Here is a 60,948-nt window from a genome sequence, read left to right on the forward strand (position 1 = left end):
TTAAAACTACCATTGTTCTTTGATATTTCAGAAACATTGAAGGGGAAAAAAAAATCTGCTAATCGGACACTTGGCCACCCAAGGATTGGGGTACAGAGTTCAGGACAATATAGTAATACTATTATTGGTCCGAGAAGTAACCGCCGGAGAACTGGCTGGCTGTTTTTCAATATTATAACAAGTAAGTTATACATCTTGGAGTTAGATACTATATTATATAAGCTGACTGCGGAAGAGATGATTGTGAACGAGGATATTGTATTTGCATAAAACAAGAGCGAGCAAAGGGTGAAATAACTATTAGGGGAATTAAAGTTTGGTTCGGGACAGCATTTTGATTTTGATTCGGTGAGGTATAAACAAAAGAGAGAGGTTGAAGTGGTTTGCTGTGAATGGGACACGTGGGGGACGGGAAGCGATGTTCCCTGAAACGACGAGAAAGAGACGTCGCGATTTGCAGCATGGCACGTCTTCGTGTCCCTCTCCGAAAGCGACGATGCCGTTTATTATTTCTATTATTCCCCCCAACGCAGCTAATTCGCCAGCTTACGTGGGTCCTTCCTGCTTTCTCCTCCTCCTTTGCTTTCATTTCTTTCCTCCTCCTTTTTTTTTTTTTAAATGCATTTGATCTGATTTTGAAATAAAAAAAATCATGTAATTTTGTATTTTAACAAGATTATGCGAATATAATTTTTTTAAAGTGGCACTTTATATCTTGGTTGAACGACCGAATCGCTTGTATAAATATTAGGGAAAGAAAAATCTTTTGTACAGTTTCGACTTCCAGTATTTCATTTAATATACATTTTGTTCAAGTCCAAAAGTCATTTTTTGGACTTAGCTGGGTCAAAATATCTTTTCCGAAGTTATTAATAAAACGAGCATAATTAGGATTAGGAAATTAATGAAAAGCCTCTAGGAATTGAATAAGTATGCTTTTTCTGATTCAGTCATTTTTTAGAACGGGCGAAGAGAGAGGCTAATCCTCGTTCGAACTACCCAATGAGAGTTTATTCAATTTGGTCGACTTCTGTGATTGGATTGGGATTAATTTAATGTCTAAGAAATTCTATTTTATTTTTGTACAACCTAATCGAATTTTCCAATTGTTGAAACATCGACTGCAACAAATTAAATGGTGATGTGTGAATTGTTTCCTATTTTTGGGCCCCAGTACATTTTGAATTCTTAATTTTTTTCTCGGGAAAGAATTCCTACTACCCGGCGAACATCATTTGCTGATATATATGTACATATATTCATACAGCGATAAACTGCGGAGCCTGGATTTTACAAAATTAATAGTCATCATGTGGATCTTGTCCGTCTTCGAAAATAATGTGCATCACTATTCTATCTCACTGTCCATTTGTGGATTTTTTGTGGGTTATAATTAGACAAATATAAGTCGGATCACGCACAATTAAGTCCGTGTCATGCAAAAAGAAAATCAAAGGTCATATGATGGTGTGTTTGACAACATGTATAATACACGGGGCAGCAGGTGAAGATCGTTAAAAGTAACAAGCATATGTATTCATGCATGCGCTCTTATGTTGTCGTGGAACAAAACGAACACTCAAATTGAATGTGAAGAAGGAATAAGGTTTTAAGATATGCGTTGAGTCAACCCGCAGAAGGAGCAGCAAAAATAATGGGTCGGTGTTTTATTGGTCGGTGCTGGTTGACTCTTGGTTCTCTGCTTCGCTGGCCATGAACTAGCCAAATACTCAGCCTTCCATTGGTAACTCTTAAATATATAACATGACACTCTTAATCATGAGCTCTTCCGGATCCTTCTAGTGGAGAAAATATATCGATGAGTTTGATGATATCGCAGGTTATACATTTTTCTGATAATTATTATTAGTGATGAACAGTTCCTAACTTTATTCATTTTCAACACACTATTGTAAATAACCAAACGGCGAGTGTCATCCCTAATTGAGTTACCTGCTTGATTGTGCATACGTAGACACAGTATAGAGAGTTTCTCACTTGGGGCTTGATCAAACTCTTGCCGTCGATGGAACAGAGGAACAAGCTCGTGACTGTTTACTACTTACGGGAAACAATCACGAGGGCTTGCACTCTTGTCAAATTCTGAAAGGTTAAAATCATTTAAACCAATTAAGCACAAAAGGACCTGGCCAGTGGCCAGTTGTTTATTTACACGCGCAAATGCATACAGGACTTGAAAAGGTCCCATTCACTGCTAAAATGTTAGGGAGGGCGATGCTGGTTAAACTAGGGGGTGCTTTTAATCATGTCTTTGGCTCTGATGTTTATGTTGTGATAAGATACGCAAAACGCAAGGCGCCAAACCCTGTTTCCTTTTTGTTGTCCTATCGGCTACATGCATTTGATGCATCCCAGGAGACCTACTATTTGTCTTCCACACACGCCACATTTGCATTATTCCTCCATACTTGACGTTGCCTCCTAGCAGATGAGACTTCAGAGGCTTTGTTTGATGACAGAATAGTATAACTAGACGGAGGGGCCTTCTTGCTTCAGCCTAATATTCATTTCTCCTTTTTGGAAAAACAACATTTCATCCTTCTCTTGATACATGATGGGGAAAGCAGAATGTTAAAAATAAAATAAGTGCATGCTATTGTTAAGTGGCAAAAATGTTTCAAAACCTTTTTAAAATGAATACTAGGTATCATTACCTTTTAACTAGAGCAATATTGTCTTGAAACTTTTAAAAAATGGTGCAATTTTACTATACTATTAGGTTGATCATTTGATTTATTTTATTTGTCATGTGGCAAACACTTGTCAGTTAAAGACAAAACAAAAACCAAATAACCTGACAATAAAACTTTTTTCAATAAAGGACACTGCAATTGGGACAACCCAATTGGAGATCAACCAACCACAAATCAGGACCAAAATCATCACCTCCCATTTCCACAACTTTAGCTTTCATGTATTCTTCCTCCTTGGGAATGGGATGTAGAAAATGGTTATTAGCGCTATGGCTATTGAAATCAAACTCAACAGTACTAGTAAAATCCAAACGCTAAATTTGGTCTTCTTGAACTCATCTAAGAGATCTTTTTCCATACACGAATCCCCCTCCCCCTCCCCCCTTTCATGTTATTCCTCGATTGCAAACCCAACAATGTTTGCCTCAATTTTAAAATCCAACTTGATTTATGTTTGGGTTGACAGGAAGAAGGAGAGTTGTGTCTCTGTTTTTCTTTTTTACAAGACATCTGTGAAATTTTCCTACGATTACTTGACCGATTCTTTGAAGAAAAACGGTAGGATTTCTACGTAACAGTCAATTTTTATTCAAGATTGATTTTTCATATGAAATATTGAATCTGCAATTTTATTTCTAAAAGAATAGTTTAGGAGAAGCAATTTATTAATCACACGTGTGCGCGAAAGGACGGCATTGCAATTTTGTTAGCCTAACCATATGCCGTAAACTAATGAACTATTATTGGTTGGTTTAATGATAGGTTTAGTTCTGTACTTGATGAATATGATGAAGAAGTTTGGTGACAGGATCATGGGTACATAGCGAGAATAATTATTTGATGACATCGACCGTAGTGCCAGCACTTTTGACCCTACCATTCTCACTCAAGCTCGAGGAAGGAAGAAGACGGAGAAGAGGATAGTGAGGAAGTTGTTTTTGTTTTTTGAAAATGCTAGGAAGACATTTCTCTAACTAAAATGTAAGAATATCGATATTGCTTTACCTTTTGTTTGGATGAGAGGAAAATATGAAAGGAAGTACAAATGGGAGAAAAAATTAGATAGAAACATATTTTTATCCTGTTTAGTTGAGGAAAGAAAATTGTAAAAAATGAAGAATAGAAAAGAAAACAAAGAGTAAGTCCCAATACTTTTTCTTCCCACATTTTTTCTCCAGAGAGAAGAAAATCCTTATTTTAGCATTGTCCTATTTTCTTTGTAACCTCATCAATTCTAAATTAGGTTTACCTTCCTGTCAGTGCTCATCACCTTCACTTTGAACCTTCTTCTCAATGCTGTTTCAGACTAGTAGCATTAAACACATCTTCATTTTCACTTCCATGCGAACCCATCTCCTTTGTTTTTGTTTTAAAAGATTATGGTGACACGATGAATGGGTTTTTGTGATCCAGAATCCCAGAGCCAGAACGAAGGAGGGGCCCGCATGTAAATATCATTTGAATAATAGAAAAGAGAGATAGAGAAGGGGCATAAAAATTTGTCAGAATTACAAGCACCTGCCCTCTCCTCTCATCGGCGATTCCGTTACGTCACGACTCACGATACTGCCGAAGAGGGTAATGGGATCGCACGGAGAGGCAGCGTCGGGAGGAGGGCAAGGAACTTTAAATTACAGGTGAGGCAGGGAAGGGTATATTCGTCATGCGATATACTTAAAGCTGAGCAGGCTCTCCTTCCTCTGCAACTTTTGCTTCCATTTGCTTATTCCTATGTGTTGATGATATAAATCATAATCAACTAATTTATAATTTTCAAATAATATTAAATAAAATTTTAAAAATATCAACACCTTCTTATTTAATACTAATTAAATATTTTATATAACATTTTTTATAATAATAATTAAAATTTTAATACATAATTTTGTTAAAAAAATAATAAATTAAGTAGGGGTATTGTTAAAAAACAAATATAAAAAATTACTAAATACTCTATATTTTTTACCAGTTAAAATTTTTAAGAGATATTGTATATTATAGTTTGAAGGGAGTAGTAATTAATCAATTTGCTTAAATTAATAAAACTATAATTTTTGAAATAATGTTTTATTTCGTTTGAACCATAGTAATATACAACTTTGATAAATAGTCATGGTTTTAAAAAAATATTAATTGAAATGTTAATTTTTTTATATATTGTGAATTTCATTTTTATTAGATATTTTATATAAGATTTTTGATAATGACAATTGAAATGTTAAGATATTTTTTTAAAGAAGAATAACAAATGAGACAGTATATAATTCAAAAAATAATTGTAAATATTTTATACTTAACAATATTTACAAAAGATGTATCCGAAAAGGGAATGTAAAAACTAAAAAGCAAGCATTTCAGATACTTAATTACTTTCTGTTATCAGTTTATTTACTCCTTGAGTTTTATTTATAGAATAAAAAACAAAAATTTGATCTTATTTTTAAAATATTTATGAATTTTTAATACTTTTTTTATATTTATATTTTTATTAAATATTTTAAATATAAAAATATTAATAATAAAATTTAAGAATATTTTTTAGAGGTAAAAATAAAAAATTATTAAATTTTAAGATAAAATTAATAAAATTTAAATTTTTTTTATTTTAATAAAACATGTAAAAAGTTGAATTTACTATTTTAGGACAAAATACTGTTTGCTAAGCCACGTTTCCCAGGCGAAGTCTACTAATTAACTCCTCCAGCTCCTTTCTCTCTCCTCATTTGTTTCTCTCTCTGTTTTTTTTTTTTTGGTTTTCGGTTTTAATTTTTGTATTTTTCCCCTTAAAAGTTAAAACACGCAGCCCTTTCCTCTCATTCTATCCGCTTCCTACCTGTGCTTGGGTCGTCCTGTAGGATTCCCACCCATTTTTCCCAAACGCCAAAGCAACCAGAAGAGAAGAGAAGGGAAGGGAAGGGAAGGGAAAAGTGAGGAAGAAACTTCTACTGAGAGACTTTAACGCTTGAGCTCTCCTCCCTCCGGCGATGCGCTGACAGCCTTCAGGGGATAGACAGCCAATATTCTGCAATTTTACTCATCGTGATTGCCGGAAATGCATTGATTTGGGAAGCTCATTTATCAACGCAAAATGCTTGAAGCACTCGTGCGCGATGAGCCCACTGACGATCTTTCCAGCTCCAAGAAGGGTAAATCAGAGGCCGATAAGATAAACAAGGACGGCCAGAAGCCATCCCCGCCGGTTGTTGTGGTTGCCCGGAGTCGCTCCCAGGGGGGCACACGAAGAGTCACCCCTACCGGCATATCCATCGCCTCTGATTGCTCGACTTCCACAGTAGAGAAGCATTTACCTAACGGCGATTTTTACATGGGCAGCTTTTCCGGCAATGTTCCTCACGGATCGGGGAAATACTTGTGGACCGACGGGTGCATGTACGAGGGGCAGTGGAAGAGAGGCAAAGCTGCTGGGAAAGGCAAATTTTCTTGGCCCTCCGGAGCGACATATGAGGGCGAATTTAAAGCGGGTCGGATGGAAGGATTCGGTACTTTCACCGGATCCGATGGCGACACTTACCGCGGCACCTGGAGTGCCGACCGGAAACATGGGCACGGGCAGAAGCGCTACGCCAACGGCGATTTCTATGAAGGGTCGTGGAAGCGGAACCTTCAGGATGGCCGGGGCCGGTATGTATGGATTAACGGGAACGAGTATGTTGGCGAGTGGAAGAACGGTGTAATCTCTGGAAGAGGTGTGCTTGTTTGGGCGAATGGCAATCGGTATGAAGGGCAATGGGAGAACGGGGTTCCCAAAGGCCAAGGGATTTTCACTTGGCCTGATGGAAGCTGCTATATAGGTGACTGGAACAAGGATATGGAAATACAGCAGTTGAATGGCACTTTCTACCCTGGTTATGGCAAAGAGAACTATCTTAAGAGCAATGGCCCATTGACGGGTGATAATTTGACAATAACGATGAGGAAGAGGTCATCCGTGGACGGTGCTAGAAGGAGTATGACTGAGAAGAATTTTCCGAGAATTTGCATATGGGAATCAGACGGAGAAGCGGGTGATATAACCTGTGATATAATCGATAATGTGGAAGCATCCATGTTTTATAGGGATGGGAAGGGGTTGGAACGTGATGACATTAAACAGTTTCGGCGGAACTCTTGGTGTTGCTCCCGGGAGGTGAAAAGACCAGGGCAAACCATATTCAAGGGGCACAAGAATTACGATTTAATGCTTAATCTGCAATTGGGCATAAGGTATAGCAGTGAAGGGGAGTGTATATCTTTCTATCGAAAAATAAAGAAATTCCCTTCGATTTGTTGTTTTGGTTTTTCGGATCTTTTTTTTTTTTTTAGAGTCTTTGGACCAGTGCTGACTCGCGATTCTTTTGCGTAGATACTCTGTTGGGAAGGAAGCTTCTATATCGCGAGAGCTTAAACCAAGTGATTTCGATCCGAAGGAGAAGTTCTGGACCAGGTTTCCTCCGGAAGGATCCAAGATTACCCCACCTCATCAATCAGTGGAGTTCCGGTGGAAAGATTACTGCCCTATGGTTTTTAGGTATTGGTGGGCTTGTGTGTATTGGCGCAATTAACTGATTGTTGTTTACATTTCGATTAGCATGGTAATTTAACCATGTAGGATAAGTTTTTATCTTCCATTCTGCATTGGATGCGAGCATTGCAATGGTACAATTAATGTCATCTGAAGTGTTTTTGATTGGACAATCTTTTGGATTTCAGACAATTGAGGAAGCTATTCCAAGTGGATCCTGGTGATTACATGTTAGCTATATGCGGGGACGATGCCCTTAGGGAGCTTTCTTCTCCGGGGAAGAGTGGAAGCATCTTCTACTTGACTCAGGACGACCGATTCATGATAAAGACAGTGAGGAAATCTGAAGTCAAGGTTAGCTACCTTTGTTATGGATGCCTGAAGTTGTATGCTGCTAAACTGAAGAGCTCTTGCTAGTGTATAATAGCGTTAATTTGTTAAACTTTCTTTTAATGAGTAACATCCCATGGCATAATGGTTATGCCTCCTCTCTATTTTGAGAGCCCTTATTTTCAATTCTCGTGTATTAGGCAGTTCTATTCTAATCTGGATAGACAGAGGTCGGTCTGGCCTCAGAAAGATGGAGGACTGTCAATGCTAGCTTTGTAACCATTAGTTTTCTTTTTTGGTTAGAAAAGGAACGACCGTTAAGAAATTATATTGGAAGTCTGACCTTGGCAAAACGGGCAATACCATTCGTCTTTGACTTTGATGATTAACTTTTAGGTGCTTATTCGGATGCTTCGAAGTTATTACCGACATGTTTCTAAATACGATAATTCACTGGTGACGAGGTTCTATGGGGTACACTGTGTCAAACCAATTGGAGGGCAAAAGGTATGGCTTTGTAGATATTTTGCTCTGTTTCAAGGGGTTGGTCTTAGGCTTCTTGGTTCCTCATTCTTTATTGTTGTTGGATTCCAGACACGGTTCATTGTGATGGGAAATCTTTTCTGCTCAGAATATCCAATCCATAGACGATTTGACTTGAAAGGATCTTCTCATGGCCGAATAACAGATAAGCCTGAGAGGGAGATTGACGAGACTACAACCTTGAAGGACCTTGATCTCAATTTTGTCTTTCGTCTGCAGCAAAATTGGTACCAGGATTTCATCAAGTAAGTTTTGACGTCAGTTTTGTGCTTTATCCGGAGTTTCCTGTGATGCTAATTTGCAGTTTGTTATAATAATTAGACTATCTTAGGATATTTTGGCACTCTTATGTTCAGGCAAATCGAGAGGGATTGTGAGTTCTTGGAATCTGAGGGTATAATGGATTACAGTCTTCTGGTTGGCCTTCACTTTCGTGATGATAATAATTATGACAAAATGGGGCTGTCGCCATATGTTTTGCGCACAGGTATTGATCCATCTTTCTTTTTTTGGGTAGATCAGCTTTATGTTGCATTAGGAATTAGAAATTTTAAATAGCAATTGTCTTGCTGCTTGTAGGAAATCGGGATTCTTATCAGATTGAAAAGTTCATGCGTGGGTATCGCTTTCTTGAAGCTGAGCTTCAAGATAGGGATCGAGTTTTATCCGGCCGGTATGTCATAATTTTTTCCTGTTCCTTGATAGCTGTTTCACAGGCCATCTGATTTACCTTTAGCGTGGAAGGATAGGGTTTCCCTGAAGGTTGTCTGTTTCTGTTTTCATGAAATACCTAATATGCTTCTATCTTGTTGCTCCATAGTGAAACAAGATTTCTGATTTTTCCTTTTTTGGGTTGAGGAGTGGGGGGTAATTGTGGTTGAGTTTGAGCAAAACTGCCATCTGAGTGCAATTAGATAAATTCATGGCAATCTTTGGAGGAGACATGTATACAGTGCATACTATGGTTGAGTTCTACTTTAAAGATGCCTAATAATTTTCCAGTTTAATTTAAAACAGGGACGATAATAATTAGAAGTTGTTTTGAATAGTTTGTCTAGTCAATAGGCTTCACATAGCAATTAACAGTTGTTTGTGGGGAGCTTTCAGGTTGTGGTCCTATTTTCACTAGAATAAGAAGCTATAACCTTCTCTTGGCTCAATAATGATTGTTTGTCCCTTGAAGAATTTTTTTGTCCGTTTCTGAACTTTTTATTCTATATACTAGCTTGTTCACGCACAACTTCCAGTACCAAAGTAAGACGTTGAAAACTTTCGAGTTGTTCAACTTTGCAGTCCCAATTGTATTATCAGACCATAGAAGTTGGTTGTTTTATTTGGATTTATATATGCATTTTGTTTCTGTACAAGCAGATTTGCATATTTGATGGTATGTGCTAAGGAGTATCCTTGATATTTCAGGAAATCGTTGATTAGGTTAGGAGCCAATATGCCGGCAAGAGCTGAGCGAATGGCTCGGAGGAGTGATTTTGATCAATACACCATGGGTGGTATCAGTCATCTGACCCCTTATCGATGCGGAGAGACGTATGATGTGGTCCTGTATTTTGGGATTATTGACATTTTGCAAGATTATGATATTAGCAAGAAGTTGGAGCGAGCTTACAAATCCTTGCAGGTTGACTCGACTTCAATCTCTGCAGTTGATCCAAAGCTCTATTCAAAGAGATTCCGTGATTTCGTGGGGAGAGTTTTCACAGATGACATGTAATTTTGAGATGGAATGATAGTCATTCAGGTTTAATCACCCGCTTAATCGCAACATCTTGGAAACATAGTTTCAGCCTTGGAGGCCCTGGATGGTGGTGGGGAGTGGGACTTACCAGCATGACCATTCGGTGAACGCGCCACTGCGATATCATCAGGAAGCTTGCCGAGAAATTAGGGTTGCTTGCGGCTGAATTTTGAATATACAGCCGCATGGTTTGGGCTGTTGGGGTTTAGAAGTTGTACATGGAAATTTGATGGGGGGATTTTTGTTTTTGTTATTTTTTTTTTAAATCAAGGAGGTGGGGATTTATGAAATTTTTTGTGGTTAGAAAAGGGGATAGGATGATGCGAGATAGGTAGAAGGAGCATAGTTCAATGTTTCCTGGATATAATATCCAAAATGCATGGATAGCCTAAAATAAAGAAATTGTACAGTTGGTATAATATATAAATGATGATAGGCGAGATATATTTATATATATATTTTTCCCCGGCTTTTATTCTGATAAGCTTGGTTGATGAATTAACGAGTAGATGTGGTAAAAGAATGTGTGGTGAGGGCGGGGGTGTGTTTTCAATGATGCAGGCGACGCCACCTTTAGAAGTGATGAGAAGGGACACAAGAAATGGGGTGGTTGTATGGCTTTAGCAGTGAAAGCGAAGGCGTTGGGAGTGCGAGAGAGTGGTGTGAAGACATGAAAAGCAGAGAAAGAGCGAGAAAGATGCGATTGCCCCCACCTTGAGTTATTCATGTCGTTATTTTCTCTGCCTTTTCTCTCTTTTGGCTGTTCACGCCTGCCCCTCCGTCCCCCTTTCATATTTGTTTGCGCGTAATTATGAGCTTTACCTACCTGCTTGAGAACCAACAAAAGCCGCCCTCATCAGTAATCTCCTGCGAACCTAGTACCTACCGCTTTGGTGTTCCTCGAATAGTTGAATTGAAGGGTAGTTTGTGTAATTGGAACAAGGCAGGGACATGGTTTGAAGTTTGAACTTGCCAGGTCAAAAAAGTCACTGCCTGTCTTCCTTGAGAAATGTCCCCCTTTTTAAAAAATGAAAATGGCTGTTCTTGAGTGCAAGGTGTATGTAAATATACAGCATTTCGACTTTCTTTTAATAATCCGACTTACTGAGTTGCTGATTTAATAATAGTTGTAATTCATAATTCACATTGAGAAGGCTTGGGCCGTGAGTGGTGGGGACCATACCTCGCTCTTCCTGCTTAGTGCATGTGGATTTCAAACATGGCTTTCCCGTCCAGATCAATCAATTCCATATGCCCATTTATCAACGTCTGAATTGGTTTCCTCGCAAATTCTCAACAGTGATTTTGTTCCCTGGTTCCCATTTCTGATGTACTGAAATGATATATATTGGAGAAGAAAAATGGACGGAGATAATATGGTCTAATTAATAATGGATGGAGATTAGGACTATGGGAGTAAGAAGAAAGGGGCTTGAGCAGAATCCAATTTCAACGCGAGGATCATAAAATAGATGGGTAACTGAACTACGCAAAAATATTACTATTAGGAAGAAGGAAACCCTCTGCACGGTGTGCTAGTCACGAGCGGGAACGCTTTCTGCACGTGCATTCGAACCCGATGCTGATTTAACTAATAAGAATTGCCAAATGCCCCTAGTTTAAAATTATACATCCCACAATCGTAATGCTGTTTTACAAATACCAACAAGGCAAGACCAATATAATTAGAGTTTCAACTTTCAATGTCCGGTGGCTGGTGCCCAACAACCACCTAAATTTTGGCCAAGTCATTTGCATAGACGTCTCCACGACACTTTAACCTCGGATTTGTATCTGATTAGTGATTTCGCAATCGTACCTTAGAAACCTGATTTGTTGTTGTTTATTTTTTTAACAAAAAAGAAAAAAAAACTGAGGGGGGCAGGTCCGCACCCCGATGATGCGACCCAGCCGAAACAACAGGGTTTTTATAAGGACATTTGAGCCATCCAAGCGAGACTGCCAATTCAATTCAGCCGCTTTGCTCAGCATAGCAATAGCACAATAGCATCCACATGCTTCTCTGTGTAGAATATATATCATGATTCATGAATATGAAATATTGAACTAGAATGAATGATACGTGAAAGAAATCACGGAAAGAAATAGAGATTGAAATAGTAGCATACTGTAATGGGCCTGTTTGTTTAATATCAAAAATAAATAAATTTTAGATAGTTTTAAAATTTTATAAAAAAATATTTATTTTGTAGAAATTTTATAAAAAAATATTATTTTATGTTTAGTTACAATAATAAAAATTAATTATTAGTTAGTTGTTTTTAAATTTTATGGTATCTTTCTTAATTTTTGTTTTATAAAAATAATTTATTATTATATTATTTTAAAATGTTATGATATCTTCACATATCCTATTTTTTTAAAACTTTTTTTTTTATCTACCGTATTAGATTATTTTCAAAAGCTACTTAAAGTAACTTCTTGAAATAATAAAAAATATGCTTTTTTTTCGTATTCTAATTATTTTTAAAGGTTTAAACAAGCATACTAAATATTCAAAAAATAAGTGCTTTTTTAATTAATAAGCTATAACAAACAGGCTAAATGATAGGAAGAAGTTATACTATATAGATTATTCTAATAATAACTAATAAATATTTTAATAATATGGAACGAATTTTAGTGGTCATTAATATGATAGTACTCACCAATGTGATAAGATCGAACCATTCATGTTTTAATCTAGATGTTTTGATTTAAAAGATTATTTTCTATTTTTATTAAAATAAAAACAATAAAAATTTTAATCAATTAATTTATTACCAATTTAGATACTACAAATTTAATTTAAATAGCCCAATTTAATATTAAAAATTTAAAAATTTTATAAATTGCTTCTCCAAATGTACTCTGAACAATCTAACTTAAAATTTTAATTCAACATTTTTATAGAAAAATAGAAATTTGTAAAAACTTTAAAAATTTTAATATTAAATCTAGACTATTTAAAATATATTTGGATAATTAATTTTTAAAAATTCTAAAAACTTATAATAATTAATTGAACCATTCAGAAATATGTTTTATTCAAATAGGTGATAAAATAGATTTATTAAAATTTTTATAATTTTTATTTTAATAAAAAATATAGTTTTATCACAGAAAATCATTTCAATAATATTTAATGAATACAAAACGATTTTAAATATCATCGGATTATAAAATGAAGCCCAATAAATTTGTAAACATAATACTTCCTTTATTTAAAATTATAAAATATTTTTAAATAAAATATCACGTATCAATAGAGTTTATTAAATAAATTTTATAACATTACCTTTTGAAGATAAAAATTTAAACTTTAAAAAATACTTTTCATTTAATATTTTACTTATAAAAGAATATTGAAAGGAAAAAAATATATGAAAATGATAATATTAAAAAATTATCATTAATAAATTTTTTTTATCAAAATATTAAATTTTTTTAAAATATTTTATAATTTAAAACGAAATTAATATATTTTAATTCTCAAATTCAAGACACTCTTCAAACTTTGAACAACTTGCATGTTTTGATCTGAAATAAATTTCAATATATGATAACAATACCAAAAGGTAGTTTCTTTTTCAAAAAGAAAATTCGGTACACAGAGAGGGAGGGAGGGAGTACGGAGAGTGAAGGGGTGGCGGTGTTCGATGCTGTTTTGTCGGAACCAGATGGTTAATAAATAGGGTTCGTACTGCGTGTCGTTGTTCATATAGACAGCAGACACAGTCGCCGCCTCCGACTCTGGCCGTTGAACCCTTTTTCTCGCTTCCATAAATTCGTCTGCTCTTTCCTTCTCTTATTCCAGCAAGCAAACCCATTCATTCAGGTTACTACTCCCTCGGTCTAACTCCTTCCGTCCCGTATATAATATAAGGTAAGGTATTTTTTAATTAAATTTTACATATCAATAAAAATTTATTATTTAATTAAACTCATATAAAAATATCATAATTTTTCAGTTTTATCATAAATAATATTATAATTAATATTATAATGATGGTAAGAAAAATATATAATTAACGATTCATTCTATTTTTTAAGATAAGAATAAAATTATTTAATTACTTAAAAATATCATTGTCACTCCTTGTATTTTGAGACAAAATAAATTTATAGAAAACACTTTGTATATAGAGATGGAGGGAGTAAATTGTAAAATACTTTTAGATAAAATCTCACATACAAATAAACTCATTAAATACACTTAATGACCTTATCTTTTTAAAATAAAAATATAAAATTTTAAAAATACTCTTCATTTAATACATTGAAAAGAAAAGGGATAAAAATTAATTATAAAGAAAAAAAAAGTAATATTAAAATTGATATATTTAATGAAACCTTAATCTACCCAAGGTGTCTTATATTTTGAGACGAAAAAACTCCTCCAAAAGTGCCCTATAATTTGGGACAGAGGAAGTATAATAAAACGGATTTAAAAAGTTAAAAATAAATAAATTAAATCACTCTCTTTTCATGATCAATAATAAAATTCTTTAATATATGTTATAAATGTAGAAATATCATACCCTTAAATAATTTCATGAATCATAATTTTTAACCTCATAAATTAAATTATATTTCCTCCTTATATTTGTGCTCACATATTCTATTTGATCATCTTATTTTTATTTTTTGATTTCTTTTATTTCTTTTTAGTAAATAAACGGACCTAAATGTTTTTTATTTACTCATATCATACTACCACTCGAGTAGTGGTATTTTTGTTTCAGATTATAAATGATGATCCTGCTTTTTGTCAAATGCAAATAGGATGTTGTCAAATATGGGAGATTGTTTATTTGTTGCAAATGCCAAAAGATGAGAAAACAGTAACGGATGGTGGGACCTTTGGACTTAGATGGTCATACACTCGGACACTATTATTTTTGGCGCTTTGGAACTTGGATATCTTCATTAAGCCATGCGTGAATGATGATGAATGCTACTGTAAGGATACCCTCGCCCACACACCCTTCAATCTTCATTCATTCATTCTCAAGATTTTTAAGAATCGCGTTCTCTGATTGTGCCCTTTGTCCTTAAACAACCATTGTTAAACAGCAACTGCATAACTCGACATAAATAATGCATGTCTGTCTGCCACTAGTTATTAATCATAAAGTGGCGTGAGAGTGATTGTGTCCCATTATCAAATCATCTTATCAGTTTTATGCGAATCTGGGATGAGATTCATACACCTAATTAAGTCTTGACGAGAAACTCTTTGTAAGAAGTTGAATAATGAAAAAAGCGGAATGAGCCCACACCGCAATGCTGTTTGAATGTGAAAAGAAAGGATCTGTTCATGAAATGGGGTCTATAAAAGACGAATCTCAATCCCAACATGAGGTTCCAGTAAAGGGATGCTCTTTCCTACATAATTATTTCATTCTTGATCCTCCTTTCGATTTTGATATTGATTGTAAACTGATGGAGGAACCCTCTCAGCTCATAAACAAATGATCAAAAATACAAACCTTAATCATGTTGTCCAGCTACTTCTTGTTGAATATACCCCTAATGGTGCAAACGGGACCCAGTATTGATCAATTCCTTTACATCTTCAACTTCATTAAAGAATGGCCGCCAAATTCTGTTGCTATACATTCCACAGAAAAAGTATGATAATGATAACCCTTTCCCCTATATCGTTTATTACTTTGGCCTCGGCCAAGTTTGCGATATGCCTTCCACAAGGCTGGCCTTTGAACATAACTAATTTTTTTATCAACGGAGAGGATAAAAAATTGAATACAGCGATAATGTGTATCAGACTTAGGGTTGATTGTGTCAGTGTGACTAGGGCAAGGGCCTATAATTTAGACGATGGATGCAGGAGAATCAATATTTTCTGTCTCAAATTCCCAGCAAAGGAATCCTTCCATGGTGGTGGCTACTGTTGACAAACAGTAGCAGACAAATGGGAATAAGTTTTAAAGCGACTGGGAATGTGCATTTCTCTGGTTTAGAATGCATGAAAGCTAAGGCAAGCGTGACAATATATTCCACAATCACGCCATGCCATTGTTGTTTTAGGTGGAGGTCTTCTTTCAAGCTTTCATCATTTTCTTCTTAACCCACTACCATTTCTGTGGATGCTAAGTACAATATCTCAACCGAATCCCACACAACGTTCAGTATTGAATTCGACAAACGCTCCATGTCCATGGTCCAAATACGGTAGAGAAAAAAAGTGGATTGTGAAAATCTAGAAATCTAACTTTAGACGTCAACGATTGCTTAGACGATGTGCTTTTTCGTCGAACCTGCCTTCCTGAACCCTACTTCTTAGCTTCCAGGAAATGACTGTTTATTTTCTTTTGTTCCAGTGATTGACATATCATGTGTGCTAACACCTGAAGTTCAGATTTGTTTGCATTAGTCATGATGCCTTTTCGGAGTCCTTATCGAACCGAAAAGTTGTTATGCGTGGGAATCAAATTGTAGAGCTCTTAAATAGGAAAACAAAATGGATATAACGGAGGGGTACACTAGACAAGGAATGTCACGAATGCGGTTCGCGAGGACGAGGACAGAGAAGCCCCACGTTAGTAAACTCTAGTCCCACTCAACGTATTTTTTTTTTCCCCTGAAAAATGCTGTCGTTATTAATTGAACTTGCCTTGATTTGTTGGCAATAATTGAGAAATCCACGCCTCGTGGTCTGTCTGGTAATTGAACAGATAATGTTGGTTCTTGTCTCTATGCGAGTTTGCGTCCAGGAGGAGACCGTTTGCCTGGGACACGTGGTTGGAGGATGAGTTGCTTCCTGATAAAACGGACGAAATGAAAGTAATCAAAACCAAATTGGTAGGCAGCATCATTTCATGTCAAGGCTAGAGATTTTTAGGAATTGCCAGCTCCGTAAGCCAACTTGTTTGTGGTCCTCAACTTTGGTTCACAACGAACCAGGGTGGTGGTGAGAGAGAGTTGTGGGGCACTCGTGTTACTTGGTTTGGTTCTCTCATGTTACTAGTTCAGTCTTTCTTTTTCTATTTTTTGTTAACTTTAAAGAGGCGTATATAAAATTTCATTAAATAAAGGTCATGTTTGAACGTGTAAAGTACTAAAATTTGCTATCAGTAAATTTTAAACGATATATCTGTCTCTTTGTTTAATCAGTAAGAAGTTAAAAAGAATGAAGAGAAACCAAACCTTTGACGGTGTAATTTGCCACTCCATTAGCAAGGAGTAACGAGAATTGGTTTTTTTTTTTGTTTTGGTAACAAGAACGAAGAAAGAAATTTCGTTGGCCCAAAGATAGAAACAGATTGTTTAGACCAACTGAAGGGGAACGCATTTTGGTGGGCTCAACAACGTCAGAGACTTGGCCCGATTCACTGGTCAGGAGTGTGTTGCTCTTGACTTCTGCATGTGTTCCGAACGTGCGTCCTCAACGAGGTAGGCGGCCGGCGTGCATGGACACGTTAAATTAGTAATTTGAATGGACATGTGTTACATGGTATATCTTGTGTGTTTTTTTCTAAGAACACAAGTGAGGAGGTGAAGAGAGGGGTGTTTGATGTTTAGAAAATTAATGCCTCTGAAGATCCTAGGAATTATTTGGGATTACCAATGATATGGGGAAGGGTTAAACTGGAGGCTTTGAATTTTGTGAACAATAAGATGAGTCTGAAACTCCAAGGATGGAAACAAGAATTGTTGACGTTTGCAGGTGGAGTATTGGCGAAATCGGTTGCTAAGGCTATACCTGTATGTCCAATGTCTAGTTTCTTATTTCCTCTGTTAAGATTTAGATAGAATGATCTCTGGTTTTTGGTGAAGATAGAAAAGGGAGGAAAGAAGATTGCACTGGAAGAGTTGGAGTGAATTGTGCAAGGTTAAGAGGGAAGGAGTGTTGCACCTGAAAAAATGCGACGCGAACAGCGTGTGAAAGGAAGTCCCGACTTTTAAGGCGGGAACCGGCCAGAATGAGGAGTCGCCACTAAAATTTGGAGAAAAATCTTGGGAAAGCCTTTAGGAGTTAGTTGACTGTGGGGAAGGTGTTAGGTACCTCACAACACTCGTTCGTTAGAACGATTACCTGAAGTTTATTGTGCTCTATTAATATGGTTTTATAATTATTTTAATTATTCCTTTCATATTCATGTGTTTGATATAAAAATGATAAGAATTATGTGAAAAATATTTATTCATTTATTTATTTATTTATGAGAGAGGACTTGACTCAAAATCTGACTCTAAGGCCTACATACCTGTGATGGGGATCAAAATCCATATAGTTCGGGCTAGAAAGTTGTTGGTAAAAATATTTTTGAAGGAAAATTAATTAAAAATAATTCATCATTTTGCAAATAAAATAATTTCTGAAATTTTGATATGTGCGTTTTAAATTGTAAAAAGTAATTTAATTTTGATTATTTTCTTAATTTTTAAATTTTTGAAATAAAGAAATGAAAAGAGTTTAAAATTATTATTTTTTTATGTTTTATGATTGGAAATTTAACTGCTATATCTGCAAAACTTTATTAGTTCATACAGTAATGCAATTGCTCTAAATATTTGTAAAGAGTTCGAAATCTCACACGATAAAAGAGTTTATCAGCTTAATTTATTTATATTTTTAAGTGTTAGTAATAATTTATTTAAGCATGTATGTACATGTTTTTAATGAATTTTAATCATCATACCTGTAGAGTCTTATTAGCTTGTACAGTAATATGATTATCTTAAATATCTGCAGAAATTTCAAAATCTCACACGATAAAAGAATTAAATTTATTTAATTATATTTGTATGTATATTTTTAAGTGTTAATAATATATTTTAAGTGTGTGTATATATGTTTCAAAAACTCTTAATCGTCAAATTTGTAAAGCCTTATTAGTTTATACGGTAATATGATTATTCTAAATATCTGCGGAGATTTCAAAATCTCACACGATAAAAGAATTAAATTTATTTAAATATATCTTTAATTAATTTAATATATAATTTATATATATTTTAAAAACTTAATTGTTATATCTGTAGAATTTTATTAACTCATACGATAATACGATTATCTTATAAGTCTATGGAGATTCAAAAATCGCACATAATTAAAAAATATAATTGATAAATATGATTACAATTTAAATGCATTAATTTGATTAATTAATTTTCTAAATTATGTATTATATGATTATTTACAAAAATTATTTATTTATTATAAAAATTGAGAATCACTATATCTGTGAAGACTTATTATCCCATACGATGATGTGATTAATTTAAGTCTCTATGAAAATTTTTGAAATCTCACATGAGACCTAAATAAATTATTAATTCAGATTATAAAAAGAGATTTAATTTTAATGATGGACCTTTGAAACTCATATTAACATATAAGTTTTACTCTCGTATCTGTGTAACCTTATTGATTAACGTGATACGAGATTATCCTAAATATCTTAAATCTCACACAATAAAAGGATTAAATTTATTCACTTTAAATATATTTTAATGTGTAATTATACAACGCATATTTTTAAATATAAAAATCTTAATCGTTATACCTGCGAAACTTTATTAACTCACACAATAGTACGATCATCTTAAAGGTCTACAGAGTTTTAAAAATTTCACATGATCAAAAGATCCAATTAGAAAATGTGATTACAATTCAAATTTATTAATTTAATTAATTAAAATCATAAAAACATTTATTATTTTATTTACAAAATTTATTTATTTATTTACTATATAAATTGCGAATCATGATATTTGTGAGAATTTATTATCCTACACAATAAGACAATTAATTTCAACATCTGCAGAGATTCTTTAAATCTCACATGATACTGTTAAATATTTTATTGATTTAAATTATAAAAAGAGAGTTAATTTTTATGCTGGGCTTTTGGAACCCATATTAACATATAAGTTAGATCTTCATACTTGTAAAATCTTATTGATTTACACGATATTAAATCATTTTCAGTGCCTATGGGGATTCTTAAAATCTCACATAGTAAAATTTAAAAATGATAGTTATGTTTACCATACAGGCACTAAAGGATGCACATATTCAAGAATAATTCATTCAAACATAAAACGGGACAAAACAAAACAATTCATCAATTTTCAATCAATCTCCATGAGAAATTGTGAATATATTGAATTGGCCTAACTATATATAACATATAACTAAATAACTTACTAGTTTTAGAGTTCCTCGAGTGTTTGTACGAGACATATTGTGAGAGCCAAAAGAGTGAAGATGGTACTTTTGCATGACCCAGCTGGTTTCAGTGCCATGAGGAGCTTCTCCATTGTTGAATGCTAAATATTTCTTGATCCCAACTTTCTTTCCAGCAGCTGAGACTACTAACTTAGTCACTCCTATTTCCTTCCAATACCTACTTTATGTCGCTCTTTTTTCTTATACTTGGTGAAGAAATATAATTGGTTTCCACTTGACAATGCTTTCTCGTTGAGTTGGAAAAGTCTTTTTTTTTTATTTCCTCCTCCTTGCTATGTCTGTTCTTCGTCCAGCTTCCCTTTATCGGTCTCTGTTTTTTTTTCCATTTAGTCTCGCTTCAATTTTTTCTCTTCTTCCTCTCATTTTCGTGCTCTATTTTTCCTTCCATTTTTTTCTCCTCCTCCCAGCAAAAATTTGGTCTCTCTCTTCTCTATTTTTCTAGCATTTTCTCGTCGGTTTTTCTGTCCTTCTTCTTTGTATTTTCTTCTCTTCCTCAGTCTTCCTCTTCCCTCCTTCCTCCAGCTTTCCTCCTTTTCTACTGTTATCTAGTTTTTTTTTCTGCTCCTTCTCTATGCTCTATTTTTTATTTTCTCATCTCCACTCTCTTCTCTTATCCACCTCTATTCAAGCTTCTCCCATCTCCTATATTCGGTCACTGCTCTCTCTCCTTCTTTTCCTTTCTTCCTCTTCTTTCCCAGTCTCTTTTTTTTTCAAAAAATAAAACTCATCTGCCTCCCCCATTTCCAGCTCTTCTCTCCCTCTTTTATGCTCTGTTTTTGCTTCTGATCTCTGTACGTCTTTGTGCTCTTATTTTGTCTTTTCTGCTACTTGCATTGTGGCCGCAGCTTACTTTCAGGGTCTTCTCTCCATGTGTTTCGTGTCTTTGTTGCTCTGCATGGCCAAAAGTTTCCTTTTTTTTTTGCATTTTTCTCTGTGTTTGCTTTTTGTGTTAGTGTTTTTGTGTTTTTGTTTCTTTTTCAGCGCACACCCCTACTTCTTCTGTTTCTATTTTCTTTTTGGTCTTCTCTTCTGTTAACGTGTTTGGCCAAAAAGCCTGCTCTCTTCATGCATCTGTAGCTCTGGTTTTGTGTATTATCTATGCGTGCATGCTTGGTTCTTCTTTTATGTACGGAAGATTGTGTGTGTGTGCACATCATGGTTGCTGCTCCTTTTGCTGTGTTTTTTTGCTCTCTAATTTTTCTTTTAGTTGTGGTGAAACCTGCTTTTTATTATTATTTTTTTAATTAATGTTTATTGTTTTTTTAAAAATTAGATTAAGAATATATTATTTTTTTAATGAAAAACAAGATTTAAGGAGAGAAAAGTTACTCCCAATATTTTTTCAATGGTTAAGATAATTTAGGAGAAATTTTTCATGATTTAACCCTTTTTTTATTTTGTTAGATTTTTTTTGAAAATATAATCCTAAAAAGGGATTAAATTTCATTTTTTTTGTATTTTTATATTTTTTGTTATTTTAATGAACTAAAATAGATAAAATTTTAATCAACAAAAGATTATCTAGGATAAAACAAAATTAAACCCTATTAATTATTTTATTTTATTTTTTGAAAATATAATCCTAAAAAGAATTAAATTTTATTTTTATATTTTTATATATTTTTTGATTATTTATTATTAAATTTAAAAAATGTCCATACAAAAAATGATGTTCACAAGAAGATTTGGAGTTTAGGGATTTTATGAGATTTAATAAAGCATTATTGGCCAAGACTGCTTGGCGTCTTTTGTAGAATCTTGATGATATGTGGTGTAGGATTCTAAAGGGAATTTATTTTCCTAAATGTGATTTTTTGAATGCTGTAAAAGGCAGTAAAGCTTCATGGGGTTAGATAAGTACTTTGGAGGGTAGAGAATTATTGCAGAAGGACTTATGCTGGAGGATTAACCCTGGTGAGATGGTGGATCTATTTAGAGGCAGGTGGATTCCTTCAGCTGAGAACTTTTGTTTGAAGGAGTGCGTGTTGAGTGAGGAATTTAAGAGGTTGAAGGTGAAGGATATTATTGTTGATAGATGCTGGAATTTTGAAAAGGTAGAGGGTATTTTGAAGGATGAAGAGAAGGATTTGATGAGAGGTGTGAGAATCCCCGGAGTGGTGGGAAATGATACTTAGGTTTGGTTGAAAAAGTAGAGATGGAATTTTTTCTGTTAAGATGGGGTACAAGGTTGCAAGAGCTGAGATGGATGCAAAGAGATGTGATCAGCCTTCTGGTTCTTATATTATTTCAAAATCCCTGTAGAATGATATTTGGAAAATTAAAATGCCTTCTAAAGTCTTACAATTTGTTTGGAGAGCCGTGACAAGTGCTATGGCTATTAGGGAATCTCTTTTCAGAAGGAATTGATGCAAGATCTCCTCTTTGTGTTATTTATAAAACAGAAGTTGAAATAATTGAACATGCTTTGTTTTTATGCCATTGGGCTCAGTTATGCTGGTTTAGATCTCCATTGGCCTTGAAATTTGATGTGGTAAGGATGACTAATTGGGTTAATTAGCTAGATAAGTGGCTATCTATTTAGGATGGGCTTGACGAATATGGCTTGGCATTATTTGCTAGTATTTGTTGGCCTATATGAAAGTCTAGATGTGATTTTATTTTTGAAAATATTGATATTGATGTAGGTGCTTGTCTATCCAAGGCTATTTGTTTGACCAATGAGTTTTGGAGATACAGTAATAAGAAGAAGGGAGCTGTTGTTAGTGATTTGAATGAGAGGAAGTTATTATGGGCTGTGCCTGATGTTAACAAAGTTAAGTTGAATTTTGATGGTGCTTATTGTCATGATAGTAAGAGGGTTGTTGTAGGCATAGTAGTGAGGGATGGGAAGGGGTCGTTTGTAAGAGAATTGGGGAAGGTTGTGAAGGTTGATTCAACTTTTATGGCTAATGTCTCATGCTAATTGAAGGGTTAGAAACAGTTGGAAGATTTCAAGGGAAACAAGTGATCTTTGAGACAAATTGTCTTGAACTGTTTCAGAAGGTGAAGGATTTGAATGCTTTAGGTTGTGAATGGTGGTGTGCTGATATGTTGTAGGTTTGTTTCAGCTTATGGAGATCATGTGGCGATTCTTTATCCTTGGTAGCTCGTAAGGGTAATAGTGCTACGGATTCACTGGCAACTTTGGCAATGAGGGGATTGGTACCTAACAGATGGCTTTTTTAGCCACCAACACCTCTTATTCTTGTTTTCCTTGCTGATCTCTATAGGTCTGATGATGGTTATTTTGTGAAAACTGGTATTGGTTAATATGTGCTATTTTTTCTTGTTTGTTGCCTTTTGTATTGTTTTGTTTTTCTTTTGGTGAGGTGTGTCTTTATTGTTTAGGTTTTTTCAAGTGTTTTTTCTTAACTACGACTATTGGTATTTGAAATTGTTTCCTTGTTGATTAATAAAATTGACTTTCTTTTGGCCAAATAAAAGAAAGTATAACAAAAAAATGAATCATTCGGCATGGATTTTTTTTTCTTTATACGGTTTTCATTTTCCAGTTTTTTTATGTATTTTTTTATATAAAGTCCAATGATCACAAAGAATAATCCGAACAAGAAAATCTTGTGTTGAAGTTCAAGAGCACCGTTCTTCACAAGCTCAGTGATATGTTTTTTAAGACGGTATTCAAACTTCTTTTTGGTTATCCACAAGTGTTCAACTTGTGGCTTCCGTTTTGTTATTATTGCTATCAGGCGCTAAGATCAAGCCCAATACACACAAAACTATGGCCTCGTTTGGTATGATGGAAGAGTTCTTAATAGAATCGGAATCAAAATCGAAATAGAATTGAGTTTTAAAAGTGTGTTTGGTATGAAGATGAAATTCTAATATAATATTAATTTACATATATATTTAAAATAAGAAAAAACTAAATTGCCCTTTTTTTTAAATTAAAAAGACCTATCTTGTTATAAATAAACAAAAAAGATGAGAATAGTAAAATCCACAAATTAAATTCAAGAAAATTGAAACAATTCCATGATTAATATGATGGAATTGAATTCTAACATTTTTTATAGAATTAGAATTTTTAAGAATTACAACTCTTGCATACCAATCATGTTTAAATTAAGATTTTATCTTTGATTCCATTTTCACTTTATCAATTCAATGCTACCAAATATAGCCTAAATGCCAATAGGGGAGCTTCTGAGTGATATTAGTCTCATTTAAAAGGCGCGCACACAAACATCCATTTTTCAATTTGTCTACATACTATAAACTCCCGCCAGACTCTACATATTTTCACACTTAATTCTGGGAAGTGAAAATTTTAACAAATCACGGGATATTCATCAAAAACTAATCGTGGATGCACACGCTAATGACAATTTTTAGTCGTGGATGCACACGCTAATGACAATTTTTAGTTGTGCTGTTGGCTCAGCACAACAAATCGATTCTTACAAAAACAAACATAACAACAATTCATCTCAGAAAGGAATAGAAGCAAATCATTTCTTCTTCTTTCCTGCAATGGCGACCTTCTTTCCCTTCAAGGTCCGGCAATTGTTCTTGGTGCGTTGTCCTCTACAGGGCAGGCCCTGAATATGTCTGACCCCTCTGTAGCATTGGATCTCCTTCAATCTCCTTATATTGAGTGCATTGAACCTCCTCTGAGACACCCAAAGAGATCCATTCTTACATTTACAAACACATCAATGAAATTGAAACATGTTAGAGAGTTAGGGAGGGAGGTACCAAGTCGCCTTCAATCATGTACTTGGAGACTTCATCTCTGAGAGTGATGAGTTCCTCCTCAGTCAATTCCTTTGTCATTTTGTTGTCCATGCTTAGGTCGCACAGGATTTTCCGAGCTTTGCTCCGTCCAACTCCATGTATATACTGCAGTGAGAACTCAATTCGCTTGTTGTTTGGAATCTCTACACCCCCAACACGAACACATTGGATGCTTAGACCTTGAACCTGCATCAACACATTAATCATGATACGCCACAGTGAACACTTAAACTTTTATCACGACGGTCACTTGTCTTGCCCGTAACATGTTTTTCTAGCTTAACATTCAATTCAGTTTCAAAGGATATCGCTAATAATGAAAACTGTAAGAGTGTTGAATTTCGGAACATTCAGTATGTGACACCCAGGAGCCTAATGATCTCAACTCGAGGGTTTCCATTCAACCATTAGAAGTATAGGTAAGCGATAGAAATAATATAAGCCAAAACAAAATGTAGCGGCAGAAAATCTCAAAATTTGAGGAAAGCGCCGAAGCCCTACTGATCCGTTAAAAAACTCCGACAGTGTAATAATTGTATTACCCATTCCCTATCATCCTCGATTGCACAAATTTCATGGTCATGGGGATAATAATCGCAGAAATCCAGCATGGGGATCCGAAAATTAAAGATTTCGAGCGGCAACAAAATAATTCCTGTGCAAGTAAATTAGCATAAACGGAATGATGCAAAGATATTCGAACAATAACTTGACTTAAGCGTCAAAACATGACAGAAGGCAACATAAATAAAATGGGAACTGGTAGACCCATCGGCGCTAAGATTGTTACCTTCGAAGGGTTCGAGAATCGGAGAGAGACGCTTCTTGAAAGCGAATTTGAAGTGTGGGTATCGCAAATAACAGACAGAGAAGGCGCCACAGGCATTGCTAGCGTTTGTGCCATTTTCCGCTGTTGTCCACCTGATGGAGAAGACGAGAAGAAAAGCGTCGTCCGGTAAGGCAAGAAGCTTATCCTCGCACTTTTTTCTTCTTGTTATTATTATTATTATTTTTTTTTTAAGGCATGAGAATTTCTGTAAGGCCGAGACTTATTATTATTATTATTTTATATGAGTAAGGCCGAGACATTTCAATCAAGATAGGCAGTGAGTTTTAATCCAAAAGCCCAGTGAAAGTCAGGCCAGTGGACCAGAGACTTGAGTTGGACTTCACTGCTGCGGGCTGATCATGGATAGTCAATTCAAGGCGGGGGATGAATCATGGACACTTTGAATTTTCCTTCCTCGAAAAAAATTATCAGTACATAAACTCAACTTCTAACCAGCTCTGCCGAGAAAGAAAGATCCCAACTCATACGAACTATGGATTTGGTTAAGAATTGCCACAAATTACTGAAGTCCATTAATTTTATGCTGTGAATAACAAGCAATAATTTCACCATTCAAGCTATATATGTAATCTTTTTTTTATATAGGGGTGGAAAAGTCGAATAATCTAAAATCACTCTTTTAGTGTTTTGCATAAGGCATTTCAAGCAATTTTTATGCAAGTTAAGAAACTCTGTTAGATTGTTTTGTTTATCCAAAAACATCAATACGTTACAATATTCTAACTATACCATTATTTATTAAAAAAACTTCATCATATCCTACTTATACTACAAGAAAGCTATTATAGTTATATAAATAAAAATAGAACATCATTTAATATTCTAACTAGGTTTCTTATTATTTGAACCAATTTTTTTTAGAATGTACAGTGTATAAAAGACCAAAGGGAGTATGGATTACAATGTCTTTAGGAATTCTGTTGTGGAATAGTCGGTCCCAAAAAAAAAAATCTTTATTGCATTCCATTTCATTTTGAGTAATGTTTTAACAACATTATTTTATTCTGCAACTTTAACTGCTATTTTATCTTATCAGTGGCTAATTATGAATATTTCTCAAGTACGGTCCTAACAAATTATTAACACATGTTTTTTTAATTATATCCATCATTTATTTCCTCGAACCATATTAATTAAGTTATGATTCATTTACAATATTATTTACTCCCTCTATCTCTACATATAAAATGTTTTTAATCAAATCTCACATATCAATAAATGTTTATTATTTAGTTAAATTTACATAAAAATACAATGATTTTTTAATTTTATCCTTAATAATATCATAACTGATATCATGATGGTGGTAAGAAAAATATATAATTAATAATATATTTTATTTTATAAGATAAGAATAAAATTATCTAATTATTTAAAAATATCATTGCAACTCCTTATATTAAAAGATAAAAAAAAATTAAAAAATATTTTATATATAGAGATAGAGGGATTAGTTCAAAAGAAATTCTACTTTCGCAAAAGGACAATTTAGTGAAATTACATTTATTCATCGTCTTTCTTACATTCTGTGCCAAAGTTTTAAACGATGCTTGAAAAGGAATGGGAGCGGTTCAAGAATTGAGAAATTAACTCATAAGTGAGCCCCCTAATTATTGAGAGGGTCCACCCACCTCTTACGAACTATGATGCTTTGTGAAGACGAGTTGAGATACGCCTCACCCCGAGTTAAATCCGAAAAGGAAATAACCGTTCGTAAATCATATGCGGAATTGCCTCCACTACTTTTCCTTCCTTCGTGTATACTATAAGGTTTATGTATTAATTACAATCCATCCTTAATGAAATTACTTATCATTCCGCCTAAATTTTTATCACATATATGTACGTGAGTTTATTGTGCACATTATAAACCAACTCAGGTCACTGTGAGCAACAAAGGCTCTTATTCATTAAACTTTGATACTACGTGTTCCAACGAAAAAGTAATTGAAAGAGCTTTTCCCAAATACAAACACTTATGATTATGGTTGGCATTTATAGCGGTCATATGTATAGAAAACTCGGCAACGTGCATCAAAGTACAAGCTGGGAAATAAAAAGGGAAGTGATAAACATATGACCCCTGGGGAGATTGAGGTTGCATAGATGGCATGGTGATGGGTAAAAGAGTGAGCCATGGTGATAGAGGAGGGATCAGATATCAGAGGAGGGCATTGAGAATGAGCCTGAAGTCGTCGAGGCTCACAGCTCCATCTCCATCCACATCAAGCGAAGCCACAATGTGTTCGCAATTCTCCAGGGACAGCGAATCAGCCATCGCCTCGTGCAGCTCCTCCCCCGTCACAGTCTCGCTGCCTTCTTCGTCCAGCGCTTGAAAAGCTGCTCTGAGCAAATGCCCCAGCTCCACGCACTCCAAATCCTTGGTGCTCAGCTCCAGGAACTCCTGCATGCTCAGCAGCCCGTCCCTGTTCTTGTCTCCTTCCTCCATCATCCTCCCCACCTCCTCCTCGCTAACCCTGTACCCTATCGACCCCATCATTCCTCCCAGCTCCTCCCTCGTTATCCTCCCGTCGTTGTCCCCGTCGAATGCTCTGAACGCCTCCACCAGCCTCACCACCTGGTTCAGCGTCTCTGTTTCTCCCATCTTCGATCTTCGATGGCTCTTCACTTTACCCCCTCCCCTTCCCATCACTATAGATATATAGGCGCAGAGTAAATCATGTTGTAGAATCAAATGCTTGTTCGAGATTGTGACCTGATCAGATGACGTTCTTAGCGGAGGACGGGACGAATTTTATTCCGTCGAGCTCACTGTTGAGTCTGGAACTTGCCATTCTTTATCACTGCAGAATCGTAAAAGGTGTAACTGATAAGAAAGAATCACGCGTTGTTATTTCCAGCCATATGGGCAGCAAGTTGATGCCTTTCTGAAATTCCTTCGAGATTGGATTTCGATTTTGGATGCTTTAGATGCGCGTCCCGTGTCGTTTCGTCAATATGAGAACCAGTGGGTTGGGCCCATGCCTAGCTGGGCCAGTAAGTGATGGCTAGTCACCAGGGAACGATAATTGAGATCAAGGCCCAATCGACTCATATCACCTTGTCGTTTGCACGGGGAGTTTTGGTTCACGTGGTATCACGTCTATTTTCTTTTTCCAATAAAACATGAATTTTATTAAACCTAAACGAAAACTACAAAAGGAAAAGAAGAAAGTCTGCCCCAAGTGATGTTGCAAAATTCGCAGCTGCCAGGGTACTGAACTACAATTTGATACAAAACTTGAGAAAGAGGGCTTAAGCATATGTATGCCTAACGGAAAAGAAGCGTCGTACAGAGAGTTCTGTTTAAAAAGAAAATGCATGGCACGTTGTCAGGCAAGTGGTTGTAATTGCAATATGCCGATATGTGTGGGTCGTGTGAAGTTCCATGCATGCACAATGCTCCATTTCAGTAAATTGTAATACATAACTCCCTAATACGCGGATGCTGTCGGAACTGACTGAATCCCACCATCCAAAAGTTGGTAGGCTGATGTAATGTAGTGTAGGAACCAATCGTATCTCTTTCGGTATTATCATGTGGTGTCTCTATTTTAAAACACCACCACATTGTACTACGGCCAACCAAAAGCTAGCTGTGTTAATGGCCTTTGTAGGAGTATATTTCTTGCCTGCGAAAATTATTCGATTCTAGAAAAAACAGATCGTATCAAACATGAAAAAAGGTAAGATTATGAGAAATATTGATATTGGAAATGTCGGGCAAACAAAGATCAAACCAAAAACACAACCACTGATTTACTGACCAAGCAGGGTGATAGTCAATACAAAGATTCAACATGCTACCAAGCCAAGCAACCCTTGAAAAAGGGCAATGAAGAAACAAGTGGGACAAAAACTCCAAATCCAAATGAGAAAGGGGACAATTTTCCACAATGTTCGAATTCCGATGTCTTGAAACCTAAGAAGATGGCAACCTATTCCAAACAAACTTGTAGATGAAAAGTTTTAAACGAGGAGGTAAAAAACCTTTTTTTTCCAAATATAAATATAAATATAAGTTTTGGTTAGAAGAGCTTTGCACTGTCGTGAATTAACTTGACTTGATCAAGATTAATCAAAGTCCAACACACACACACACGTTTTGAAACATGATTGTGTGAGTACGCAAATCATGATGATGGTTAAAAAAAAAAAAAAGAGTATGCAAATCATGAGCCAACCAAAACTAGCTCAAATAACAAAACTATAATGAAATACTTCTCCTAAATTATATACAAGTCGCTTTCTATAAATTTTGATTAATTTAAAATATAGAATATTGGATAGTTATTATATATTTTTTCAATTACACCATTACTTTATTAGGTAATTAATAAGGGTGTTTTAAACAAGTTAAATATTTAATTATTACACTTAAAGGCATGATTGAAAAAATTTGAAAAAAGTCAAGATTTTAACAAATTTTGTTAAAAACACAAATTAATTATTAATGACTTAAATCAATGGTGATAAATTTTTAAAGTTAGAGCGTGCAAGTGATTTCTTAGCATAATATTCCTATAAAGCAGTGCTGCCTCAATTTCATATTTTAGAGTAAAACTTGATGCATCGATTGTTATGGTAAGTGTTAGATAACATATTTTCAATAAATGTTTGCTCAATATGCAAGTAATTGATTAAGAAATCTTTAAGTATCAAGATTATCCACGATGAGTCAATATCGAGAATCCTTCGCTTTGCTATTAACATTTAAAAAAAAAAACAAAGCTGCATTTCATCCAAAACAAATAGAGAAGTAATCAAATTGCATCGGTATCATATTATCACCGAAACTGTGAAGGCCATTGAAGAATCCACACTCAGTCCATCCCTTATTTGTAATATTGGATTTGAAGTCTCTTTGTCTCTTCATTTCAACTATGATCTTCGGCACACTTAGTCAACTCTTTTAGGACTCGTTCATTTAAAATTTAAAAATAAATATTTTTTTATGATTTAGAGATTATATAAAAATGATTTATTTTGAAGAGAATTTGGAATAACAAAAAATGTTATGTATTTGGTTACAATTATAAAAAATCACTTTTAACTTGTTTAGATAAAAGAATATAAAAATATTTTATTTACTAAGTCACAGCAACGGACACGAAAAAACAATTTCTAAAAAAATCTTTCCAGTAACACAAGAAGCATTCAAAGAGAGGTTATGGTGAAGATGACAAAGCATCTAAGACATCAATTCATCTGCCTTCAATGAAATCATAGACGCAAACAAAGTTGGGTACAAATGAATGTGAAAAGGAATCTAGATGGAAAATGGTGGGTTTTCTACTTATTAGATTTTAATGACTATCAAAAAGCATGGAGCCTCAGCCATCAATGATTACATGGGAAATGGGAATTTTTAGGGGGAAACTCATTTTCTAGCTCTATATCTTTCTATAATGCCCAAAACATACATTTAAAATGACGGACCAAAGACGAGCATACTCAACCAAGTCTATTACAGTCATGGATCGATCTAATCCTAGCTTGAATGAAATGTAAAAGTTTGAAAAGAAGAGATTGAAAACCTATATTCAACAATTTGCAAAAGAGAAGATATCGATAAAAGAGAAGAAGGATGGAAGGTGAGTCTTAAAGGTGGTGGAAGGTGGTGGTGTCTACTGTTGGTGTCAAAACTGATGGAGGATGACGAGTTCTTGGTGTGTGAGAGAGCGAAGGCGAGAGCATGACGAATAAGGTATAAAATGAATTGGGCAATTTTGTCCAAAATATTTCACCATCTTTAGTATTTTTACCCATTTTTCTCTCCCATCTATTGCCTGGATTATTTGGAGAAACTAGTGAAAGTAGCTTAAAAAAATAATATGAAAATAGCTGCTTCTTTTTTCAGAATTTGTTTTTTTAAAAAAAGTTTGAACAAACAACTAACAAATTCTGAAAAGTGATTTTTTGTTTTTTGCAAAAAAAAAAAAAAGCAATCCCCCCCCCCCACAAATATTCCTAAATAAACACCACCTTAATTATTGTTAAGTCAGCTAAACTCTTAACCATGGCATAAGACGAGAAAACAAAAAATTGTTAAGACATTGCTTGATAGAATTGTGTTTGTGCTTCCATGAAATGCTTGGGTTCTTGCATTATTAAAAAGGATGGTCGCAAGTGAAAAGAGTTGAAGTATTTGTAACCCTCCTTCGAGTTGTAGAACTTTTTTCTCCTGGATAATAGACAGTCTGGACTCTGGATTAATTTAAACCTATGGGCTATATAAACTCCCCATAATGTTCTAAAAAATATTTACAAAAGAAAAAAAAATGCAAGAAATGCATACAAAGAATCATCTAAAACTGTTTGCTGTAGTTATCGTCTCTTCAAAAAGGTTCTGGGCTCCCCTAAAAATTTCCTGACATTTAAACGACAAACTATCCTGAGGTTGAAAATCGTCACACGAAGCATATATAAAACCAAGCAGTCTGCCAGTCACGCATTTCTTTTCTTTTTTTTCTTTTCAATTGCCAACGTCAAGCATTTCGTATTCAGTCTATGGTCCAACATGATTTATATTGCAGTCGCCCCCACTTTTATTTTTCAGTTGCTCCAGCCACTTGACGTCACTACCTTAAAACCCACAATTATCAACAAACAATATGATTGGCTATGCAAGCAATAAATATCTGCAACTTCAACGTTGCGTAGTTTTCTTTATTTATCGTTTAGCTGCCCAATAAACACACGACAAATAAACAATATCCAGAGTTCTCCCTCCACGCAATACTTCTATAATTTTTTAAAAGATTCAGGTTTTATTTATTATTTTTTAAATCGTGAAATAGTTATATATTGACAATTTCTCCCACACAGCACGCCCTCGGAGCTGATCATTTCCAACTACTCTGAATTTCATATATTCACCCACTAATATGATTTGCCATAGCTCGCACCTAATTAATTAGGTGCATTGCAGAAAAGAATCAAATTTCATCGGCAAAGGCTTCACATCCAGTAGAGAAATATATAGGGAAAAATAATAATTAGGTCTCAAAAAATTGAATGCATAATAGTTAGGTCTTTGTTATTTTATTTGTTAAGAAATTAATTAAAGCAAACATACAAGTACATTCGGTTCAATCTTGACCACAGCTTTATACCACAATAGAACTTGCAAGCCTGTAAATATAACCCCCCAAAAAAAAAAATCAGGAACAGACAATAAAATTAAATTGCCAAGAGGACATCCATATGCACAAAAAATGATATTATGCTTGCGTTGGTATGAATATGTACAAATAATGTAAGTTTCCAATTCCTACAGCAATTGCTTTTTGCTACCAGGGCTACACTGTGTATTCTTTTCGACAGTTAAATCGGAAAGGAGGGGCCAACATTTCACATCTTGATATTGGTAATTCTCAAATAGGACGCTAAAGCCCCAATCCGGACTTGGTTTTCTAAAATCCCCAGATCAATCCTTACAAAATTGATTAGGCTACAAGCAAGCATATTCTGAAAGCCACCAACACATTGCAGTCGCAGCAACATTGGATCCAAGATCAACTGCAGTCAACGGTTTGAGCACTGCAAATAATTTACATCCAATTGTAAGGTCACGGATGGCATCGCGAGTAAATACATCAAGAAGCCAATTAAAGAGAATAATTAACCCATGGTACAATGATATGCCCAAGTCATATGGATATTAAATACGCAATTTTTTTTTGGGTAGAGATATTAAATATGCAATTTGTCATTTGAGAATTACGCCATGAGGTTCGTGAGAAATCGGAAAACAGACATTTGAAAGCAATGGCAAAGGTTTTTGAATAAACGCATCTGTCAAAAAAGGAGACATATTGAGCAGGAAAAATAGAGATCCTAGTAACAATCTTTACCTCAATGTGTTTCATAGTTGCAGGTGACTAATTAATTCCTCCTGCCAGGAATATAAGGGGATGCAGAGCCAGAGCCAGACGAAATGGAAAGTGGCCTCTGGACAAATGGATGGTTTAACAGCTTAGTAGCAGTGGGACGATCATCTGGATTGACTTGAAGACACTGCAGTATAAAATCCGTTGCATCTTTTGAAAGAGAATCAGGAACAGGCGGGCGCTCACCTTTTCCAATTCTAAACAATGCCTGCATCTGTTGTCAGAAGAGATTCATCAAAGCTCAAAGATAAACAGTACAGCAATATTAGGGTTGATTATACTAATCACAAAGTGTTAGCGATATAGCTAGAACATTGATCTTTGGCACCGAATGCTAAGCCTGAACAGCATAAAAACTAGCAAACTGCAATAGTAAAATTTAATACACACAAACAAACTAGAGAGCCTGAGACGCTGCATAAAAAGAGGAAAAACGAGCAAGTGACAGAAGTCAGGAACAAAGTCAGGGATCATTGGTGCATCCTTAATATGAGCTGAAATTGATAATGGAAGTGAGAGTGACAGATAATGTGATACATACCCATTCCAGATTAGAATACGGGATTTGGCCAGTTAACATCTCCAATACAGTGCAACCAAGACTCCATATATCAGCTGGAAGCCCATAACCTTGATTCTTACCTTTTACAACCTGCATATTCAAGCTTAATAATTAATAGCCATGCTCTTGACAAATCAGAAAATAAAATATCCCAAATGAGAGATTTCTGGCAATTTAAGATAAAATGAGAAGATTTTTTTCCTCCTAACGGCAACAAATTTTTCGAACTAATATGTAACAGCACTGTGTCATTGTCATTATTTATATCCATGAAATATTACATTGATATACTCTCAAGAGTCAAGACTAATAAATGAGACATAAGTAAAGGAAACAATGTAAAAATGCCAAAAGATAGAGGCCAATCAGGAAAATGACCCTCCATATGTAATCTGAATGCTTTTCCATAATTTCATATGATACTTTTCTAAACTTGAAGCTTTGTGTGTGCACTTCCAAAAATGACGAGGCTTAATGCTTATACTACATTCCAGAGTTTTAAAGTTAAAGCTTCACCAAATATTGTATGGAAATTTGTAACAACTATGTATTATGGTACAGTCCATTGTAAATCCATGCTTTATTTCCACAGTATGGTTCCTAACTCCCATGTGACAAATTTTGTACATAGACTGAAGGGGTGAGTCCAAGGACCGCCAACGCACAGGTAAGTAATTGAAGCACTTAAACCAGTATTATATCAAAGAATAACTTAGCCATGCAAAGGTTTAGCGTCATAACACCTAACTAACTACCAATAAAGAAATTATGTAGAAGTTAGAACCTTGTAAAACTCCTATAATGAAGTTAAGCTGTTATTCAAAAGAAAAAAGAAATTGAAAAGAGAACAACTTTATAGCCTACCTCAGGCGCCATCCAAAATGCTGTCCCCTTGCATGATTTAACATCATTGAATTTGGTTGCCTGGGGGAAAAACCGCACAAGGAAATTTCGGAAATTAGAATAGATACGTGATTGAGGAGCATTCAGAAATCTAAAGCTGAAATAAATAAAATAGAAACAAAAGACAGAGTAGAAAGAGAGTATAGCTAAGGAAGGGAAATAACCTTTGCCAATCCAAAATCAGCTAGCTTGACAGATCCGCTTGCATCCACCAATATATTTGCACATTTAATATCCCTTAAATTGAGGAGGAAAAAAATAGATCAGTTTTACAGAGATTCCTTCATGATAGTACACAACTGATACAGAAATATAGAAAAGATGTTAAAGAAACCATGAGCTTGACTAAAAGAAAAAACTCTATGGCATGCAGATATGCAATACAAAGTCTAAATTCTAACCCTCATGTATCTGATGTCTATGCACAATGGAGTTCCACAGTATATCAGTAGTAATAGCTCTTGAAACTCTACAGTTAGTTTAAATGTGTTGCTGCAAGAGTTATCTGTTTGTGTGTTTTTTTCCTAATCTGCACTTTCTTTGGGACTAAAAAGGAACAGCGACAACAATAAATGAAGAGAAATCCCTTTCCCCTCATACTATTTGCGTGCTTCCCGCTGCTTATCCCATTACCTTCTTCAATTGAATATATGATACAGTTCATAGTCCTCAAATATAGGAAAAATATATTTGAAGCAATGACAATGAAAGAATATTTTGCCAAAAACATGACAGAGAAATTGCAAAGGATACTGGGATTGCTATTAAGAAAGCAGGCAAAAGTAAAATGTTTCCTTAAGGCTAGAATCACAGAAATATCAGAGCTCATCTCCCTCCCCACTCCACCCACAAAAAATATCCTCCTCAAGACCAGCCATGCATAAAAACTTTAAGCCAGACAAGGAACTTGTCTAGAAACTAGAAAGGAACCTAGACAACACAATATCTTCAAAGACAAAGGCTATCACACAGAAGGAGGAATTGTGCATAAAAAAATTTACAAATGAAAGCAAGGAAACTATTATTAAATTACCTGTGAATCACATCTTGATCGTGAAGATATTTCAAACCATGCAGAATCTGCCTTGTGTAAGCAGACACTTGAGAGTCTCGAAGGTTGTACCTCCTGTAGAGGCTTGCAAGGGAACCTTTAGTAACAAGCTCAAGAAAGATGTACAGTTTTGATTCATCCTGCAACCAAAAGAAGCACTGAAATTAACCATCGGACAGTACAGCAGACCATGGAACTTATAGATTGGATTTCACATTACTTCACATGCCTGCCATCGGCAATTTAACATATTTTCAGTTGGCTTGTCTACAAAATAACACTTTCAAATTGGAAGTTAATTGTGACCTTGCCATTTGGGAAATTGATAGCGTATATAGAAGAGGTGTCAGCTACAGCAAATACTAAACTAAACATGCTGCAAGTTTCTTTGAATACAGGAAAACTAATCCTCTCAGTGAACCTTGATGCTGGGAAGGAAGGCCTCAAACATCACAACAATGATTCAGTACAAGCAGTGACAATTTTTTTACATTCCTAGAATTTACAGAGTTTTCTTGAGCTTTATAGATCCATTTTCATACAATCATTAGACTACATTTCATTGAATATCACAGCATCCATGGAATTTCATGCATTACTCCCCTGCCTAAAGTATCAGTTGGTTTGATTCGGTTCAGTGCCATAATGCACAAAACCGATCAACTGAACAACACTTAAAATTTGGACCGAAATGAACTGAACTAGTTGGTCGAACTGAATTAGGATTGAATCAAATTTTAGTGATCCGATTCAATTAATTAATTCGGTTTTGGGCTTTATATTGGGGTTGTTTGGACTCATGTAACTATTTTTTAATTTTCATCCAGTGTATTTTTTTGTTAAAAAATCTAATAAAAGCATCTATATACATAAAAATGAAATTTGGTCAGTATGTACCCTGGACTGGACCCCTTCCCTACTATGAACTATAGCCTGTCTTCTCAAACTGATAAAGGCAAATCTTATACACACACACACACACACATAATGGGCTTATAAACAAATTGCATAGGAATAAAATATGAAAATACTGGGGGGGCATAAGTTTGAGAAGACTATCTGAGTCATGCATCTTTTTAGGTTTCAGACATACAAGTTGTTTATATATCTACTTTTTAAAGTAGGAAAAAATAAAATAAAGTAAATTAATAAACTATATACATAATTTATAAGTTAATAAAATATGTGTGTAAATGATAATTCAGTCGGTTCAATCTATTTGATTTTAAAATTTACAAAATGAATTGAACCAACCAGCCAAAATTTTCTAAAATAAAAAATCGAATCAAACCAAGTAACCGAATCAAATAGATTGAACTCGATTTGATTCAGTTTGATTTTCAGTTTAGGTTAGGTTTTGCTCATCCCTACTACCTATTATGACATCCAATCAATAAAACATATGAAGCACATGATGAAAACTGTTTTCCCAGTGAGTGGGCGTTGTCAGGCACATTCTAATCTTGAATCTTTAAGCACTGCTAATCCAAGCATTCAATCAATAAATTGACATGCATAAGCCCATATTGCAGTAACTCAATATAGAAGAAACAAATCTCAAATCAAAAGGCATGCCAGGGAAAGAAAAGATGAAAGTACCATTTCCGTGCCATAATATTGAACAATGTTCTCGTGTTCAAACTGACTCAAAAGAGCAATCTCCTGAGAAAGACAAAAAACACAATCAGATAGAAGACATATTACAGGACAAGTGTCAGTGATGGAAAGTTAGTCAACCTTCAAGCGGGTTATGAGACATTGCAGCAGATAGTTTAGTTAAAGATCAATAGAAAGAGTTCACCAAAAAAGATCAACAGAAAGAGCTTTATCCAGAGCAGGGCCAACTCAGGTAATAAGGATGGGACAGGATCTAAAATTTAACAACAACAACAACAGAGAGAGACAGGCTGCTTCACCTGCTCCAGTTGATAGACGCTTTGCTGTCCCTGACTCCCTTGATCGAGCAGTGAAACTTCTTTCACAGCAAAAAAGAATCCATCTCTACCGTGATGATCCAAAGATATTAATAACAGGTCAGAAGTTGGCACTCATGTTGTATTATTAAAAAAAAAAAAAATCACAGATGCAAGCATCAAATTCCACTAAAATTTCGTCAAAAGATTCACTCTTGCTTTCTACGTAAGTAAATTCAGATACTGCAAATAGAATACAAACTTTTGAAAGTTGGACCCTGCCATAAGCATCTCCCAGGGAAAAAAAAAAAAAAGAGCTAAAACACAAAATTGTCCAGATACCCAAATTTTGTTTTTGGAAGAAGTCACCAAGCGGCAACATTAAGTTGCAGTTACATGATGCATGCATTTGCTAATTATAGCTCCCTAAACTTATTATATATTTCCAAAAAGTTAAAATCTACTATAATTACGATGACTGTCATCCGGAAGCCCCAAAAGAACAAATGCTTTAAATCATATGCCTGAACCTTTCTTATACTATGGGAAGATGTGGCAGCAGAGAACTACAACAAAAATAAAAATGCCAGAAAATTCATAACCCTGAACTCAAAAGCAAGGAGGCTTGGTAATGGTATTGCCCTGATAAAATAGGGAAAGGAAAATTTCAACAGCACTCGAAAACTTACCCAGAAATTCCTTCGTAGACTGACCCAAACGAACCACGTCCCAAAAGCTCACCCTTTTGCCAGTTCGCAATAATTCGTCTAAATCTCACATTGGGAGATATGTTGGTAGACCTAGGATCCGTGGACGAGCTAGAAGAATCATCTTCATTTGACGTAGTAAACGAAAACGATCCCGAAAACTCAGCACCAACATCCGCAAGCCTTGATGCATTATCCTCTTCTAACTTCGGGGTATGCCCATCCGCCTCGCGTCCTCCTGCTTCTTGTTTCTGTGCTTCTGCTCTCTCCGTTCCTATACGTCGTTCTTGGTCATCGTCAGAAAAGTTCGGCTCCTCGTACTTTTCCAATGACTGTCTTTCACCTTGCGGAGCAAAATCCCTCAGAATATCCCAGGTAGAACAATTGTTATCAATGACTGGAAGCCTCATCCCTGGCGGTGGCTTAATCATCGGTGGGCGGAGACCCTTGATACCTCCGCTCCCACTTGTCTCAGCAGGCTCGTCTTTAGCTGATTTAGTCACATCCCTAATCGTAACCCTTCCTTCACATTTGTCACCTGATTCACGCACTAATTGATTCGACTCTTTATCCTTCAGCTCCTCCTTCTCCTGACTTTCCAGATCGTTCAACTTCAACATTGGAAGAATATCCGAAGACGACCTAACCTTCATAGCCTCCCACGCCGCCGCCGGGATAGCAAGGTCTTCTGGTCCTGATAGCCCCAAACTCCTGCATATTAGATCAAACTCGCCCTCGGTTCCCTCAATTCGGAAGCTGGTTCGGTCATAAAATTCCATTGATCGAGTATAGAGAGAGCCGGAGGAGTCGTCCAGCGACGATGAAGATGATGCAGGATCATACTCATAGTATTTAGCGGCATTACGGCGCTCGAGCTTCGGTTTTCTTCGGAACTTCTTCTGGTCCATGCCCTTAGTTTGTTTGCTATGACCTAGAAATCGAGGTAGATGATGCATAGAGAACTAAATCCATCTAAAACTATATCCATGCTTTTATCAGTAATCGCAGTCAAGATTCAGAAGGTGCTTGATAGCTATTGTATTGGGCCTTATGCTCTCTCTTGTGAGGTAATTAAAGAAACCGGAAACAGCGTGTGCTTCGCCGTTGAGGATTGAAGGTGAGGTGGTGAACGGAAGAGGGATAAACACCGAGCTGACCAGGGCCAAGGATAACTCGAAATTGTTGAAAAGACAAAAGCGTGAGGAAGACTGGACAAAAACTGGTAAACGCCGTTGCAGAAGAGACAGAAAACGCGGTGCCAACTGCCGAGTGGGCCACCAAAGTGATGACTTGGATTGCTTAGGTGGAATTTCTCATTCCTTTTAGCGCTCGCTTTCGACGCGGCTTTTCTTTTTTTTTTTTTCTTTTTTTTAATATAATATATTATTTCTGTACTAATATATTTGTAATTATAATTTATTGCTAAACTCTTTATATTACCAACTTGCTTTAGGTTTCCTCGGCCAGTTGAAAGTTTGAAACAAGCACCCTTTAATTATGTATGATGATTATGAATGACATCCTAATCCATTGGGACAATAAGTCAGAATCATCTGTGATTTTTGAAAGCTAGTTGATATTTCTTAAAAACATATTTTGGTATTCCGAAGAATATATATCTATTTATGTTGTAAAATCCATCAGGTTTACTCTGCTACTTCTATTGTAAAATCCATCGAGTTTATTGTATAACTACAGTTGAATGAATAGTAATTTTTCTTTTTTACCCTTACTGGTATTAAAGAAATATATTTAGCGCTCAAACCAAAATTTAAATCAACTTAACATCAATGTTATAATCAAATACTCCATCAATAAAAATAAACTCAGCAAAAATCAACATTTAAATGTAAATTTTTTTATTAAATAAAAATCAGCTGAGGAAAAAATAATGGAGAAGTGAAAATCTAAATCTAAATAATTGTGAATTTGATCTCATCTATCCCACAATTATTGGTCAAAATATTTATATCATGACTTGATTATTATTTTTTAAATAAAAATCACTAGTAGGAATTACAATTGAAAAAATGATAGAAATATCTTCCTAAAATATGAAATTGATATATGTGTAAAATATGAAAATGATAGATTTGTAAAATATTATAATTCTTTCCAAGTCTCTTAAGATCTTTTTTACATTAATGTATTTTGTAAAATGACTACAATAATTTTAATTTAAAATTTTAGTAACTATTTCAGTTTAAGTAATGACTATTTTTATTATAATAATAACAAGGGTAAAAGTACAAATCTATCCCTAAACTTTTTCTCCAAGGACGCCTGGTATCATAAACTTTTTATGAAAACAATGTTGCTCGAAAACTTTCCAAGACAGAGCAATATTAGCTTGCCATCGGAGTTGACTATTTGTTAATCGTTTTGTCTCACTATACTTGTCACGTGGCATTTTTTAAAAATTTAAAAAAAATGATAAAGGTGCAAATTTATCCTAAAACTCTTCCTCCGAAAGCACCTAGTATCTTCAACTTTTTTTTATCAATGTTGCCTTGTTGTCAGAGTTGACTATTTTGTTTGACTTCACTTGCCATATGACATTTTTAAAAAACTAAAAAAATATAAAAAAATGCTTCATCCTTATCGGTTTCTTCTTCTTCATCTACAACACTAAAACTGTAAAATAACTCAAAATATTAAGATAAAAAATCAAACTCATATTTTTAACATGAAAAAAACAATTAAAGACAGGGGGTGGAAATGAAGAAAATAAATAATACAACCCAAGAACCTAACAGTTTAAGAACATTTCAAAATATCCAAAAAAAATAAGAACAAAAAATTAACAACTCGAATTGATCAATGCCAAGTAGGGAGAAGTACCAACTTAGTAGGTGACAGTTGTGGGGCTTCTCATTTAGCTCTTATCGTGTAAATGCTGACAGTAGAGGAGGAAGGAATGAAGAGAAGAAGAATGGCCGGTTGTAAAGGAGGGAGAGCAATGTGCAATTAAGACACGAGAAGGGAGGGGACAATATTTTTTTAATTTCTTTTTTAAAAATGCCATGTGGCTACCACTTTAAAAATAAAGTTAAATAAAATAGTCAACTTCAACAATAGGGCAACATTACACCGTTTTGGAGAGTTTAAAGGCAACATTGCTCTAAAAAAAATTGAGGATATTAGGCACTCCCAAAGAAGAGTTTTTGGATAAAATTACACCTTTATCATTTTTTTAATTTTTAGAAATGTCACGTGGCCAAGTGGCAAGTCCTGTCAAACAAAACTATCAACTTTAATAATAGGGTAACATTGTATCATTTTTTAAAGTTTCAGGACAACATTATTCCCACAAAAAGTTTAGGATGCCAGGCGCCCCTAAAAAAAATTTTAGGATAAATTTACACCTTTACCCTAATAACAAAAATAATATAACAAATGACAGATCTTACTCTACAAATTTTTTAAACCATAAAATCTAAGGCTATAAATATTAGTAACTATTATAGTTTAAGTAATGACTAATTTTTTCTTGACAATGACTAAAAGAGTATGAATAATTACAATTTTTTCCTTGAAAATTTTTTAATCACTAAGCTTGAGTGTTGTAAATATCAATGACTACTTGTCTACTTTGATTTAAGTAAGAATTACTCTTCTTCTAACAATGATTAAAGGGGGTTAAAAATGATAAGTTTAGCTCTGCAAATTTTTAATCACTAATCCATTGCTTAAAAAAAAATTGTGGGCATCATAGTCATTGAATTGATATTATAGAGGTGAAAAAACTTGAGAAAAAAAATCACACTTTACAATACTTTATTTTTATCTGTAAATTTGGAGGGGAATTTTCTATAATTTTCTCTTAAATTAACTATTAAATATTTTTAATTATAGTTATTTAGCATGTTTGTTAGTATGCGCGCGCGATTTTATTTTGTACTTGTGTTTATCTTATAATTATATATTGTGCATGTAGTGTTTTTATTTAATTATTATATTACTAGTTTAATTGTTAGTTTAATTAATTAGATCATAAAAATGAAAAAATCTTAACCCACTAATATTTTCGCTTCAATGTCATGTCCTAGTTTCAAGATATTAGGAAAAAATGAAAGGAAGGTCAGGTCAAGTTCAAAAAGGCGATGCCAGTAAGAGGGAGGGATCAAGAAAGTGGGAGAGAATAGTTTTTGACTTTTAAATAGAGATAGGAATATGAATCGGTCTAGTCTATATAAATTAAAAAAAATATGAGTTGGATTAGGTTTAATTTATTTCTATAAAAGTTGAAAAAATTTTAACTTAATACAACACAACCTTTAAAAGTTAGTGGGTTAAACGAGCTAACTCACCAATTCATTTATTTATTTTTAAAATTTTTTATAAATTTTTTTCAAAACATACACTTAAATAATAAGTTTCGATTTGATATTTCATAATGATTTATTCTAAATATATTAAAATAATAATTTATAATATCTGTACAAAATATATAAATTGATACAACTAAATAAGTTGTGCCTGATATGATTTATATCCATAGAATTTTTTTTTTATATTTTTTTAAATAATATGGGTTAAATGGGCCAACCCTAACATATTTGAGTTAGTCCATATGGTTCTTATGATATATGATTCTAGAAAAAAAATTACTTTTTATTTGGATCAATTTTTTTTAACCTAACTACCCTTATAACTAGTTATTTGAATTAACTCACGTAATTAGATTCATATTCTCAACTTTACTTCCAAGGAACAAAGATGAGAGTGAGAGAGATGAGAGTCAGGGAAAAGAGGAAGGGCAGTTAAAGTTGTGATTATTGATATTTTAATATGTATCATCTAATTAAAATGATCAGCAGCTCAAAATTGTAACCCCCGTGTTTATTTTTGTTTAGATGAAACTTGTGTGCTTGTTTAATTTAAAATCATCGCCAGCTCCTAATAATGTATCGTTATTTCATCAACAAATCATCATAATCTTTATTGACCAAATCCATGGAATAGTGTGATTTTCGCTTGGAAAAAAAAAATTGATTCATATTTTTAGCTTTAACTTTTTAAAAAAATCTAATATTATGTTAAGAATAAGATTTATGTACTTAATATTGTATATTTAATATACTTTAATTAATTCAAATAAAAAATAGTAAATTTTAATGTGTCAGCAATAATATTAACAAGATTTTGTCATGAAATACATAATATGTACAAAATCAACATGTATATCTTGTTTTATTTGAAAATAAGCCTACTAAGTATTCTAATAAAGGAAATAAATTTTGAATACTTTTAATAAAGAAAAAATTGGTGAAAAAGATCTTGTTAAGAGAAAAATTGATCCCAAGGATCAATTGCAATTGAAGAATCAATGTTAATATTTTATTGATTAAACAATATAAACAAATAATTAAAATATCCCTTTGCGAGATTGTAAAAAAATAAAATAAAGGCTACTTATTTAATATATGTACTCTAAGCTAATAGCCTTATACCTCAAGTTAGGAGCCTTGCACCCAAGATGATTGAAGGCTTAGGATGCAAGACTTATGACTTTGGGTGCATGTGTTAAACATGTAGCTTTTGTTTTTTTTTTTTAATTTCATTGATTTAAATAAAAGGGTATTTTGGTCATTTGATCACATTGTTTGATGAATAAAATATTAGTCTTGGCCCTTCAATTGCATTTAGTTCTTGAAATCAATTTTCATTATAACAAGGTCCTTTTCACCAATTTTTAATTTAATAAATTACTTTAAATTCTTCTTTTCATTAATCAATGTGGCTACTATCAATATTCCAATGTTAGCATAAGTGAATTTTAATAGTGTTACCTTTTTTTTCTAAGCAATAAAAATAAAAAAATAACAGAGATAAATTAAAATGATCAATTTGATAAAAATTAAAATCAAGCAATCGAATTAATAATTCAAAAAAATTTAAAAAATAAAATTCTTATTATCTATAAAACATATCATTTTAAATTTTTCCTGTGGACGGGGTTAAAATCTAATCATCCAAGAAACAATAGTGCATGCCCTGATCTGGACCTGTGGGAGTTAAACAATGCATTTATCTGTATTTTTGATTGAAACGAAGTTAATAATTTAGTTTCACGTGGCTTCTTCATATTTAAATTAAGTGTTTGTATTTCTGTATTGTTTTCCGGCGTGGTGATTGTTCTTCGTGTCAATAAAATGTTTATACGAGCTTGCAAAACATGTTTCGGGGGAGCTTTCCCGTAATTATTTTGTATCAACAAACACATTTAAACAAATAAATTAACAATGCAAAGAAACAACATTTACACTAACATTAACAAGATATCTCGAGTAAATAGAATACTCGCGTGTCAAGTGCATCAACTCGCTTTCCAGCACACATTCTCATCAACGTGTTGACTGTGCGAGGCTTATTATGAATCAAATTAACCCGAGTTACACGTTGGCAAACAGTGAATAACAACAACACATAAGAAGCGCGATGTATTAGGATAAGAATAAAATCAGGAACTCAGGGCTGGCTTGATGTATTAGGATAAGAATAAAATCAGGAACTCAGGGCTGGCTTGATTTTTATTCTCATTTTTTATTTTCAAAACCTGTTTTATAATACAGTTTTTAAAATTATTTTTTGAAACAAAATAAAATGAAAATTCTTTAGATTATATCAATTAAAAAATGGACTGATGGTGATAATCATAAGTAGTTAATGATGATAATTAATAATAGAAATTAATTAAGGTAACTATAATTTTCAATAATAAAAATAAAAACAAAAATAATTTGAAATTGTTTATATTTTTTGTTTTAAAAACAAAAAATGAAAATAATTTTGTAATCAATTAAATGAAAAACACTTATTCAGATAATTTTTTTAAATTTTTTTATTTTCAAAAACAAAGAAACAGTCTCAAAAAATAGAAAATAAACAGGGTTTTAATGACCCCAGCCAGCCAGGCATATAAGTCACGAAAATGAATGCTAGTATAGAGACAGCTTAAAGTATCTTGCCATTCACTGGAGACGGGGATGAACGCCAGTGCAGAGAACTTTTTAAAATAGAGGAGACAACTCAAATACAATTGTCACAAAAAGTTGTCTGTTAAAAGTAAATTTAAACAATCGCATTTTTGGGTAACAACATTTCAGACGAGTATAGCTTAGAATGCTGACAAGTTCGATTTTTAAAGGTCTGGCTCTTATAAGCTCAGCTTTTAAAGGCCTAGGCCTTTGAACCCGGTTATTTATTTTTAATTTTTTTTTGAAACTCGACTCTTATGTAAAGGGCTCGTGGTCGAGTCCGGAAGCCTTGTTCAAAAAAAATAAAAAAATAAAATGAAATTAAACATTATAAATTAATTAAAAAATCACATTTTTGGAAAACAACATTTCAGACCATGCGAGTGTAGCTGAGAATACTGACAGGCTCAATTTTTAAGGGTCTGGCTCTTATAAGCTCGGCCCTTAAAGGCCTAGGCTTTTGAGCCCGGTTATTTATTTTCAATCTCTTTTTTGAGACTCGGCCCTTATGTAAAGGGCTCATGGCCGAGCCCGGAAGCCTTGTTCAAAAAAATAAAAAAAATTAAAATAAAATTAAACATTATAAATTAATTAAAATATTTTAAAATTAAAAAAAATTAAAATCCACACAATATTTTAAAAATTAGATAATATATTTAGAAGTCTAAACAACACACATTCATCAATTAAAACCTAAATCCTCCTTATCCTCATTATCTACAAATAAAATATTAAATCCTTCAAATATAAGTGTACTTGTTCAAGATGGAGATAAAAATTCAATATCAATTACCTTTACAATTTATTCTTGATCACCTACAATAAATATTAATCAAATTATGTCATTATCAATTAAATATATGTATGTATGTGTACATATATATATAAAATAATCAGACTTGTCAGGGCTTAAAGGTCGCTCGAGCTCGAGCCCTTTTTTATAGAGCTTATCAGGATCAGACTCTCAAACTTGATTTATTAAAAAAAAAAAATTTTAAAGCTTAAATTTTTATTTGGATAGGACATATAAGTCCGGCCCTTACCCTCCACATTCCATGCAAGCACTTGATTGAAGCGGGGACGTATCCACGTAATTGAAAGAGGGGCAATTGGTCTTATGAAATTTGCAAAACTACACTTCTTTTTTGTCAAAATTACACTTGCCACTTTAAAATTGCAGTTGCCTTGCCACGTGAAAAATTAATTATTCCACATTTTTTTAGAATTATCAAACACACGTATTTAAAAATGCTGTTTACTCTTGTATTTATTATAAAAATAATTTTATGACGTAAATGAAATTAAGATATGTTTTAAACTTCATGTATGATTTATTTATATATTATTTTAATTAATATTTAGAATTATATATTTTTTAAAATATTAATATTTATATTTGACATAAATATTGCATCTATTACTATTTTCTTTTTTGAGTTCGCCGCTGGCTTGGACTTAGGGTGTGTTTGGATTTTTATTGTAAAAACTGATTATTAAACTGTGATGATATTTGAATAAATTTTTAGAAATTGGCTATGATAAAGTTGTGATCTTTGAATAATTTTTCAAAATTAATTTTAATTGGATAATTCTCCTATTTAAAGTGACAAGCTAATAATGTTTAAACTTAATTTTTTAAATTGGAACAAATTTTAGTTTGTTCCAATTGAAGTTTGAAAAAATTAGAGAGTTTGAATAAAATTTTTTAAAATCATAATTTTAAATTCAAAATTGATTCTAGAAAGATACCCAAGCAGGTCGTTAACGCGAAATAACTATCTTTGCAACTTTAAATTTACTCTTGCACGACTTGAGTAGGAATTACGGCAATTAATTTCTAAACACGGATCAAGTTTCCTACACAAGCCATCTTCGTAATGGGTTTTTTATTTTTTTTTTATTTTTTTAACCGTCTTTATCAACATGCCTCTATTAAAGATATATTCAGAATTTTTCTTGTGGGGGGGGGGGGGAGGGGGATCTTCTCGCGTCTCCTTTTCGTTTCTCCTTCATTTTTCCCATAAACAATGTTAATGTCTTGCATATAATAAAAAAATTAAAAAGTTACATGAAACTTTGGAAGGTTTAAAGCTAGTTAATTTTTTTTCGCATGTTTCCTGGAATGTTCTTCTGACCAGACAACAAAAAGAGATAATCTTGCTTTGAAAATACAAAAATCCCTCCATAGAGATTCCACACTCCTTTCAGATGTTACATAAAAATGAGGATCATGTTTTCAGCAAGCATAAAATGAAAACAAAAGAAAAATCATCTACGTAATTGATATTTAATAATCTATTAATATATCATACGTTCGTGGTATAGAAGCACACAAGTACGAGTACAAGCGAGATAAAGCATGCGTGGACGAGACACCGTATTTTACAAAATATAAGATATACTCTTAACAACGCGGTTGATGTGGGGTGCAGAGCTTATTCACCATTCGCTGTGGTCAAGGAGAATTTGTAGGTCATGTGTCAACATTTTAGGGCTTGGTCAAAAAAAAAAAAAAGAATTTAGGGCTTAGTTTAAAGAAATCCGTTCGTTATGGTCAAGGAGGATTTGTAGACCATGTATGATTATATCAACAATTCGGGGCTTTGTTAAATGAACACCAAAAAAAAAAAAATGAGGCCTCAGATAAAAAGATGACAAAAACAAAAAAGAAAGCCTCAATGGTCGAGGGAGGTCCGGGGGAAGTCGTGAAGGGCAAGGCTATATCACCAAGGAACGCAAAAAAGACAGAAAAATAATTTAAAATATATGGAAAAAAAGGATTTAAGATTTGTTGGAGCTTGGAAGGAGAGGCTCTTCTTCATGCGTTTGATACTGAGTATCCGAAACTAACAGAAATTATACCTTCTCTCGCGTTCTCTCTCACTCGGCCCGCACCCCTACACATCGCACTCTTTCAGAACAAAACCCTATTTTCCTCTCCGAATACGATAACCCCATTTCGCTCTACCACAGTCATACTTGTTTTATTTTTATCTATAATTCTTTCACTGAAAACGCATCCCTTTCAATCGGCAATTCGCTTGGCGGTTTTTGATAACGGTTACGTTTTCTATCATCCATCATCAATCTCTGCGTTTTGGGTTAGTTATTTGCTCCTCTATCTTGCTCTCTTCCCCTTTTTATCGGAGCACTTTCGCTTTCTAATTTTTCTGTAATTTCCCCTATTCCTCCCTGCTCTAACCCTAGGTCCTGGATGTTTTGCATACTCATCAACAATGACCATGCATAGGTTCTAGGGTTTCAATTCTCGATTTTTTTTTCCTGCGTTTGACTCTAAACTTCACGTCTCTGCTAGGGCTTTTTGGCGTCTTAAAATGCGTTGGTGCTCTGGCCTGTTTATCAATATTTAGACTCTTCTGTTGGTGTCTGGACTCCCAATTGTTTGTTCTCTCTTAGCTGGACGAATGAAGCGTCTCTGAGTATCTTACAGCCGTCTGCAAATCCATCTTTATTTGAAGATGGAGGCGTAGAGAAGCTTTTTCTTCCAACATTGCCTTCCATTACACTCTCCCTTGTTTGGGCATGCGAGCGAAGATATGTTCTCTGCTTGACTGGAGAATTTGTTGGAGGATTCCTTGACTTCTTTATACATACATTAGTGTATTTATGTAGCAGTTGCTGCCTTAAATCTGTGAAAACTTTGATGAGCAATTGGTTGTTTGGCTCGGAAGATTGTAGATTTTGTGTGGGAGCCTAACAAATCTTGCCTGATTATTCTTCTGGGGTAGTGCTTCTCTGAAGTTAAGCCTCTGTTAATCAACTATTGGTGGATATTGATTCGTCCATTAGTCCAATTTTAGAGCGGTAGTGCTACTGTTGCCATTTGGCGTCTGTGCTTAAACGGATCATTCTTGACTGGTTGTGGCGTATTGGAGAAATATGAAGGGTTAGGGTTACAACCAATAGTTGCGTGCAGAAGTGTAGTATTTTGCTCAAGGGGGGTAGGGGTGTTGAAGAAGGTGCACGTGCCTTTTGTGTAAGTTTTGATCATGTTCAATGTTCGTTATGGAACGAAGTGAACCTGCATTAATTCCAGAATGGTTGAGAAGTGCTGGCAGTGTCACTGGGGCTGGCAATTCAGCCCACCATTCTGCAACTTCATCTACTCACTCAGGTATTTTATTATTAATTCTTTACTCACTACACGTTGTTTAATTTCCAACTTAGGCTTTTTCTAAGACATTCCTTTGAATGCATCATCAATGCATGCGCCAAATTTAGTTGTTTGGAATTCATGCTAAAGCATTATCAGTATAAAAAAGTCATAACAGTGTAATCATTTTTGTGTAGATGCTTCATCTGCTGCTCAACCCACAAGGAACAGGTCTTCTAAGAGTATTAATGATTTTGATAGCCCACGCTCTGCATTTCTTGAACGTTCATCTTCATCAAATTCTCGGAGGAGTTCCACCAATGGTTCCACCAAGCATGCGTACAGTAATTTCAACAGAAATCACCGTGACAAGGACCGTGATAGAGAGAAAGAGAGACTGAATTTTGGAGATCACTGGGATCGTGACTCTTCAGATTCTTTGATTAACCTTTTTTCTGGAAGAGTAGAAAGGGACACCTTGCGGCGCTCTCAATCTATGGTTTCCAGGAAACAGAGTGATCTTTTGCCTAGAAGAGTTGCAGTTGATGCAAAAACTGGGGGCAACAGCAACCATAATAATGGCAATGGCTTACTATCTGGGGCTAGTATTGGCAGTAGCATTCAAAAAGCAGTGTTCGATAAGGATTTTCCCTCACTTGGATCTGAAGAGAAGCAGGGGATATCTGAAATAGGACGAGTTTCATCGTCTGGTTTGGCTGCTGCGTCAAGTCAAAGTCTACCTGTTGGTAGTTCAGCTTTAATTGGTGGGGAGGGATGGACATCTGCACTAGCAGAGGTGCCTTCAATAATTGGAAGCAATAGTACCGGATCTCTAACCATGCAACAACCTGCTTCTACAACTTCTGGGCCTGCAGCTCTGAGTACAACAGCTTGTCTTAATATGGCTGAAGCATTGGCTCAAACTCCATCCCGTGCTCGTTCTACTCCCCAGGTAACCCTGGGTAACTGTCTCATTTTTTTCAATCATTATAATGGTTCAACTGCATATGTGGTTAAGTTAATAGCATCTTTTTTCATTTTAGGTGTCAGTCAAAACTCAAAGGCTTGAGGAACTGGCCATTAAGCAATCAAGACAATTAATTCCCGTAACACCGTCAATGCCCAAAGCTTCGGTAAGAAAATTGATTTTGAAATATTATTTTATGGGGCATATATTGCTGTTTTGTGACTTCTGTTTGTAGATTTATCGTGTATTTTGATCTTTAATAACACGTCTATAGTCTGGATCCCCATATATTTTTGGTTTTTTTTCCCTATATATAACTGATTGTGTACGTGGAATGCTTTTGGAGGTGGGTTGGGAATGAGACATGGCTGTATTGATATGCAGTTACAATGATTGCCAATAAAATGATGCATGGAAAGAGAAAAACAGCTGAAACGAGTATATTGAAAACTATATTTCTCTTTTCATTCCAAATTTTGTTTGCTATTATGTTCTTATTATTTACTACTTACCATGTTCCAGTCTTGATATAATGCTTCACCACAAACTAATTTGGTTGCACTCAACTGCCAACGTATTTCTGCGAGTTAATATTATTGCAAATAAGTGTTTCATTATATAGTGATTGCTTCGCTTTTGTTGCATTGGGTGATGTGGTTTTTGGCTAAAAACGTTGGTTTCTTCATTGGTGGAACTACTTTGGCTTTATATTAGGGCAAATAAATGTAATTTTTGACATCTTGCTTGGCTTTCTCTAACTTAAGCATGCTTAGCCTGTGTTTTTGACATTGCGTGTTCAATGTACATTTGGAAAGAACATGTTTTGCCTCTTTTATTTGATTGTTTCTTCTCATACAAGTTACAAGCTCTTTATTTGTTACCTATTCTCATCATAGAATAGCCATGTGAAGAGGTGTTCTTGGGATCCCTCGTTTTATTAAGTTGTATTATAATAATATTATTATGATATCTTTCATTTTAATGTTATAGTATTTGTATTTCTGTCTTCCGCATGATGGGTGACTGATTGCAATTTGAGTTCTTAATTATGAATCATGAATCGAGTTTGATATGTGGCAGAATTGGTTGATTAGCCGTTACATTTTTTTCTTGTGGTAAAAGAATTATATTATTTAGCTAAATTCATGTGGTGAAGCATATTAGAAGTAGTTGTCTCATTTTATTGCCATTTTTTTGTGTTGATATTGATAGGCTAGAACTTTTTTGATGTATGGATGAATAAAATTTTAAAGTTCAATCATTTGTGTTAGGTGCCACTTTTTTAATTGATAGACAGCGGTTTGTATTTTTAGTTTCTACAATTGAATACTTGGTAATTTCGTGAGACTTTCCCACTCAGGTTCTTACTTCTTCTGAGAAGTTAAAGCCCAAAACAGCAGTCAGAACTCCTGAGCTGAATGTTGTTGGCAAGAGTGGGCTACAGCAACCCGCCTTATCACACATTTCTAATCTATCCATTCGTGGTGGAAATGCTAAGTCAGATGCTCCAAAGACATCTGGGAAATTTACTGATCTTAAATCAGTGGTGTGGGAAAATGGTCTTTCCCCCACTTCTAAGGATGTTTCATCTCCAACAAATTTTTCTAACATCAGATCTGGGAATAATCTTGCTACTGTTTCTGCACCTTTGAGGAACCCCAATAATCTGAAATCTTCCACAGACCGGAAGCCAACAACACTGGATCCAAAATTGGGTTCCACTATGGATAAGAAGCCTTCCTTGTCTCAAGTACAGAGTCGCAATGATTTCTTCAATCTCATTAAGAAGAAAACTCTGATGAACTCCTCTACTGGTAATACTGATTCTGCCCCCCTGCTTTCGTCTCCCACAATGGAAAAATCTTCTGAATTAGCTGGGGATGTAGTCAGTCCTGCTTCATGTCCTCAAGCTCTTAGAAATGTTGCTGAAGTGACTATTAATGGTGATGCCCATGAAGAGGCTCGCAGGTTACCTGATGGTGAAGAGAAATATTCAGTTCAAAGTGATACTGTGTATCCTGATGAGGAAGAGGCTGCATTCCTTCGTTCTCTTGGGTGGGAGGAAAATTCTGGTGAGGATGAAGGCCTTACAGAAGAGGAGATCAATGCCTTCTATCAGGAAGTGAGCAACACTTACTCCTCCTTTAGTTTTTCTGTTTTTTGGGATCATTATAAATTGGAACTGTAAAATTTCTTTGTTTATCTATGATCTAGGTGGGCAATCCGTATTGCAAAGTACAGCTGGCTAGAAGTTTTGTATATTATGTATTCTGTATGTGGTCATGCTTGCATCAATTTATTTGCCTTTTATAGAGCTTTTCTTTTGCCAAGGTTGCTTTGTCATGAGTGGCTGTAGTCAATTATAATTCTGTGCCCTACAAAATAATATTGGTCGAATTGCTAACTGCTGTGATTAAGTGGGGTGAATATTTGTACTGGAGTTTCAAGTTTTTATTTACCAAAATGCCTCGGCAGAAATTTGTTGCTGTGATCAACAAAAATCAGGTTTGCTTATTTTTTGTTGACTTTCTGTTTTCCAGTTCATGAAGTTGGGGCCTGCTGCCACATTCAAGCTATGCCAAGGCATGCAGCCAAAGCTGTCCAAGTTGTTTGAACCTTACGCAACTAACTTGTGTGGAGCATCAGCTGAATCAAGCTCTTCTGATTCTGGATCCGATGCTTGATATACTGTTTTATCGTGGATAATAGATCCAAAATTCAATTTTTGATGGCAGATGGCTAGTTACGTTCTTCCCTTTCGCTTTGAAAGAAGGCTGATGATGTGGGTTGAAGGAAGAGGGTGGGTTTTGAAACCTGCATTTTGCAAATATGGCAATAAGTCACAGGTGCCTCAATCCTGCCTGCATAACCTTTTTTACCTTTTTAGTTAAAACTTATAGGTTGGTTGGCTAGGCATAGCGTAGGGGATATTTTGTCTGCTTTGAAGGCGCTGGGCAATTTCATCTTTTGGGGTATTTTGATCTTTTATTTCTTTCAAGAGGGTTTGATTTTACATGATAAAGTTTACGATGTTTTTGGTCAATTTTACGGGAAAAAAAGGAATTGAAGTTTACTTTTAATCTTAGATCATGTTGGTATGATATTTGCCATATTTTAAGCCCTTGTACATTTCTATTTACAGTTATAGAAAGATGGGCCAAAATCACATGAACGGGGGAAAAATACGTCAAGGTGGGGGTCAAGGTCCACGCGCATGAAAAAGAACTAAAGAGGAGATATACGGATTTTTCTTATTTTATTTTTTATAATAATGAGTTATTAAACACAACTATCCATATTCACTTTATTCGTAAGTTGGAAGTCTCGGGTAAAAATGATTCCGGTATTAACTAGGTTCTGATACGTAAGGTAGGATAAATCAATTAGATTTTCTCAACAATAATCTCATTTAACCAAGTCAAGAGGAGAATCTCCGGTGACAGAATAATGCCTGATTAAATCTAATTAATGGACATAGTAGACTGAATAAAATTATAACTGTAACAGAATCTGACAGTTTCTAATGTTGAGGGAATAAACAACTAAAAATAATTAAAAAAATAAAAAAAAAACAAAATAATTTGAGACCAAGTTGTACACATTTCTTCTTCCTACAGTGCGTGAGTAATGGTCTATCACATCTCTCCCTTTGAATATCACCTTGCTCTCTGAAAAATGGACAGTAAGTCATTATCTACCCAAGTAGCATCTTCAAGTAGGCATGCCAAACCAGGTGTAAAAAAAAAAAAAAGAAAACAGGAGGCATGCCAACACTTTAAGAATATGTCCAGAATTCTGGCGGTGATCCAGTACACGGTTGCAGTAGGAGTTCCCATTCATCAGAAATTGGAAGAGGAGCTGGAGAAGATGGTGGTGGTAAAACATCATGTGCAAGGTAAAGCAAAAAAAAAAAAAAAAATCAAAGACTGGATGAATCTTCACATCTTTGGGAGTTCCCGCACGTTAACTTTGACTCCTTTTTTTTTTTTTTTAAAAAAGAATGATTGAGAGGTCATCTTATGCTGCCTATTTAGCCATTCCAATCCATTTTATTTTTATCGTAAAAATACTTTCAAGAATTATTTAAGTCTTCAACCTCTTCTCTTTCATATAATATAAAGTACATTACTCTTACTTCCCATGTATTCTATCTCAATCATCAATTCGTTTATTAAATTCAAGAAATTTTTTATCACTAATAGCATATCTCCAAAGCTTCTCCATTTAAGGACAAAAATCGATGAGTCATCTTAAATTTTTTTCATGCCGAACAAATAGAAAAAGAGGCCAAAAAGGTTGCAAAAGTCGAAAGAGACTATGATACCATAAAAGCAGAGAAAATTGAAAAAAAAAATGTATCTATTATCATTAATATAGAAATAATATATAATTACTTTTGATCTCAATATCATTTTGAGATGAATGAAGTTTTAGATTATTATAATTATATTTTATGTCGACAAGTAAAGTTATTTTTCATATATAATTTTTAAAATTTTAAAACTCTTTTTAGGCTTGGATGAAACCCACTTGGGGATACCTGGCCATGCTGAGCCGAGGATGCATGATTATCAAGGAGATCTTTTAATTTTATCTGAAATTAAAAGATAAGGAATATGTTAAAATAATACTATACAACGCAAAAACAAGGCATACCATTTTATAATTTTATAAAATTGTATAATTTTATAATTTTATTATTTTAAATATCATTTTATACAATGCAAAAATAAGGCAAACCATTTTATAATTTTCCGGAATATTATTTTTCATTCTAATATAATATTATTTTTCAAGAAACGTGTTAGATAAATATAATCATATTTTCATTGATAAATATTTAATTACTGTTTCGTTACCAAACCTAACCATGTACGGAATTGCTGAAGCTGAGTACTAAATATTTATTGTACTAGAAAAAAGGCTAGATCAATTTCAGCTTGATCAAGCCCGTGAACTCTAATAGATATAAATGTAATACTTCCCCCAGTACTTTGTCTGATAAAAGCATTTCGTCTCAATTGAATTTTGTCACATATTTATATGCACCAAAGCCAATGATTTTAAAACTAGATTGGACCAAATGATTTTAAAACTAGATTGGACCAAACGGTCTAACTAATCAAATTGCTAGCTAATCACTCCACTAATTCAATTTAAATCATCTAGCTGTTTTAACTATAAGGCTAGAATAAAACACTCTTCAAAAAATTTTAGACCACAAATCGCTTAAAAACTATGAATCAGAGCGGCGAAATTGAAATGTCCAAATTTCATATTTTCAAGTTATGGATCAATTTCATATTTTTTTCATATTTATATTATTATATATAAATATTTTTTTAATTTAATTATTATATCATCAGTTCAACTATTAATCTAACTGATTAGATCATACAAACTATAAACCGTTAGCCTTTTCAATTCAACATCCTCCTTGATTCTAAGAACATCCCCAAAAAACCAAAAAACAAAACAAAGCCTTCTTGAGTAATAATTTCTCTGCCAAGTAATATAAATCCAACGCTACTTGATGCTAGTATCCTGATCCAAACCTTGACCAGTGTCATGTTCGAATGCAACCACCTGTTTGTGCGAAAAGGGCTATAATAAGGGAACTTCCAAGCTTCAAATAAACAATTGATGCGGAGGATCAATAACTTGGTCATGTATGCCTCGCATTCAGAAATTAGGGGGAAAACGAAAGGAGTTTGATCCCCAAGGAAAACCAACAAATGACTGGATTAAGCCGAATAACGATCAATCTACGTAACAAGTAGTATAAACCTACTTCGATACTCAATATTGTTTGCAAAATTTACGTTTATTATTTACAAGAGAAAACTGTTTCCCATTTCACGTGAACAGGGCGATACACGCCTCCCGGAAGAATTTGAAGCTCCCAACGATTTACGGAGTTCGCCTTATTCGGCATGGGAAGTCCAATAAACCAGTCCACTGCAAGCAACGTGGTTTAAATTAGCATGCAAGCAAACAAAGAGAAATATGGGGCGAGGTTGCTTAAGTTACAAAGAGAAATATGATCAACCAAGATTTGGAAAAATCTCACCTAGTTTTATGATCAATTCATGTCTTCTTGAAACTTTTTAAGCGATACATTAGAAAGTAAAAGACTACGCTTTAAGAGAAGGACCTCAACAGAACAAGGTTCATTTAATTTGATTTCCAAACTGTTTAAAAAATTCTAAGAGAAATTAATCATTTAGTTCCTATAGTTTTGACCCAGTTGTAACTTACTCCATAAACTTTGACTCGTTATAACTTAGTCCCTAAAGTTTTGATTCAGTTGTAAATCAATCCCTAAACTTTGTCTTTTACAATTTAAACCTTGAAATTTCAACCCCTTAAATATTGGTCCCTATATTTTAAAAAATAAAATTATAAAGATTAAAAATATTTTAAAATTTATTACTAATATCTTAAATTACTAAATCCTGTAAATATTAAAAGTTTAAAACATTTTTAATCTTTATAATTTTATTTTTTAAAATATAGGTACCAATGTTTAAGAAGTTGAAACTACAAAAACTAAATTGCAAGAGGCAAAGTTCAAAGACTGATTTACAACTGAGTCAATACTTCAGGAACTAAGTTATAACTAATTAAAGTTTAGAAACTGAGTTACAACTTCGTTAAAACCACAAGGACCAAATGATCAATTTTTTCAAAATTCTATTTAAAAATGGAAAAAGTGAGAAAACTGCAGAAATGCATATCTTAATGGTAAATAGTTATCTTTCTAAAATTTAATCTATAATTCTGTTCACTTTGAGAAAATTATGCAGAAAACAGACTTTCAATGTTCGCTTCCTAGAACTCTCAATTCATATGATTTTCGAAAGTCTTACAACTCAAAATTCTCTAAAAATCCAATGAACTAAGTGATGCCAGACCTGATGCATTAAAACCGGAGGCAAGAAGTTCTCAGGACAGTAATAAGCTCTCAAGCAGGGGAAAGAGAGATAAAAGGAAACCGATTAATAGTTAAAGGTCAAAATAATACTTGCCTGATCAAGACGAACACACACTGCAAAACACCAGCAGCTCCAGTCCATACTGGAGGGGCAGATTTATCAATTGAATCTTGTATCAGAAAACCCACTGATCCGGCTAAAGAAATGAAGGATATGACGTAAGCAATGAAGAGCCATAGCTTCAGTCTGTTTAAAAAAGGGTGTTAAAGGTCAGATCTAAATAAAAGACAGCCCAAGGGTAAACCAGCATGTTATTTATTTTCTCAGTTGAAATCACAACCTAATAACAGATTATGGACAGAAAGATGGCCTGCAGATATCAATTTTTAAATGTGAAATGATGCCTATAGAAACACTAAAAAATAATACTAATAGGTGCATTTTGTTTTCACAAAAAAAAAAAAAAGCTTTATCAAACCAAGTTACAAATACTTGGCGGCAGCCACTGGGAGAGGAAACCCGGTGGGGTCACTGGAGGAAAAATTATCAACCACGACATTATCTCAATACATTCTTCCCAGGTCAGAAGTCTGGTGACTCTGAATCATAGCTTAAATTGCAGTTTTGCTACTGCTAATATGTAAGGAAAGAAAATATGGCTTGTCTAAAGTAAATAAGGACACCCATAATCTCAGATCACTTTCCGTATTATCTCTTGCATGGACCAAGCTAACACTGTAATTTCCATGTGACCCAATTTATGGCACAGCTGGGACCTCATTGCACGTGTTTTTTTAAGATAGCGTTCTTTACCATTGACATTTATTCATGTTGGCACAATTTTGGTCTGAAAATGATTTACTTATATCTAACAGATGGACATTTTTCAACCCTTCCGAATTTCAGGTGACCGCTTGCAACTTTCAAGCAATGAATGTGGTAAATTAGCGCATAAAAGCCCGGATCTAGTGATCTTCTGAAGCCAAGATGTATTTGTTCTTGTCAGATGCTAGGTTGAACACCTGAGACACACAACTTGAGAAATCTTTGGACGCTACAGCACTGCTTACATGAACATTAGGAAACTTCAATATTGCCGGCAAAGTTATACAAAAACCAACTCCAATCACCAATATAATCATCACCGCGCTCTGTTTTTCAGACCTCAACCTAAACACAAGAAAACTATAAATTTACAACAAAAAGGTGTGTTTCATATATAGTTAACAAAATGTTCACCAATCCAGTAACCGGACAACGACCACATTTTCCTGCTTCTATGTTCTTCACTCAAGCATCATTAGAATACAATTCGCCAATTAGCCGCAGTCAAGCCTTCTGGAAAATTGACAAGGGCTTCTGGCTTCTTTTTCTTTTCTTTTGTTTTTTGTTTTTCAATTGTTGTGCTATGAAAGACAAAACTGAAGCAGCCTAAAGAAAAGATATGTAGATATTATCAATCAATCGTCAGTTTGCACCTTTCAGAAGTTTTTAATTTAGATGGTGTCAATGGAATCACCAATCATACAAATCCAGAGAAGTTCGCACTTCGGCACTTCCCCGTTTTGAATATATTACTATAAGACTATTGGATGCTTCGAATGGACTAATAGACATTTTTTAAACTGCCGGCATGATGGCGATCGATTTTGGCCATAATTAGGAGCTTTTGCACCTTGAATTGAGTTAAGAGGAAATACGAAAATCAACTGGAGAACTAAACAACTAAAACCAACAGCCAGCCACCGCCGCAGTAAAAAAGGAAGGAAGAAACAAAGAAAGAAACGAAAACAGGAAGAAGCGAGCCAAAATGGGATAAATTACATACCTCCACTCGCCTTCGTCGTAGGGAGAATAATTGATGTCTTCTTTCCTAACGCAGTTGAACATCAAAGCCGCCAAAGATGCGAAAATTCCTTAATCCATGAAAGGGGAAAATCATAAGACGCGCAATACAAACCCTAGCAGGTAAGAATAACGTGTTAAAAAAAAAAACGGAAATATATAGGGAGTAAAATCGCGCGAACCAGGAAGGTAATGAAGGAACGACACCTTGACGGAGCTGCATACGACGGCGTCAACCCAGATCCACCAGCCTGCGCCGAAGACGGCGCCTGCAACACCAGGCCCAAATATTGCCCATAATTCCATTAATTCCATGTTCTCTTTCTTCTCTTTTTCAATGATCCTTGGTTTCTTGCTTCACGACCACGCCGAAACCAAGCATGCCTTTTCAGCGGCAGCCTTCTCTGCTACACAGGCTGGTGCTGGATGCTTGATTTCTCCGACTGATTAAACTTGGTGCTGCTGCGACTTGTTGGTGTTGTTTTAAGTGGTACTGTGACCCCGTTTCTGCGTTGCTATCCGTTTCCAGCGGGAACGCTGGTCCGGCCTTATTGACGACCCGCCCGGCTTGTAAGGATTCAAATTTTAGAGTTGGTGAAATGACCAACCTACAGGTTACGAGTTGGGTTACAGCAGGTCATGACTCGTGACGTGAGCTTAACAGTGTGGGCTACTGTAACCAGAATTCTGTCAGGAAGAGGACTCTCCTTTTCTTCTCTCTTCTTTTCTCTTCACTTCTCCCACCTCCATCCTTCATTAATTTTCTCCCCACTTCCCATTCTGTCAGGCTGTATATCTGCCGACCAGTGCAATAAAACAGATTTTTTTAATAATTTTTTAAATTTTAAAAATTATAAATTTATCTCTCTTTATTTTTTTCTCATAAAAGCATATTTTTTCTTAAAATTTAATTATCCGAGTAGCAATAAAAGTTTAAACACGTAGCTATCAAGGGTTATCAAAATAAAATGCAACAAATGTTTTTTGAAATGCTTTAGACTTTGTACAGATCACATAACACACAATTTAGTTACTCCCATCATTTAAAAAAATAAAATATCTTTAATTAAATTTTACCTTTCAATAAAGTAATTGTCTATTTTTAACCTAATCATATTTTTTTATATTTATTCTTATTAAACACCCTATAATAAATATAAAGTCATTATCAGTAGAGGTATTTTTTAAAAAAAGACAATGATTACACCTCAAAAGATTAAAAATACCTTAAATTATTTAACATTTAACTCCTCAAAAAATGACTTATACTTTTTAATTGAGGGAATATATGTAATTTATCACATCAATATTTATCTATTTTCTAATCAAAACTTGCACAATAATTTAATCTAATTTTGTTTTTAAAAATAACTTTTATATCTTTTAAATCATG

General features: G+C 34.3%; 6 protein-coding genes across 8 annotated transcripts; 2 read left to right on the plus strand and 4 right to left on the minus strand.

Annotated features, from left to right (window-relative positions):
* Positions 1 to 5,539: 5,539 nt before the first annotated feature.
* Positions 5,540 to 10,316, plus strand: LOC129294569 (phosphatidylinositol 4-phosphate 5-kinase 1-like). Its single transcript, XM_054932987.1, has 8 exons — positions 5,540 to 6,938; positions 7,078 to 7,242; positions 7,425 to 7,590; positions 7,963 to 8,073; positions 8,161 to 8,354; positions 8,466 to 8,596; positions 8,689 to 8,782; positions 9,529 to 10,316. Exons 1-8 carry the CDS (start codon positions 5,803 to 5,805, stop codon positions 9,836 to 9,838), a joined length of 2,307 nt encoding a protein of 768 aa, XP_054788962.1. The 5' UTR covers positions 5,540 to 5,802; the 3' UTR covers positions 9,839 to 10,316.
* A 14,035-nt stretch (positions 10,317 to 24,351) lies between these two features.
* Positions 24,352 to 25,833, minus strand: LOC129294658 (30S ribosomal protein S13, chloroplastic). Its single transcript, XM_054933113.1, has 3 exons — positions 25,627 to 25,833; positions 24,798 to 25,022; positions 24,352 to 24,712 (listed from the first exon to the last, which is right to left on the minus strand). Exons 1-3 carry the CDS (start codon positions 25,738 to 25,740, stop codon positions 24,551 to 24,553), a joined length of 501 nt encoding a protein of 166 aa, XP_054789088.1. The 5' UTR covers positions 25,741 to 25,833; the 3' UTR covers positions 24,352 to 24,550.
* A 1,738-nt stretch (positions 25,834 to 27,571) lies between these two features.
* Positions 27,572 to 28,468, minus strand: LOC129294700 (probable calcium-binding protein CML25). The gene has a single exon (XM_054933160.1). It carries the CDS (start codon positions 28,334 to 28,336, stop codon positions 27,848 to 27,850), a length of 489 nt encoding a protein of 162 aa, XP_054789135.1. The 5' UTR covers positions 28,337 to 28,468; the 3' UTR covers positions 27,572 to 27,847.
* A 4,209-nt stretch (positions 28,469 to 32,677) lies between these two features.
* On the minus strand, positions 32,678 to 39,910 carry LOC129294503 (mitogen-activated protein kinase kinase kinase 1-like). 2 transcript variants are annotated; one of them, XM_054932937.1, is made up of 9 exons: positions 38,697 to 39,910; positions 38,011 to 38,095; positions 37,694 to 37,756; positions 36,077 to 36,234; positions 35,208 to 35,280; positions 35,005 to 35,064; positions 34,120 to 34,230; positions 33,543 to 33,792; positions 32,678 to 32,820 (listed from the first exon to the last, which is right to left on the minus strand). In XM_054932937.1, the coding sequence occupies exons 1-8, from the start codon at positions 39,668 to 39,670 to the stop codon at positions 33,574 to 33,576; spliced, it is 1,743 nt and encodes a 580-aa protein (XP_054788912.1). In that variant the 5' UTR covers positions 39,671 to 39,910; the 3' UTR covers positions 32,678 to 32,820; positions 33,543 to 33,573. The 2 variants fall into 2 exon arrangements, with proteins under 2 accessions (XP_054788912.1, XP_054788911.1); XM_054932936.1 differs by lacking the exon at positions 32,678 to 32,820 and adding an exon at positions 32,894 to 33,228 and having other exon boundaries at positions 38,697 to 39,908.
* Positions 39,911 to 48,494: 8,584 nt separating this feature from the next.
* On the plus strand, positions 48,495 to 54,125 carry LOC129294436 (uncharacterized). 2 transcript variants are annotated; one of them, XR_008589390.1, is made up of 7 exons: positions 48,495 to 48,795; positions 49,011 to 49,829; positions 50,006 to 50,760; positions 50,852 to 50,941; positions 52,136 to 52,897; positions 53,316 to 53,621; positions 53,918 to 54,125. XR_008589390.1 is itself a non-coding variant. In XM_054932815.1 (6 exons), exons 2-6 carry the CDS (start codon positions 49,712 to 49,714, stop codon positions 53,457 to 53,459), a joined length of 1,869 nt encoding a protein of 622 aa, XP_054788790.1. In that variant the 5' UTR covers positions 48,495 to 48,795; positions 49,011 to 49,711; the 3' UTR covers positions 53,460 to 53,893. The 2 variants fall into 2 exon arrangements, 1 of the variants encoding a protein (XP_054788790.1); XM_054932815.1 differs by lacking the exon at positions 53,918 to 54,125 and having other exon boundaries at positions 53,316 to 53,893.
* Positions 54,126 to 56,428: 2,303 nt separating this feature from the next.
* LOC129294144 (uncharacterized) lies at positions 56,429 to 60,310 on the minus strand. Its single transcript, XM_054932291.1, has 4 exons — positions 59,738 to 60,310; positions 59,539 to 59,626; positions 57,804 to 57,956; positions 56,429 to 56,733 (listed from the first exon to the last, which is right to left on the minus strand). Exons 1-4 carry the CDS (start codon positions 59,868 to 59,870, stop codon positions 56,700 to 56,702), a joined length of 408 nt encoding a protein of 135 aa, XP_054788266.1. The 5' UTR covers positions 59,871 to 60,310; the 3' UTR covers positions 56,429 to 56,699.
* Positions 60,311 to 60,948: the final 638 nt, after the last annotated feature.

This window comes from Prosopis cineraria, unplaced genomic scaffold, assembly GCF_029017545.1.
Source record: "Prosopis cineraria cultivar Desert tree isolate PC_DT_omini unplaced genomic scaffold, ASM2901754v1 PC15, whole genome shotgun sequence".
Taxonomy (NCBI): domain Eukaryota; kingdom Viridiplantae; phylum Streptophyta; class Magnoliopsida; order Fabales; family Fabaceae; genus Prosopis; species Prosopis cineraria.

Excerpts from the sequence above, each read along its gene's own strand:
- LOC129294569 (XM_054932987.1), top strand. The coding sequence starts at position 5,803 with ATGCTTGAAGCACTCGTGCGCGATGAGCCCACTGACGATCTTTCCAGC. Across the intron at positions 6,939-7,077 it reads AATCTGCAATTGGGCATAAG|ATACTCTGTTGGGAAGGAAG; the intron begins GTATAGCAGTGA and ends TCTTTTGCGTAG. Across the intron at positions 7,591-7,962 it reads TGAGGAAATCTGAAGTCAAG|GTGCTTATTCGGATGCTTCG; the intron begins GTTAGCTACCTT and ends ATTAACTTTTAG.
- LOC129294658 (XM_054933113.1), bottom strand. The coding sequence starts at position 25,740 with ATGGCACAAACGCTAGCAATGCCTGTGGCGCCTTCTCTGTCTGTTATT. Across the intron at positions 25,023-25,626 it reads GATTCTCGAACCCTTCGAAG|GTTCAAGGTCTAAGCATCCA; the intron begins GTAACAATCTTA and ends GTGTTGATGCAG. Across the intron at positions 24,713-24,797 it reads ACATGATTGAAGGCGACTTG|AGGAGGTTCAATGCACTCAA; the intron begins GTACCTCCCTCC and ends TGGGTGTCTCAG.
- LOC129294700 (XM_054933160.1), bottom strand. The coding sequence starts at position 28,336 with ATGGGAAGGGGAGGGGGTAAAGTGAAGAGCCATCGAAGATCGAAGATG.
- LOC129294503 (XM_054932937.1), bottom strand. The coding sequence starts at position 39,670 with ATGCATCATCTACCTCGATTTCTAGGTCATAGCAAACAAACTAAGGGC. Across the intron at positions 37,757-38,010 it reads GCGTCTATCAACTGGAGCAG|GAGATTGCTCTTTTGAGTCA; the intron begins GTGAAGCAGCCT and ends TGTCTTTCTCAG. Across the intron at positions 34,231-35,004 it reads CATTTTGGATGGCGCCTGAG|GTTGTAAAAGGTAAGAATCA; the intron begins GTAGGCTATAAA and ends TTGAATATGCAG.
- LOC129294436 (XM_054932815.1), top strand. The coding sequence starts at position 49,712 with ATGTTCGTTATGGAACGAAGTGAACCTGCATTAATTCCAGAATGGTTG. Across the intron at positions 49,830-50,005 it reads AACTTCATCTACTCACTCAG|ATGCTTCATCTGCTGCTCAA; the intron begins GTATTTTATTAT and ends ATTTTTGTGTAG. Across the intron at positions 52,898-53,315 it reads TCAATGCCTTCTATCAGGAA|TTCATGAAGTTGGGGCCTGC; the intron begins GTGAGCAACACT and ends TCTGTTTTCCAG.
- LOC129294144 (XM_054932291.1), bottom strand. The coding sequence starts at position 59,870 with ATGGAATTAATGGAATTATGGGCAATATTTGGGCCTGGTGTTGCAGGC. Across the intron at positions 57,957-59,538 it reads TACGACGAAGGCGAGTGGAG|ACTGAAGCTATGGCTCTTCA; the intron begins GTATGTAATTTA and ends TTTTTTAAACAG. Across the intron at positions 56,734-57,803 it reads TGTGTGTTCGTCTTGATCAG|TGGACTGGTTTATTGGACTT; the intron begins GCAAGTATTATT and ends CGTTGCTTGCAG.